The sequence below is a fragment of the Callithrix jacchus genome, chromosome 2, assembly GCF_049354715.1.
Source record: "Callithrix jacchus isolate 240 chromosome 2, calJac240_pri, whole genome shotgun sequence".
In the NCBI taxonomy this organism is placed as follows: domain Eukaryota; kingdom Metazoa; phylum Chordata; class Mammalia; order Primates; family Cebidae; genus Callithrix; species Callithrix jacchus.
The window spans coordinates 200,814,551-200,886,639 of record NC_133503.1 but is presented as its reverse complement, the minus strand read 5'-3'; the positions used below and the strand labels follow the sequence as shown (position 1 = coordinate 200,886,639).

Genomic DNA, 72,089 nt, shown 5'->3' with positions numbered 1-72,089 from the left:
TAACTATGTCTTAGTCTCCGAATAACTTGTGAGGATCCTTTGGACTCAGAGCCTTGTGTAGACATCTTGTGTACACTGCAAAACCCAGCAAGTGTGTGACAATCACAAAGGCCTTTTGACCTCATCCCGGCAACTGACCTAATATGAGACAACGAAGGGAAAGTATCCTCTAATTTCTTTTTTTCTGTTTGTGTGCTTTTTACGGCATAAGGGAAATAAAAGGCGATTCAATCTTCCCTTTAAGCATTTAGCTTGGTGCCTGAAGGATCCACCTGGGTGGCTAATTAATTAATTTGAATCAATGTAGTAAGAGAAGTGAAAGAGCAATACCTGCTGGACTCATGTAGCTACCGTCAGGCAGCTGTGAGCAATCAGAAACACTGGCTTGACAGAACTAATTCAAGTGTGCGTGGTTTTCAATTCCTGGTGGAATTCTTCAAGTCTACATTATGTACACAAGGGGTTCAACTGAAGTGAAAAATTTCCCATATGCAGGCTGATTTGTAATTCACCTGGAGAACTAGCCAACTGTCTCTTGTGAGCATAGTCTTATTTCATAGCCAATCCTACTCCCTAAAGGAATCTGACACTTTTCTAACCACAGGGAAGTGGAGACAGAGCTTTCATCTTCTGTTTGTATCACCTCCTTTCTCCTTCATTACAGTGGTTTGAACTTTGTCACCCTAAAAAGATATGTTCAAGTCTGAATCCCCAGTACCAATGAATGTGCTCTTACTTGCAAATAGGTCCTTGAAACATCATCAAGTTAAGATGCGGCGATGCTGGATTACACTGGGACGTGAATGCAACGACGCTCTCCATATACAGTGAGAAGTGTCACTGAGACACACAAAGGGAAGAAGGCCATCTGTTTATTCACATTCCCAACTTTATGCCATCCATTCATTCCATTATTTGGAAGCCAGGATAACCCTCTTAGCTTTGTTCCTCAGTGCTGTCTCCTGAAACCCAACACGGAGAGTCACACAGTTTAGGTACTGAATGAAAGACCCAGACCCCAGACAAGATCACTGCCTCTCCCCCAACAGTTTACTCTATGGCTACAAATGATCATTTCTGATAACGTCTGGATGTAAATGAGTGAGCTATTTGTTGCTATTTGTTTAGAGAGCCCTGTGTAGCTTGAATGAGGGTGGTGGCCCAGGAAAGTCTTTCTAGCCCCATTGTGAAATCTCTGTGCCTCCTTCAATTTCTTCATTTTTAAATGAAGACAATTTTACCCCTCACATGGGGTTGTTAACATCATCACATTCTGGGACCTACAATGAGCACATACACCTGCATTTAACCCTTGCTAATCACATTGTGATTAACCAAAGAAGTGAACATGATCTGAATCTGTGAGTCAGGAACCAAGGTAAAGACCCAAGTGATATGAAGAACCCACACCCACATGAAAGTCATGAGATGGTGAACTTTTTCTCAGCCCGGGACAGCTGGCCTGTGTTGACCCATAAACTGAACATTTTCATCCTTAAGAATGGACAAGACGCCCAACACCAGCTTCCTTGCAAGTGCTCACTGAGCTCCCAGCTCCAACAGAACTGATTGAGTACAACAGTCAGTTACCACCAAGAGCGAGTTTTCTGCTGAGCAAGATTTTGCCTAGCACATGTGATCCACGGGATTAGTGAGGCTGCGCTCATTGTTGGATGTCGTTGCTTGCAGTTATGGAGAGGACGTAACGAAGAGAGAATGCATGAAGGAACAAAGAGACCCCTAAATGGAAGCATCGGTCTGGAGAAGCTAAGTAGAAAAAAAAAAATAGAAGCATCCAGGAAATTAAACAGAGCACAGAAGACCAGATTAGAGGCTCGTTTCAACAATAGGAGTTCTCCGGGATAGGCGAGGGAGGAAGACAACGTACTGGGCTAACTCTCAGATCATTCCAGCCAACTTTTCATGGGACTTTAAAAGGAGCTGGACTGTATGGGGTCTGGACTGTGCACCTAAGGGACAAATCTCATATTTAAATTTGCAAAAATTGGGGTGGGGGGCAGGGCCAAGATGGCTGATTAAAAACGGCAGTGATCTGAGGCTCCCATCAAAATACAAAACAGAACAAAACCATAATAACCATGTGAATCCTTCACCGGCAACCAAGGTATCCAGGTTCTCTCAGAACCGGCCAGGAGGCCGGTGTGGTCCATGGAGAGGAAGGAAGAGCAGTGTGGTGTGGAGGCCCACCTGAGAGCCACATAGTGCATAGGGGCCCCTTCCCCCAACCGAGGGAGGCGGTGAGTGAATGTGCTACCCACCTGGGGAAATCGTGCTTTTCTCACAGAACTGTGCAACCCATGGATCAGAAGATATCACACCAAACCCATGCCACCAAGGCCTAGAGTCCCAGCCCCAGAGCTGCACAGATTCTCAACAGCCTCTCAGCTGGAAATCTGCTTAAGCCTAGTGACCACCCTGGGGAGGAGTGATCAGCACTGGAGCTGCAGTTGCCTGCTGTCTAAGCCTTTGTGTTCCTTGGGGGATGAGCAGCTGCCAGCACTGGGACTCACAACTGCCTAATGCATTAAGCTTGCTGGGTGTGGAAGGGCAGCATCTATCTCTACAGCTCCAGATTGCACTTTTTCCCCAGTTAGTACCAGGGAGGCTGGACTGCCTGGTCCCAAGATGTGTCCCCTTGGTGTGTGCCACACACACCAGCTGTGGCAGAGTGCCTCTTCAGGCCTGACCCTGACTCATCCTTCCTCAACTGGGCAGAACTCCCCTGCAGGAATGCCAGTAGCTCCAGCAGAAGCTCAAGGACAGAACCTGAATCTTGCTGGGCCAGAACCCCTAGCGGGAGGGGTGGCCACATTGTCTGCAGAGCAGCAGATGTAGCCTTTCCTCTGGGTAGCTCTGAGGAATCTGGGCAGGGCAGATGAGTGGGTATCCCCCCAGCAAGACACATGTCCTCCACCAAAGGACAGTCAAAGAGCTTTGTTAAATGAGTCCCATTCCCCATGCCACCCAACTGGGTGAGACTCTCCAACCGGTGTTGCCAGACACTCTGTACAGGCACAATCCTACTGGTATCAGATTGGTGCCCCTTGAGGTCAGAGCTCCCAGTGGAAGGAGCAGGCACCCATCTTTGCTGTTCTCTAGGTTTGGGAGTGAAGTGAAACCCCAGCAAATCACAGCAACCCTACAAAAGAGGAACCTGATCATTGGAAGGAAAACAAACAACGGAAAGCAACAACAGCAGCATCAACGACAAAAGCCCCCCCACTGCCCCGCCAAAACCCATCCAAGGAACAGAAGCCTCAAATATCAAAACTGGACAAACTCATGAAGATGAGAAATAATCCATGAAAAAAATGCTGAAAACTCGAAAGGCAGGAGTGCCTCTTCTCCTCTGAATGATCACAACATCCCTCCAGCAAGGACACAGAACTGGATGGAGGATGAGACGGATGAACTGGCAGAAGTAGCCTTCAGAAAATGGATAATAAAAAAATTATATACTGAGCTAAAGAAACATGTTCAGCCCAAGGCAAAGAAGCTAGAACCTTGATAAAAGATTAGAGGAGCTGCTAACTAGAGTAAACAGTTCAGAGAGGACATAAATGACCTGATGGAGCTGAAAAACACAGCATGAGAACTTTGTGAAGCATATATTAGTAACAATAGCTGAATCACCTAAGCAGAAGAAAGGATATCAGAGTTTGAAGACCACTGAGCTGAAATAAGGCATGCAGACAAGATTAGAGAAAGAAGAATGAAAATGAATGAACAAAGCCTCCAAGAAATATAAGACTTCATAAAAAGACAAAACCTATGATTGATTGGAGTACCTGAAGCACACAAGGAGGATGGAAACAAGCTGGAAAATACACTTCAGGATATTTTCTAGGAGAATTTTCCCAACCTAGCAAGACAAGCCAACATGCAAATTCAAAAAATACAGAGAACACCACTAAGATACTCCATGAAAAGACCAACCCAAAGACACATACTCATCAGATTCTCCAAAGTTAAAATGAAGGAAAAAATGTTAAAGCCAGCCAGAGAGAAAGGCCAGGTCACCTACAACGGGAAGCCCATCAGGCTAACAGCAGAATTCTCAGCAGAAACTCTACAGGCCAGAAGAGATTCAGGGCCACTAGCCAACAACTTTTAAGAAAAGGATTTTCAGCTCAGAATTTCATATCTAGCCAAACTAAGATTCATAAGCAAAGGAAAAATAAAATCCTTTCCAGAAACGCAAATGCTGAGGGTTTTTATTACCACCAGACCTGCCTTGCAAGTGCTCCTAACAGAAGCCCTAAATATGAAAAGAAAAAACTGGTACAACCACTGCAAAAACACACCAAAATATAAAGACCAATGACACTATGAAGAAACTGCATCAACTTGTGTGCAAAATAATCAGATAGCATCATGACAAGACCAAATTCACACATTACAGTCCCAGCCTTAAATGTAAATGGGTTAAGTGCCCCAATTAAAAGATGGAGACTGGCAAATTGGATAAAGAGTCAAGATCCATCAGTGTGCTGTATTCAGGAGACCCATCTCATGTGCAAAAACACACATAGGCTCAAAAAAGGATGGAGGAAATTTTGCCAAGCAAATGGAAAGCAAAAAAAAGCAGGGATTGCAATCCTAGTCTCTGATAAAACAGACTTTAAACTAACAAAGATCGAAAAGACAAGGAAGAAATTACATAATGGTAAAGGGAGCAATTCAACAAAAGAGCTAACGATTCTAAATATATAGGCACCCAATACAAGAGCACCTGGATTCACAAAACAAGTTCTTAGAGACCTACAAAGAGACTTAGACTCCCATACAATAATAGTGGGAGACTGTAACACCACACTGTCGGTATTAGATGGATCAACAAGACAGAAAATTAACAAGAATATTCAGGACTTGAACTCATCTCTGGATCAACTGTACCTAATAGACATCTACAGAACTCTTGACCCCAAATCAACAGAATATACATTCTTCTCAGTGCCACATGGCACTTATTCTAAAATAGACCACATAATTGGAAGTAAAACACTCCTCAGCAAATGCAAAAGAACTGAAATCATAAAAAATAACAGTCTCTCAGACCATAGTGCAATCAAATTAGAACTCAAGATTAAGAAATTCACTCAAAACCACACAATTACATAGAAATTGAACAAGCTGCTCCTGAATAACTCCTGGGTAAATAATGAAATTCAGGCAGAAATCAAGAAGTTCTTTGAAACAAATGAGAACAAAGAGACAATGTACCAGAATCTCTGGGACACAGCTAAAGCAGTGTTAAGAGGGAAATTTATAGCATTAATGGCCACATCAGAAAGGTAAAACAATCTCAAATCAACACCCTAACGTCACAATTAAAACAGAGAGGCAAGAACAAACTAATTCAAAAGGTAGCAGAGAACAAGAAATATCTAACATCAGAGAAGAATTGAAGGAGATAGAGACACAAAAACCACTCCAAGAAATCAATGAATCCAGGAGCTGGTTTTTCAAAAAATAAAATAACAACATAGATAGACCACTAGCTAGATTAATAAAGAGAAAAACAGAGAAGAATCAAATAAACACAATAAGTAATGATAAAGGTAATATCACCATTGATCCCACAGAAATACAAACAACCATCAGAGAATACTATAAACACTTATAAACAATAAAAACTAGAAAATCTAGAATAAGTGGATAAATTCCTGGGACACATATACCCTCCCAAGACTAAACCAGGAAGAAGTTGGATCTCTAAATAGACCAATAGCAAGTTCTGAAATTGAGGCAGTTATTAACAGCCTACAAAGCAAAATAGCCCAGGACAACATGGATTCACAGCCAAATTCTACCAGGGGTAAAAAGAGGAGCTGGTATTGTTTCTTCTGAAACTAATTCAAAAAATTGAAAAGGAGGGACTCCTCCCTAACTGATTTATTGAAGCCAGCATCATCCTGATACCAAAACCAAAAAGAGACACAATAACAAAAAAAAAAAACTTAAGGCCAATATTCCTGATGAACACTGAAGTGAAAATCCTCAATAAAATACTGGCAAACTGAACCAACACCACATCAAAAAACGTAACCACCATAATCAAGTCAGCTTCATCCCTGGAATGCAAGGCTGGTTCAACATATGCAAATCACTAAACATAGTCCATCACATCAACAGCACCAAAGACAAAAACTGCATAATTATCTCAATAGATGCAGGAAAGGCCTTTGATCAAATTAAACATTTTATCGCATTAAAAACTCTTGATAAACTAGGAATTGATAGAACATATCTCAAAAGAATAAGAGCTATTTATGACAGACTCACAGCCAAAATCATACTGAAAGAGCTAAAGCTGGTAGCATTCCCTTTGATAACCAGCCCAAGACAAGGATACCCTCTCTCACCACTTCTATTTAACATAGTATTGGAAGTTCTGGTTGGAGCAATCAGGCTAGAGAAAGAAATAAAGGGTATTTAACTAGAAAGAGAGGATATCAAATTGTCTGTTTGCAGATAACATAATTTTATATTTAAAAAAACCATTATTTCAGCCTTAAAATTCTTAAACTAATAAGCAACTTCAGCAGAGTCTCAGGATACAATATCAATGTGCAAAAATCACAAGCATGCCTTTACACCAACAATAGACAGAGAGCCAAATCATGAATGACTTCCAATTTACAATAGCTACAAAAAGAATAAAATATCTAGGAATATGGCTAATAAGGGATATGTAGGACCACTTCAAGAAGAACTGCAAACCAGTGCTCAAGGAAATAAGATAGGGCAAAAATAAATGGAAAACATTCCATTCTCATGGATAGGAAGAATCAATATAAAAATGGCCATACTGCCCAAAGTAATTTATAGATTCAATACTATTCCTATCAAACTACCATTAACATTTTTCACAGAATTAGAAAAAAAAACACTATAACTTTATATGGAATCAAAGAAGATTCCATATAAAATTTATATGAGTCCATATAGCTTACACAATCCTAAGCAAAAAGAACAAAGCTGAAGATGTCACACTACCTGACTTCAAACTATACTACAAGGCTACAGTAACCAAAACAGCATGGAACTGGTACCAAAACAGGCATAGAGACCAATGGAACAGAACATAAGCTTCAGAAATAACACCACACACCTCCAATCATCTGATCTTTGACAAACCTGACAAAAACAAGCAATGGGAGAAGGCTCTCCTATCCAGTAAATGGTGCTGGGAAAACTGGCTAGCCATATGCAGAAAACTGAAACTGGACCCCTTACTTACCCTTACCCAAAAATTAACTCAAGATGGATTAAAGACTTAAATTTAAATCCCAAAACCATAAAAACTCAAGAAGAAAAACTAGGCAACACCATTCAGGACATAGACATGAGCAGGCAAAGATTTCATGATGAAAAAAGACAAAAGCAATTGCAACAAAAGCTAAAATTAGCTAATGAGATCTAATTAAACTGAAGAGCTTCTGCACAGCAAAAGCAGCTAGCATCAGAGTGAACAGGAATGGGATAAATTTTTTGCAAACTACCCATCTGACAAAGGTTTAATACCTGCAATCTACCCATCTGATAAAGGTTTAATACCTGCAATCTACCCATCTGACAAAGGTTTAATACCTGCAATCTACCCATCTGACAAAGGTTTAATACCTGCAATCTACCCATCTGACAATGGTTTAATACCTGCAATCTACCCATCTGACAAAGGTTTAATACCTGCAATCTACCCATCTGACAAAGGTTTAATACCTGCAATCTACCCATCTGACAAAGGTTTAATACCTGCAATCTACCCATCTGACAATGGTTTAATACCTGCAATCTACCCATCTGACAAAGGTTTAATACCTGCAATCTACCCATCTGACAAAGGTTTAATACCTGCAATCTACCCATCTGACAAAGGTTTAATACCTGCAATCTACCCATCTGACAAAGGTTTAATACCTGCAATCTACCCATCTGACAAAGGTTTAATACCTGCAATCTACCCATCTGACAATGGTTTAATACCTGCAATCTACCCATCTGACAATGGTTTAATACCTGCAATCTACCCATCTGACAAAGGTTTAATACCTGCAATCTACCCATCTGACAAGGGTTTAATACCTGCAATCTACCCATCTGACAATGGTTTAATACCTGCAATCTACCCATCTGACAATGGTTTAATACCTGCAATCTACTTATCTGACAATGGTTTAACATCCAGAATTACAATGAACTTTAATTTATGAGAATTAGAAACATGCATGCCCATAAAAAAGTGGGCAAAGGATATAAACAGACACTTCTCAAAAGAAGACATTTACATGTTCAACAAACATATGTCAAAAGCACAACATCACTGATCATCAGAGAAATGCAAATCAAAACCACAATGAGATACCATCTCATGCCAGTCAGAATGGCAATTATTAAAAAGTCAAGAAATAATAAGTGCTGACAAGGCTATGGAGAAATAGAAATGTTTTCACACTGTTGGCTGGAGTGTAAATTAGTTCAACCATTGTGGAAGGCAGTATGGCAATTCCTTAAGGATCTAGGACCAGATATACCATTCAATCCACCAATTCCATTACAGGGTATATACCCAAATATAAATCATTCCACTATAAAGAAACATGCACATGTATGTTTATTACAGCACTGTTTACAATAGCAAAGTCATGGATCCAACCCAAATGTCCATTAATGATAGACTGGATAAAGATAATCTGGTACATATACAGCATGGTATACTATGCAGCTGTAAAAAGGAATGAGATCATGTCCTTTGCAGGGACATGGATGAAGCTGAAAGGCATCATCCTCAGCAAATTAACACAGGAACAGAAAACCAAGCACTCATGCTCTCACTCATAAGTGGGAGTTGAACAATGAGAACACATGAACACAAGGAAGGGAACATCACATACCAGGGCCTGTTGGGGGATGGGGGTGAGGGGAGGGAAGTTAGAGGACAGGTCAATAGGTGCAGCAAACCACCATTGCACATGTATACCCATGTAACAAATTTGCAGGTTCTGCACTTGTATCCCAGAACTTAAAGTAAAATAATAAACAAATAAAATAAATTTGCAGAAATGAGTAACACTGCCTTATCCTTCTTTTTATTTACTATATTTGCATTTAATTATGCCTATAACGATTATACCTAGTGATTATTATTGTAACTAATCATTACATTTAATATTAAACATTTGATAAATACAGGAAAGCACAAGGGAAAAATAACAATGGCCCCATAATGATACTATTCAATGATTACTTTCAAAATGTGGTAAGTTATCTGATTCTACAAAATAATACCATGTTGTTTTAAAAACAAATTTTAAATAATTAATGTAAACTTTTTTCCAAGCCATTGAATATTTTTCTGCAAAATTATTTCAACTGACTCTGTAGCCACAGAGGTAGACCGATTTACATCTCCAGTTTTTTTTAATTGCATAGTTCATTTGTTTTTAGGTTTTAGCATTAAAAATAAGGCCATGTCAAACATACCTGAGACACAAAGTTGCAAAATGTCTTCTCTCTATTGCTTTTGTTCTTGCTACCCCTCTCAAGAATCTCCACCTTCACATTCCAGTTGTGTTTCTACGGTTTGGCTATGGGTCCCCACACAGTTCTCATCTTGAATTCTAATCCCCACAATCTCCACGTGTCATGGGAGGGACCTTGTGGGAGGTGACTGGACAATGGGAAGTTTCCCACGTACTGCTCTTGCGATAGTGTATGAATTCTCACAAGATGATTGTTTTGTAAATCATAGTTTTTCCTGTGCTCTCACCTGCTCTCTCTCTCTGACACCTACTGCCATATAAGGTGTGCCTGCTTCCGCTTCCACCATGATTGTAACTTTCCTGAGGCCTCCCCAGCCGTGCAGAACTGTGAGTCAATTAAACCTCTTTCCTTTGTAAATTACACAGACTTGGGAAGTTCTCTTTTTTTTGGGGGGGGGGTGGGGATACAGTCTCACTGTCACCAGGCTGGAGTGCAATAGCATGATCTCGACTCACTGCAACCTCCACCTCCCTGGTTCACTTTATTCTCCTGCCTCAGTCTCCCAAGTAGCTGGAACTACAGGCAGGCATGATCACGCCCAGCTAATTTTTGTATTTTTAGTAGAGATGGGCTTTCACCATGTCAACCAGGATGGTCTCTATCTCTTGACCCCGTGATCCACCCACCTCAGCCTCCCAAAGTGCTGGGATTACAGGCCACTGCACCCCACCAAGAAGTTCCTTATAGCAGTGTAAAAACAAACTAATACATGTGTTTAACTGTAAACTGAGAAATTGCAAACATTTTCATTATTTTAATCTTTTCCAACTTGAAAGATAGCCAATAATTTCACATTTATATTTGAAATTCATACCCCATTGATTGTCACTGAGATTAATCAATTTCAGGATTGTTGGTATTTGTATTGCTTATGTTTATTTTTAAAATTCTTAATTGTTTATTCTCATTTTTAATCATTTATTCAGAATTTATCTTAATTACTTACGGGATGTCTTTATGTATTAATATTAACATTTATGAGTCACATTTATTGTCTTTTTATTTGATTTTGGATAATATAATCATATAATAATTTCAAATTTCTGTAGACATGACCCTAAATCTTTTATTCTATGGTTTTTGGTTTTGGTTGGATACTTAATTTGGCCTTTTGCAATGCCAAGTTCTATTAAATAAACTCTATGTTTTGTTCTTTTTCTGGTCTTAACACTTAAATAGCTAATCCCTTTACTTGTCTGTGGGCGTGTGGGGAGAAGATGGAGAATTTGACTTATTTTCTTTCCATCCCCTAGATTCTAATCAGCCTGACTAGGCTCAGTTCTTTTTCTCTCCCTGTCTTGTAGATGCATTTCAGAATTATGTTTTAGAAAATATATTCCTTTATACATTTTGAAAAGGTTATGTCATGGCCATAGATTCATTTGATTAAAAAAATTAAGATTTTGCATTTTCATTTGTATCAAATGTTTTTAAAAATCCTAATGTACAGGTTGGATTCACTAAGAAGCAGCCTCTGAGATACAGATGAACATCATGGAAGTTTTTAGGGAGTAATCACAGAATCAATACCCGTGAATGGAGGGGAAAAAAGAACTGGGCAGAGGGAGAAGCTGGGTTGAGATGCAGCCCCATTGAGATCTCTGCTAACCTTACAGGGAGCAGACCTTGTATCTATGATGCCCCCTGAGAGTGGTCCAGGGTGGGAGTGAGGAGACAGAGTCTCTATGTTACTGTATTAGCCAGTCATTGTCTGAGGGCTGCTCAAAAGACAGCAGGATCTTGGGCAAAGTGACTCTCAGCCAAGGCAATTCCTGAGGAGCTACCAGCACAAAATGTTTTCAGCAGCCAGGGAAACAAAGTCCTTCTGTTTTGGAAGGGGATCCAGGAGGTGCAGCCTAGCACTCTTGAGAGCCCACTGTTGTGGCCTTTCTGATAGGCTTGCTACACGTGTGTCCTGGGAGCAGCTCACCCAGGAGGCTGCTGGCATCACCTTCTTGGGAAGCTTAGCAGAGGAAACTTACTGGAATAAACTAAAGTCTCTCACACTAAAGCCAGCCTTAAATCTACAAACGGTACACATGTCTTCCCCTTCTTTCCATATGAGGCTCTCGTCCCACTTGTCTAGCACCTCTGCTGGTTTGCCTGGGTAAGACCCAGCTCCTATCCCTGGGGATCTGAGTCTGTGCTTATCATGCTCTTATCAGAGAATGGCTCCATTCACCATCAAAACTGGAGAAGAAAGTCCTAAGAACCACCTACATGGACACCATGTGTCAAGCTTTTCTCTTCAGCTCCACAGAGAGGTGACCGTACACCCTCCTCATGGCAGCAGCAGTACCTCCCTGCCACAGCAAAAGGACCTCCTCTGGTGGCCTGCTGTGCCATGTTCACTGTGGCATCTCCCTTTCTATCAAATGGGCGATTTGGTCTGATGTGGTGTCACAAGAAATGCCATATTTGGAATCTGTCATTCTGTAAGAGGATGCCTTTCCTTTGGCATAAGCAGTCTGAGCTGCTCTTGTGGTGGCTGAAGTTCTGCATTCAGTGGAATTCTAGTGTGTCCTTTAGAAATCAGGACCTCTAAAATCCACAGAAATCTCAACTATCCTAGATGAAAATGACACATTCACAAGTGGATGCCGTGTATCCAAGAGAGTTAGAAGGAACGTGCCACGCTCTGAGATCCAAATTAAGAGTCCTTTACTAGCTGGCAACCGAGAGATGGCTAATGCTCAAAATTCTCTAGGCCTCGAGGAAAGGGCTTGATTATCTTTTACACCTTGATTTAGGTAGGGGAGGGGGTACCTAGCTGAAGTGAAATTTTACAGAAGCAGAAAAAGCAAGTTAGTAGGAGGCATTAAGGGGGAAGGCAGGGGGAACTTTCCACACAATCACTAAGGGGGTGTTCTGGTACTTTCTACACAGTAATCAAAGGGAGTTTTTCGCAATGGTAGGGGAATCAAAGAGAGTTTTTCACAATGGGCTCGCCAAGCAGGGTGCAGGTACAATGGTCACAGGTGCTAAGAACAGCATGCTTCAAACCTCAACCTTCATGGCTCTGGGTACAGCATGACACAGTTATAAACCTGAGGGACCATGTCAGGGAGGGGAAAGTGAGGCTGGAATTTTCAGCTAAAATGGAGCCAGTCAGGCTAGCCCAATTTAGGTTACCTCAGATATGATGAATGACAAGGCCACTTCTGCTGGAACCTAATGACTTTATTAGTTAGAAACATAGCACATGAAATGGTCATGGACTTAGCACCTACACTGAATTTTAAGGAATGACCCCTCATCCTCACAGGACATCACCTCTGAGCTAGACCAGCAGATGCATATTCACAGGCTGTGCCATTACTCTGGACTGGACACTTCTGATGGTGTGGGTGTGGTAAGATTAGTGCTGTGGTCACATGCACACTGTCATATCTCCCTCTTGATAAAGAGGGTCCCTTGGTGTGATGTGATGTCACATGAAATGACTTATTGTACATCAAACATTCTGTAAGACCCCAGAGCAACAGAATACCGTGTGAGGCCCCAAAACAGAAAGGCAGGCTCACCACCAGAATGTGTCCTTTCCCTATCAAAAGGAATTGCTGCCCTTTACAAGACAGAAGTACTCTACTGTTGTCAATTGTGACCAAGTTGGACCATCTTTGAACCACAACTCAGACTTATTTTCATTCTCTGCTATTAGCCATTAGGAACTCAATTTTTAGGGTATGCTCACACTGTCTCCAGGGTTCTCCCTGGGTCCTAAATCCTGTTTCCTGGAAGAGAACTTCATATCAACAAGATTCCTATTATGGATGGTACAATTCGGAGAAAAAAGCCCTGCTGTAATTTAAACAAAGGACTTTCAGTGTAAAGAATTTCTAACTAGGAATATGAAAATATGAAGAGTGCTTGAAAGAATAACCTAGGACTGAGGGAGAGTACCCAAGGAAGGATAAATTTGGAAGCAGTGCCTCCTCCCTGCAGCTAGAATTACAGTGAAGAAGCCATGGATGCAGCCCCCTGGATGGCAGAGAAACTTGCCAGATTAGAAGAAAGTCACCGTGTCCAGCCTACACTCAAAGGATGGAGTTAAGTGCAAGGACGTAAATACAAAGAATGTGGCAGTCATCAGGGATTGTCACAGAAGTCTGCTGATCACATTTAATTATCTTTGTGGTACTGTAGATACCACATTTTCTAAGTGGTTTTCATAACCATAATTTAAATATCTGAGAAAATAATCCACTATCTCAATAAATAAAATTATGTATGCATTAAAGCATCTTTTCTGAAATGTATGGGTTGTTTTCATTCATAAATTAAAAAAAAAAAAAAAACAGAAGTGCCAGATTAGCACCAGAGGGTGCAGATTCAACAATTTGCAGTACAGAAGTTAGATTAATAAGATATCATTACATGAAGCACATGCATGATGTGGTTTGTCTGTGTCCCCACCCAAATCTCATCTTGAATTTTAGCTCCCATAATTTCCACATATTGTGGAAGAGACCCAGTGGGAGATAACTAAATCATGGGGGCAGTTTCCCCCATGTGTTCTCACGGTTGTGAACAAGTCTTAGGAGATCTGATAGTTTTATAAGGGAAACCCCTTTTGCTTGGTTCTCATTCTTTCTTGCTTGCCACCATGTAAGATGTGACTTGCTCTTCCTTGCTTCCATTATGATTGTGAGGCTTCCCCATCCATGTGGAACTGAGAGTCAATTAAACTTCTTTCCTTTATAAATATCTACTCTCAGGTACGTCTTGATTAGCAGCATGTGAACAGACTCATACCACGCAGTTCAGTAAAAATTTAGAGTCTCTGCATGCTAGGAATAGATCTGGCCAATCAGTCCATGTATATCTGAACTACCTCATTTTACCTCTTCCATTGTTCAGACTTGAAGTTGGATATGATTTCTCAATTTTTATTGACAAGTAACATATGGGATAAGGCTGTGAAATTTGTTCTTGCACTTCTAATAAAATTGTTCTGTAAAGTAAGAGAATAAAAATGAGAACCCTTGATTGTCTTATCTCTCAAGATATAAAGTTAGTTCTAGTGGATCAAAAATAATAATATCCTGGCTACTTAATAATGCCTGAATGTTTTTGGAGAACCCAGTTATTACAGTGATTCATATCCTTCTGGTAAATCTTCTATAAGAGAAAGCTATTTTAGAATTGAGAATTAAGAAAACTCTGTCACCTTGAATTAATGTTTTCTTCTCCTCTCTCATAATCAGAATTCTGTACATATTTTTTTAGGCTGAGATATCAGTAGCCTATGAAGATCTGTTCAAGGCTGGGTGTGGTGGCTCACACCTGTAATCCCAGCACTCTGGGAGGCCAAGGCAGGTAGACGGCTTGAGCTCAGAGTTTGAGACCAGCCTGGGCAACATGAAACCCTATCTCTACAAACCATTCAAAAATTAACTGGGTGTGGTGGTGCACACCTGTGATCCCAGCTACCAGGGGCTGAGGTGGGAGGATCGCTTGAGCTTGGAAGATGGAGGCTGCAGTCAGCCAAGATTGTGCCACTGCACTCCAGCCTGGGTGACACAATGAGACCCTGTCTCAGGGAAAAAAAAAGACCTGTTCACAATTCATTCACAGAAATAATGGGCTAACTTTATAGTTGATGCATTATATACACCTTTTTTATGGTAAATATTTTATACTTGTAAACATATTTTCCTATTTTGATGGGTATTTTTTATAAGCAGTGTCAAACATTTTATGAAAAAGGTGTAATATAAATACTATACATAAATTCACAAACTTCTTTATCCATCTTTCCTCTGATGTTAGATGTTTAGAGGTTTTTAAATTGTTTGCTCTCATTGGTAATGCCACGGGGGATGCTTTGTTCATCACATCTGGGAGAACGGATCCATTCTGCAAATGCTTGAGAGATATTTTGAATGATTCAACGTTTTGAATCACTTTAGAGCTTTCCCCATATGTTGCCATATTGATTTCAAAAGGTTAACTTTTTACATGTATAAAATTCTTTAATACATGCTTTATTATACTTTAAGATGTCTTGTAGGAAAGACCACTTTTTCACATTTTAAAAAATAACTACTGTAATAAATGTATCATGGTAGTTTTTAGCTAATGCATACAGATTGCCTGACTATTTGATCAGTTAATCTTAAAACAATTATAGCTCAAGTTTCTTCACTCCATCTTTATTGTAAATATGAAACACACTTGATATCTACTAAAAAACTAAAATGTGGATTGTGAAGTCATCTTATATAATCACACAGCCACTAGGAGTCAAATTAACTATCAAGAGTCTACATTTACAGATTATAAAGAATAAGAGTTTATTAAAATAACCTGGTTTCTCTTTGCTCATGCCGAATCACCCAGCCCTCCACCTGTACCACTGGAGGGATGGCAGGTGGGGAGGTTGGGCTGGTGCTGGTGATGGAGTGAGATACTAGGGCAGTGTCTGCTCTCCCTGTACAGCAGTGAAGATTGGAGTGAGAAGTGCTGTCTTGTAGCCCCAGGAGTTTGTGGGAATTTTCAGCTTCACCTATTTTTATCATTCTAATTGAATGTCAATAAATTCATAGCAGTAAAAGAATAAAAAATAAAACCTTTGTATTTTCTTATTTGTCAAGATATAAGATTAGTCCTACTGGATCAGTAACAATATCCTGGCTACTTTATAGTGTCTATGAGTACATGCCAAGTGTAATTTTATAGGAATCTGTAATAGAAAAAAGACATTGTGATTCTTTATTACAACTTCTCTTTTAGATCATAAATCCTTTGCACCCTATCTCTACAGGTAACTAGCTCATCTCCCTCTCTTTTGCTGCCACAAGGCTGTCACAGGTCCTGTGAGACAGTCACTTTGCCTTCACCTATTGGATGACCTGACACCCAATGCTGCTCTCTTCCTACAGAATTATCTTTGAAAAATGCAACTCACTTTATGTCAGGCTCCTGCTCAATAAACCTTTGTTACCTCTCCTTCAGGATAAAATCCTAATTTTTCTTCACCTTATAAAAAGTGATTACAATTTGGCCACAAGAGCATTTTTTTAGTCTCACTTTTCCCATGCAATGTGTGCCCTAGCTAAGGCCAACAAACTACAATTAGCTAATAGATGAGCACTGAGTGACAGGGCAGTGCGAGGTGATGCCTGTGCCTCTGTGGGGTCAGTAGCAGTACTTCATAAAGGATACTAGGAAGAATTAAGTATGTTATGGTTATTTTTCAACTGCCATGTACCAAAACTGTTCTAGATCCTCTTCTGGCCACCCTGGAGCCATCAGTGAACAAAAAAGAATCCCCTGTCCTCTTAGAGTTTACATTCTAGTGTGAGGACACAAATAATAAATACACTAAATGACAAGTAGAAAAACAAAATAAGGCAAAAAAAAAAAAGAAATAGTATCAAAGGCAGCTGGTTATGATTTTAAAAATATAATGACCAGATGTATTAGTCCGTTCTCACACTGCTAATAAAGACATACCTGAGACTGGGTAATTTATCAAGTAAAGAGGTTTTAATTGACTCACAGTTCAGCAGCTCTGGGGAGGCCTCAGGAAACTCACAATCATGGCAGAGGGGAAGCAAACACATCGTTCTTCACATGGCAGCAGCAAGGAGAAGTATCAGTGAAGTGATGGAAATGCCCCTTATGAAACCATCGGATCTTGTGAGAACTCACTGTCATGAGAACAGCATGGCAGTACCCGCCCCATGACTCAATTACTTCCACAGTATCCCTCCCGTGACAAGTGGAGATTATGGGAACCACAATTCAAAATGAGATTTGGGTGGGGACGCAGCCAAATGACATCACGAGGAAGGACACTTGGAAAACCCTTAAAGGGGATGAAAGAATTAGTCACATGGAGATCTAGGGCAAGGGCTTTCTAAGCAGAAATAGCATCCAGACAAAGGTCCTGAGGCTGGAGGAAGCCTGCTGGAATGGAAGACCTGATGGCTGGAACATCTGGAGTAGAGAGAACAGGGAGAAATTTGTTGGTGAGGAAAATAATGCAGGGCTAGATTATGTGGAGTGTAGCAAGCCATTTTAGATGAAGAAGGGACATTTTCAGCAGAAAGGGATACCAGGGATACTCATTTACAATGAGCCACTCTGGATTCTGTATCTAGGAAAGACTCCAGGGAATGCTGGGTAGGGTCAGGGTCAGGAACATGGAGACTAATTCTGAGGCCACTGTGGAATTGTGGGCATGAGATTGTGGTCCCTCAGAATGGAGTGGTAGTCCTGGAGATGGTAAGAAATAATTAGATTGCTGGAAAAGTTTTTAAAATAAAACCAAAATGATTCCCTCACTCAAAGGATATGGAATGTGCAAGAGTGATAACAGCTAGAATGACCCCAGGTTTTGGGGAGGCAAAATATTGGTAGACGAGAATACTACCAGCTGAGAAGGGAAGGCTGGGAATGGGCTCAGTGTGGAACGTGTGAAGAGTCCAACGTGACTAAATCACCCAATGGGAGATGTCGAAGAGACAGTTGGACAAAGGAGCCCAGGTCGGGAGGCTGCAGTGTAGACTGTGGACTTGAGTCACACCCGTGTGTGAATGGTATTTGAAGCCGTGAGACTGCCTAAGGTCACGAGAGGAATGTGTGTGGACAGAGAGGAGAGTAAGACCAAGCTCCGGGCCGTACAAAGTGAAAAATCAGGGGGAAGAAAGAAAAATTTGTTATGGGAAAAACCACAGGAGTGTGGCATTGTGGAATCTAAGAGAAGACATAAATCAAGAGAGAGGAAGGGGTCAGCAGGGTGGAATGTAGCTGGTCCCGTTGGGTTTTGCATTGCGAAGATCTTCCATGATGTCTTTGTGGAGTATAGGGGACAGAAGCTGGTGGCATGAGGTTAAAAGGCAAAGGAGGGAGAGGAAGTGGAGTTAGTGAGTATAGATAACGCTTGACAGCTTTATTGCAAAGGGGAGCACAGAAATGAGTGACCGCAGGCAGAAGAAATGGGGTTAGGAGAAGGGTCATCAAAAAATGGGAGAAATGACAGCATGCTTCTTCATGGATGGTGATAATCCAGTGAAGAGGAGAAACTTGGCAATGTGAGAGAAAGTGGAGAAAGCTCTGGGGGTCATGTCCTGGAGTCAGGGGCAAACAGGGGGCAGCACACACCACTGGAGAAGCTTTCTTCCCCCGAGCTCGGACAGGGCACCCAGAGAAGAGGCATAAAGGGGAAGCAGGTGGAGACAGATGCTGGCAGAGGAAGAGCTAAGAGGAGGGAGCCTGGGGCATTATTTTCTTGTTGTTCCCATTTCTCAGTGAGGGGGAAGCAAGGTCACATGTGGAGGAGGTAGACAGCAGTGGCCAGTGCTCAGCAAGCCTGTGGGGTGCTGATGCTTCTCCAAGCCACAGGACAGAACCTTAGAAGGAAAGCAAAGCTGCCTGTTGGATTATCAAAGAAATACACATGAAAAATTTTGTGAGAGCTGAAATATGAATTTTTATAGTTCTGTGAGCTTCAGCCAAATTTTTGGTTAAATTACAGTCACAATAATGTGTTTTGTGTTTAATTTCAATGTGCACTGTAAATAATTGTGATAGCACACAATCGGTCCTAATTTAGCAGAAAAATCGAACTGCCAAGTATGCTAATCACCTCCAAAAAAGAACATGTGGCCTTTTCTCTGGACTGTATTATAATGAAGATGAGGTAAGGAAAGCGCTCTCTAGTGACCAAAGGGGGGATAAATTTGGTGTCTATACTAAAACCTAGGCACTTATTGCTCAAATTATTTCTGAAAATAGGTAAAGTATAATTTTTATAAAATGCAGCATGAGCAAGGCAAGCTGAGAATAAATAAAAAGAAGCGTGGCTTCAGAGTAGCAAATCAGACTCTGGAGCTCATGACTCCCAAGATTTTTACCAGTAAGAAGAACAAAAAAGTAAAAATCGTTTAAGTAAATAATGAAAAGCAGTTCCATAAGTGAACCTCAGAGGTCAATGTCAGCCCAAGTAAACAGGCTATTTCGTAGGATATCCCAGGAAATTCTTGTGGCAACAAAATGGTGGACTTCGTGGACGCAGTTTCTGACTAGAAAGGCAACTTCTTTTCTTGGTTTAAGCATCATCTATCTAGATTATAGAACTTGTGTCAGAGAGTAAGGGTCTTGCACTTGATATTAATAATAAATGTATAGATGGGATTGGTTTTTTGCCATGAAAATATGAAATTAATTTTCTCGCCTCACTTAAAAACTCTGAGTACTTTAAACCCAGTAAATGACTGATCCCTGAATTGTCTTCAGGGGATTCTTCTCACAGCTTCTCTGAGCTGGCAAGCAGACACTTCAACAATGAATGCCTGAGGAATTATAGAATTCTACCTTGTGAATGGAAAATTCAGGGTTCTGAACTTGAACTTCAAACACCCTTGAGAAAAGTGACCAGTCTGAAAAAGAATGTAATCTACATTCCCATGCTTCAGTGGAAATATGCCCTCTGGGAAAGTTCAATGAGGACCAACTGGTTTTTCAAAATGAACTTCGCTTTATAAATGCATTCTAAATTTGTCTATCACCCTGGGATTTTTGTAACACAAGACAGCAAAACAGCAGGATGCCTTCTGCTTCTCTCCTCTGTGGTGGTTGTAAGGGACAACTGAGATCCCTTGCTGCTACTTGGGATCCTGCCAGGAAGGGTCCCAGAAATAGCATTTATGCTAAAGGCAATGGCTCTGAATGTATCAGCCCAGCTTGGATTTCCAAACTTTCTGTGCATTTGGAGTAACAACCACCTTATTCGAATGCATATATATGTCTGATGGATGTAAATGGGTGACCTAGATATAGATATAAATAGGTATCTGTGTGTCTAGTTATTAACTTTAAAAGAAACATTTTATTTCATATTTGTAATTTACCAAGAAAGTAGATTATAGATACTTCTACTACACAGAGAAGGAAGGAAAGAAAGAAAGAGAGAGAGAGAAATAAAAATAGAGAGAAAAAAGAAAAAGAAAGAAAGAAAGAAAAGATGGAAGAAAGAAAGGAAGGGGAAAGAAAGAGGGACAAAGGAAGAAAGGGAGAGAAAAGGAAATAAAGAGGAGAAAGAAAGGGGGAGACGAAGAAAGGGAGAAAGGAGGAAAGAAAGAAGGAAGGAAAGAAAGAAAGAAAGGAAGGAAGGAAGGAAGAAAGGAAGGAAGGAAGGAAGGAAGGAAGGAAGAAGGGAGAGAGGGAAGGAGGGTGGGAGGGAGGAAGAAAACCTCTTTACCATAATCACTTCACTATACCTATGTGTATATATACATAGTACGATAAGGAGGATGTTCTGATATACTTATCTTGATGTATATATGTCAAGATATATATCTATATATAGAGAGAGAGAGATTATAGATATGTCAAGTATATCAAAATATGATGCATGTCTTAAATACATATAATTTTAAAAACATAAAAAGACAAACATGTAATCTTTATTTTATTTATTTATTTCAACTTTTAAGTACAGGGTACATGTAAAGATTTGTGACATAGATAAACTTGCCATGGGGGTTGTTGTACTTATTTCATCACCCAAGTATTAAGCCTAATACTCATTAGTGATTTTTCCTGATCCTCTTCCTCCTCCCACTCTCCACCCTCTGATAGGCTCCAGCGTGGGTTGTTTCCCTCTATGTGTTCATGTGATCTCATCATTTAGCTCCCACTTATAAGTGAGAACATGAGGGATTTGGTTTTCTGTTATTGTGTTAGTTTGCTATGGATAATGGCCTCTTGCTCCATTCATGTTCCTGCAAAGCACAAAATCTCATTCCTTTTTATGGCTGCATAGTATTCCATAGCATTCCATGTATATGTACATTTTCTTTATCCAGTATATCATTGATGGATGTTTAAGTTGGTTCTATGTCTTTTCCATTGTGAATAGTGCTGCAATGAACAGATGCGTGCATGTGTTTATGATGATAGAACAATTTGAATTCATTTGGGTATATACCCAGTTATGGGATTGCTGGGACAAATGGTATTTCTATCGTTAGGTCTTTGAGGAATCACCGCACTGTCTTCCACAACAATGGAACTAATTGACATTCTCATCAACAGTGTATTCGCATTGTTTTTTCCACGATGTCACCAGCATCTGTTATTTTCTGACTTTTAATACTAGCCATTCTGACTGGTGTGAAATGGTTCTCATTGTGGTTTTGATTTGCGCTTCTTTAATGGTCAGTGATGTTAAGCATTTTTCATATGATTGTTGGCCATATGTATGTCTTCTTCTGCTAGTTCAAATAGTTGGTGAGGATTACCTAGGTATTCAAAACATGCTTGATATCTATTTTCAAACCTGCTAAAATACTTATTTTCAAATGGCAGCTTTCTATGTCACTCCACATGCGTTGGATCCTGTTCCCTGGCACATGTGTATCTGGCTACATACCAGTGAGAAGCCTGAGTGAACTGAGGCTGTGTTAGAACATTTTTCTTAACTTTTAATAGCTTCGTTGCCATTTTCTAAATACAACTCAGTGATCCTCTATTCAGAATCGAATTTTATCACTGGATTTAGAATTTAGAGAAATAAATGCTCATTACAGTGTCCTGTGTTTCTGATGAAATAAAGAAAACAGCTCACATAACAGTAAGGTATTGCTAAAATTTAAATGAACTTTCAGAGTTTCATGGTAGGATTACAGCTATGAGTGGAGGATTGTGTATAAAGTTATCTATGCATTAATTATTCCTTCATCCACCTAACCACACCAAGTCAAGGATCAAGGATCAAAGATGTGTGTGTGGGGGGGGGTTGGACACACACACATATATATAAATATGCATTTATGCATATATAAAAATATACATGTGCATATATATTGGTAGAAATGCATGTTTCTGTCCTTCGCTCTCTTTTTCTGTCGTTTTATTTTGCTTAATAATCACATGATAAAATTTCTACACAGCTGCTCAAAGGGATTCGGTTACTCAACAATGTCTAAGCAGTTGTGAAACCCAAGGGACACGAACAGAACCCTCTACAGTAGAACCAAGTAATCTCCGTATTGAAGTTACTTGGAACGGCCCTGCAAAGCAAAGTAGATTTCACGGGGAAAGACTACTGAGGTTAACTGCTTGATTGAAATTGATGAGTGATCGCTTATCTTATGTAATCAGCTCTTTTCATTTCAATTAATCTCATTTACTCTTCACAAAAACCTACACTTGAGGATAGCGGGTTTGAGACTGTGGTCTCTACCTCCAAGCCTTGGTTTCCTCATCTACAAAACAGCAGTAGTAATCACTCTCTTGCCAAGACAAGAGAGAGGATGCAATGAAGTAATGAGAGGAGTGTACCGTTTTTAGTATCACCAATGATACTAGGGCTGCTTGCTGTTAGTCAGTAGCTGGGTGGGATCTCAACACAACATCCTTGGCCTGAACCCCTGTTTTCTACCTTCAGCTGGGAATTAGAACAGGAACAAACATGGTAGGAATTCCCACCATTGGCTTTGAACCAGAAAGGATCCCTAGAGAGGGTCCAAGGCAAGCACTTGAAGGAAAGCTGAGCACCAGCCAAAGACCAAGCAACCAGGCCACGTGAACAAGACGTGAACCGCAAAAGGGTCTGAGCCAAGGCTCACAGGAGGTAAGCAGAGCCTGGCGGAAGCTGGTGGGCTTGGAAGCATGCAAAGGCCACAGCAGTCAAGAGAATGAAGCTGGTGCTCACCTTCCCCAGTAGGAGAGTGGACAGTGGGTGCCTCAGACTGACTCAAAGAAACCAAGTCAGGGGCAAGTTTTCTCCCAGCAAATAATGACAGTTAATCCTCAGTTACAGGCTCAGCTGTCCTATCTATACCATTCAGTCTTATGTGGCAATGACAGGGTTAAGAATTCAGTCTAGAGCTCGGGGATGCAAGCCGCATCTGGACTCATTCTGACAGCTCTCCTGTTTGGTCAGAGGAGACTCACCTATGTCTGTCTGCAAAGGTGGAATTTCTACCACTGCAATGAGTTTTCTCTTTCCTATTTCCTGTCTTCCAGGGAGTCTAGATTCATGTGTTGGTACATCTTTATCCTTAACTGAGTTTTGTCCTTTGTCGTGATACAGAATATTTGAAACAGAATTTCTCAGATGTGCCTGAAAAAGTGTTTGCCACTTACCCTCTTCTTTGATTTAAATTGAAGTTGGCTTGTTTTTTGCTCTTTGATTATGATAAGCTATCTTTTAGAATATAATAAGTTTTTGTGACTATTTTCTAATGTTACACTTTGGATTTCTTGGTCCCATTTGTATACCTGCATTCGTATACAATAACATTTTATATCTATGTCATTAGAAGGAAAGCATCTAAGAAAAAGTGGGTAGATGCCACAGCTGGCCCTTAAGGGCTGCTCCCCTCTGCAGATCAGTTTAGACCCTAGATCCAATATGTATTCTGCTTTTCTACTCTTTCCTTGTTCTCAACATAGAGATGAGCTTCTTGAAGCTGGAAACCACATGTTGATACACATGGTGATTTTGTCAAACTCTATAGAAAACTTAGGTTTTCCACATCCAGTTTTTTCCCTTGTTTTTTTTTTTCTTGGGGCTGTTACACAGTCTCAACTAAAACCATGAACTCTTATTCTTATATATTCTGTCTACCAGCAGGTGATAGCGTTTCACGTCTCAGACAGAAACATCGTGAGTAAGAACGTGGCTCAGGCACATGCATTTTGCTCAATCCTTTGATTATGGATGATTAACCAAGCCAGGTGGGACCTTGAAACTACTGACTGATTTTTTTCTACGGTTTTGGCCAAACATGGGACTTTTAATGAAGAGTTATCTTGTGCCTCCCTCTGAAAATTGCATTCTCAGAAGCAGCTATTAAATGAGTTTGGGATCATGTTGAGTCCAAGACCAGCTACTTCTGATTTTTAGGCTAAACGTTCAGCTTCCTGGGACAATTGAGCTTGGTCTGTGGGACTTCCCACATTAACAAAGAACTGCCCAAATTTTAATAATTTTTTCATCAGTACTGGATCAAACATAAGCAGGTGATTTTAGTGTCGTTTTTACATGAAAACCCCAGTGATGGAGGGTAATGTGTTTGAGCATCAGTTGTGGAGAAGAGCTGAGAAGAATTACTAACCAGGATGTGTGTCTTTGAAATCCACTCTGTTTATTTTTTTTCCCTGAAAAGCAATCTTTTCAATCCTCTTGATTTGTGTCTAAAAGTCTCAGTGGCCTGAGAACACAAAGGAAATTGATTCAAAGAGTCTGGAAAACTTTGCAAAAAGGCTGTCATTCAACTGTGTTACTTTGTCAGGTGCCCGAATCTGATACCGCCCTGTGGAAAGAGTATGAGGGAGACCAACTCTCCTCTGACCCAGTCCCTTTTCAGCCCCGCCTCGGAGTGATTGTGCAAAGAACAATCCCCACCATAGTCAAATCCATAATTGTTCTGGAGAGTGTTTTCCCTAAGGTTTCTCATAAGTTCTTTGTCGGTGAACTTTCCTCACCAGCCAAGGAACTGTCCAAGTTCCATGAGGTTAAATGATTTCCCCAAAGACGATTACATCTTAATCCACTACAAGGCAATCTCATTTTGCTGAATGCATTAGGAAAATGTTTTCAAGCCTCCATTGTATGTATCTTTCTAGGGGAATCGTTTTATGTTCATTGACTTGAAAGAAAACTTTTTAAATGCTGAAGTGATAGGACACATTGATAATCCTCAGGTCAGGCTTACACATGCAGTTTAGGTTTACCTGGTAACTGAAAATATTGTTAAAACAAATCAATGCATTCCGAGAATTCAACTTATCTACAGGGAAAAATTATAAAAATCTGTATTGTAGGTTTGTAAAGTATAACCTTTCAAAACTGATCAACGAAGCCCCTCTTTTTAATCCTAGTTAAAATACAACAGCCTAGTGAAGTTGCAGGGCCACACACATATCAAATAGAGGTTTCTCCTGTAGGCGCTGAAAAGAGTACAAGTTTAAAAAGCTCCGCAATTCTAGGAAGGCTCCCTTCTGAACACACGTGAGCGGCGGCAACCTTAGGTGCCTACCCACGAACAAAAGTTGTGGGCCAGCCTGACGCTAACTGGACCCCTCTTTCTAGCCAAGTGAAAGACAGCCACCTACACCTTTAAGCAGGAGGCACACCTTGCCAGTTCTAGAAAGGAAATCACAGGTGACTGGTCCGTGCATGTTACTTTTCTTGCCCACTCCAGTACATTGTTCTGCCATGGGTCTCCGAAACTGAAGGAGGGACCCTGGGAGGTGACCTCTTATAGACAAACTTGGTTTACAGTTCCCAACACTGTCCCACACTGAGAGTGACCTTGGACCTACTACTTAAACTCCTCGGTGTTTCAAAAACAGTCTACAAGATACACATTTCATCGTTTTCAAATCCAAAAGGTTATCTTTCCAACAGGATTCCTTCCTCCTATTCACAGTGGATCTTCTTTTGGGGTCCCACCTCCTCAGCTGAAACAGCCATCCAGGCAGCTGGTCAGCTTCTCTTCTGACCCTCCCTGGGCACTCCCAGCTCTCATCGTTTTTTTTTGTTTGTTTGTTTTTGTTTTTTTGAGACAGAGTTTCGCTCTTGTTACCCAGGCTGGGGTGCAATGGTGCGATCTCGGCTCACCGCAGCCTCCGCCTTCTGGGTTCAGGCGATTCTCCTGCCTCAGCCTCCTGAGTAGCTGGGATTACAGGCACACGCCACCATGGCCGGCTAATTTTTTGTATTTTTAGTAGAGACGGGGTTTCACCATGTTGACCAGGATGGTCTCGATCTCTTGACCTCGTGATCCACCCGCCTCGGCCTCCCACAGTGCTGTGATTACAGGCGTTAGCCCCCACGCCCAGCCCGCTCTCATTGTTTAATGCAGCATGGTCCGACAGAGAAATAATTCCAGTTCGTAGGCAGCTTAGTTATTTTCAGTAACCACCTTGAAAAATAAAATGAAACAGATAAACCTTATTTCAATACTATATTTTAACCCAATATATTAAAAGTATTATCACTTCAAAATGTAATTAATGTTAAAACATAGGTGAGATAGTTTACTTCTTTTTGTACTAAATCTTTTAAATACAGTGTGCCTTATATTTACAGCACATTGCAATTCAGACTAGTCTGGTTTCAACTGCTTGGTGGCGCGTTCAGCCAGTGACTAGCGCATGGGAAAGCCATGGTCTAGAGCAGAGCAACGGGGTCTGGCTGTGCCTGATGGCCCATAGTCACTGTCCTGTCCTAGCTGGGTTTTTTTCTTTTTTGCTTTTTTTTTGAGACAGAGTCTCACTCTGTGACCCAGGCTGGAGTGCAGTGGCACAATCTAGGCTCACTGCACCTCCGCCTCCTGGTTTCAAGTGATTCTCCTGCCTCAGCCTTCTGAGTAGCTGGGATTACAGACATGGGCCACCAAACCCATCTAATTCTTTGTATTTTTAGTACAGACAGGATTTCACCATGTTGATCAGGCTGGTATTGAACTCCTGACCTCAGGTAATCCACCCACTTCGGTTTCCCAAAGTGCTGGGATTACAGATGTGAACCACCGTGCCCAGCCCCTGTCCTATCTATTTTAACTTCAGTGTGCCATGAAGATACTTTAAAACCCAATAATGCCCTCTATCTACTGTTGAACTAGTAAAATAAATCTCTTGGATTGATGTGAAAGGCCCTTTGTAATATTCGCAGGCATATTCCTCCTTTTCTCCTCTCTGGCTTCTTAATCTCTGCTCAAGCTTTACCCCTGACTCACCTTGGAACCTACAGCCCTCCATCCACCTCCACACCATCCGTTAGTTCCCCAGAAAGAAATGTGTCCAGATCCCCCTGGCTGCCAAGACCCTTAATGAGCCTCATCCAGCATCCCTCCTTCACTGGACTCATTATCCCTTTACAGATTAACTCACAGCAGCAGGAGCAGCATGTTGCCTTATGTTGTAGTTCTTTTTTTTCTTTTTTTTTTTTTTGCATTTTAGGTTTTGGGGTACATGTGCAGAACATGCAAGATAGTTGCATACGTACACACGTGGCAGTGTGATTTGCTGCCTTCCTCCCCTTCACCCACATCTGGCATTTCTCCCACTGCTATCCCTCCCCAACTCCCCCCCTCACTGTCCCTCCCCTATTCCCCCCAACAGACCCCAGTGTGTAGTGTTCCCCTCCCTGTGTCCATGTGTTCTCATTGTTCAACACCCGCCTATGAGTGAGAACATGTGGTATTTCATTTTCTGTTCCTGTGTCAGTTTGCTGAGAATGATGCTGTAGTTCTTTATCTGAAACATCACAGCACTATGTACAGAGCGAGCTCCATGACACCCTCCTGGAATCCCTATTGCAAGGCTCGTGTGAAGGTGGACACTAAATTACAACCCTGTCCCTTTTCTCTTCTTATGCTATGTAGAAGGTATCCTGGTGCCCTATCAGTAGACTATCACCTAATTAGAGCTGGTCTAACTGGATTAGGGCACACATGGAGACCATGAGCATTTGCAGTGCGATGTAGCACAAACCTGGACCTCTCTGTGGAATGGGCAGGGATACACAGAATGGCTGCCTCATTAAAGACCTCTCGGCTTCTCCAGATAAAGGCAGGAACTGTTTCGTTTCATTATACCTCTTGGTTGCCTTGATAATCTAAAGCAATCTCAACTCATTCAAGTTAATCACTGAGAAGCCTGCCATTGTTCTGAAATCACCTGTAAGTTTTCACCGAAACTGAAGAGGCTTTCTTTGTTTGGCAGGATACATTTATAATTTCTTCTTCTACAACAAAAGCCCAGGTGAGAGGGGCCCAAGCAAGCAGATGGCACAGAAGCATTTGTTGGGCGAGATGCACCTGAAATCACCTACAGCTCCTTGCTGGCCTATGGAGTGTCTGGGCTGCATGGGCCTCTGGATGGGGTGTGGGTGGTGGGTCTGGCTTCAGTCTTCCAGATGCAGGCTGTGGTCGTCCGTGTGGTTCTCCCCACTGCCTCTTTCCTCTGTTTTGCAGCTTAAGACTGAACTTGACACGTCATTTCTGTCCTGACCCTGGGTAACTCAGTACTCATCTTCACCTTTCTGTCTCCATGACGTGAATCAGGAGCTGATCTCCCTCACCCCCACCCTGTATAACCTTTTATTAACTTTACTGTTGACAGATAAAGTGCTTTCTCTAGTGTACATGGCTGAGTTTTCCTTCTTCTTGTTTTTTCTTCTCAATGACACATGTTGTTTTATTCTTGTTCCTAATATATCTGAACCTTTCGCCCCATTCAGGAAAGAGAAAAGGGGACCTCAGGTGAGAAATATAGTTTTATTATTTATTAATTAATTTTGTATTAAGTTCGAATTTGGTTTATTCGTTACCTAAAGTCTAGCAACTCTCCCCATTTTGCATCCAAGTATTCTCAGTATTTGCTTTAGACAGCAACAGCAGATGGTGAATGGACCCTAGATTTCTAATACTGCGTCAAAGGCTGGCCCAATAAGCAAGTACTCAATAATCATGAACAGTAATTGAGAGAAAGATGGAGTATGGAGTATGCAGTATTCCTTTTAGGAAATAGAGTACTCAGGTTAGTGTTTCTCTAAAGGAAAGAAAAGGCCTGGCAGAGCTATCCCCAAGCTTTCACAGTTGAAATTTGGGCCAGTGGTCTAGGGTGTCTTAGGGGTTTGATAGAAGGAGACTCCTGAGGGTAGCCCCTGCTCAGATATAAACTCTTTGCCCAAGGATTCCATGCAAACAGATTGTGTCACTCTCTAGCTTCAGGCGTTTTTCTATGTAGACCAGGCTTTTCTTGCATCCTGATCTATTCTCAGAATGAAGAATAAAGGAACTCTAAACAAACACAGGTCTCTGTCTCCTCACAATAAATCAGAAGTTCAGTAAAATAGTAGGCATCTCCTCTAACTTTGAAAGTTGAAGTAATTGGACTTATAACAAACTGGGTTCAGATTTTATCAAAGCACTTTGCCTGTTTGCTCTGAGTCATTTAACAAAGTTCCCAATTTTGTTTCTTTTAGAAGACACTGCAAAAACAAGTTCTATTTGATTGATTAATTGATTGGTTGATTACATGTTAAGCACAGTGATCTTACAGTTATTTCCTGCCATTGCAATAACTGCTGGGAGCTGGAGGAGTGGTCAAGATGCTCAGAGTCGCTGAATTCCAAGGACACATGTTCAGCCTCAGCAGCTTCTGCTCTGATCCGGGTCTCCGCAAAGTCCTTGAGGATGGCAGAAAAAAGCCACCGGAGGAAGGTTGACTTCAGGCTCTCCGCGCTCCCTCCCAATGGGGAGCTGTCACATTGGGCACCTCATGATCAGGCCCCCAGGGCACATGCTTCTCCTCATGGGCAGTAGCATCTGACTGGTCATCCCTATACCTTCGGTCCATTGCTTCATTGGTCCCAGTAGGAAGCCAAGCAGAAGCACCTGGTTTCTAAGAACTGATGAAGTCTACTGACAAATGAGTGGATATTTTCCCAGAAAAGGAATGATCAGCAATCATAACAGGGCACTCAATGCGTGGAGGCAGAGGGCACACCATTCCTCCGGTGAGCTCCAGGACCTCAGCAAAGTTGATGCAGGCAGCAGAGTGGCTTGACAGTGAAGGAAAGCAACATTCTCACCTGCCCATGCCGTACAACTAAGGTTGTAACTGTTCATCCCTGGAGAGGGCACCCCCTTCGCCAGGCGCTGGGCCAAGCGCTTTGTGTGCCCTTTCTTGGGTACTCCTCACAATCAGCCAGCTGAGGCAGACATTGTCATTAACCCACGCTGCAAAGAAGGAAACACAACCTTGCAGTCATCACTAAATGACTTGGTAAACTCACAGCCAATCAAAGGCAAACCTGGGGTTTGAATTCAATTTGTCTTTCTGTTGCTGCTTATGCTAAAACTCTGCCGCTATCTACTTTCTCTTATTCACCTGTCTCACAGCTTCAATGCGATCATCTCCTTTGTAGAGTTTCTTTGACTTATAGAGAGGTCTTGGAGTTGAGTGTCTCCAGTCTCACTTCCACACTGGTACAGCAGTCAGCTTGCTATGGTTAGACTCTGACCCCAGCTCTGCTGCTCTGGAGACTCTGAAGTTCTGAGATATCTGGGCTATATGATGAAAGAGGGGAAGGAAAAGAACAAGGGGAGGAAGAAAAAAGGAAGGAAAAAAGCAGACCCTGTTATTCTTTTCATATGAGGTAACCATAGCCACCTATCCCGAAAGAGTATTAATTACTTCTATGGTAGAAATCAGAAACTAAAAGACAACTGAAGGTGGCCTGAATTTTTTCATTGTGTAAAAATTAATGGAACTCTTATCATTAAATGACTCGCAGGAAGAAAGTATCATACACCTCTCCACAGGGAGTAAGACGTCAGAGAAAACCCTCTGTTTTTTATCAATAGTCAATTTCTGGAATTTTAACTTAACACATTTTAAGAACAACAGCATGTGACTTACGTTATCCATGATCACATTTTCCTTATCTTGAACTAAGATAATACAAATAAGTAAAAAAAAAAAAAAAGTCCATTTTCTAACCTAAAAACCTTTGGAATAGTCACCCCTAGCATGGAGCACGGTGCCAATAACACTCAATGAATTCTTGTTGAAAACATGCATAAATGCGTGAATGTATGACTCCATGAGGAAATGAATCTCTCTGAATCTTTGTGATAAAACAACAGACATTTAGGCAGTCAAACGAGATGGGAGTGGAGAACCAGCTATAGCTGAGCTTCCCAAGCAATCACAAAACAATTAGTCAGACAGCACTGAGAAAGACACCAAGAAGGGTTTTTTTTTTAAATACGGAAAACTAACAGATCCAGTTGACAGATTGCGAGACTCCAAAAACTCTCAGTGGCAGCTCTAGGAGAAAGGACAATGACACAGAAGTGTGTAGTCTAAAAGTGAACGCTTATGTTCCACCTTAAAAGCACTGCATCTTCTGTAGGACACTCAATCTGAATTCAGAGTGAGGTAAGAAAAAAATCCGTATTGGGACAGGAGGTAGTACAATTTAGAACGGCAAGTTAAAGAAAACAAGTAAAAGATATTAAAAAAAAAGTTTGAAAAGAAATATCTGCCAGAATAATAGCAGACACATCACTGGCTAATTCATGAAGAAGTCAATAAAATATCCTCCGAGGGAGGAAAATCAATATTGAATTATGTTCTAATCCACGACCATTCAAATTTACGATCCAGTAAAGATGTTTTCAGTCTTAAAATTTTAAGACAGTTGACAAGCTTTCTATATTGAAAGGAAGGACTACATATTACCAAAAAAAAAAAAAAAAGAAAAAGAAAAGGAAAAACGCCTATAAAGGTGTCATGGTGGGGATTACAAAACTATGCCCAGTAAAGACCTTAGTAATGAAGGACTGTGTTAATTTCCCTTCCTGGGTCCACAAGGGACGTGGTTTCAAAGGCAAGAACTTCCCAGCACCATGCCTCCACCCACCTCCCCCTGTGGGAACTAGAGGTCTTTGTCTAACTTCTGCATGCCTGCTGGAAAGGTAGGCTGCCCGGCTGAGCTTCCTCTCTTTAGAAAGCCTGCCAAAAGCCTTGGAAGGAGGGGCTTTATTGGGAGCCACGCAGCCAATCAGATATCATAGTCAAAGATCAATCACTCCAGCGGAAGTTGAGGGAACTTCTCTCATGGGGGAAGAACTTTAATGGGGCAAGAGTAACTCCCAGACTAAAAGTTCCCCTGCCCCTTACCTGTGCAGACCCCATCTCTGGATCTGCTCCCACGACAGCATGGGATATTTCTCTCTCTCTCTCTCTCTCTCTCTCTCTCTCTCTCTCTCTCTCTCTCTCTCTCATTACCTGTGCAGACCCCATCTCTGGATCCCCTCCTACGACAGCATGGGAGCTCTCTCTCTTCTCTCTCTCTCTCTCTCTCTCTCTCTCTCTCTCTCTCTCATTACCTGTGCAGACCCCATCTCTGGATGCCCTCCGATGACAGCATGGGAGCTCTCTCTCTCTCTCTCTCTCTCTCTTTCTCTCTCTCTCTCTCATTACCTGTGCAGACCCAATCTCTGGATCCCCTCCGATGACAGCAGGGGAGCTCTCGCTCTCGCTCTCTTTCTCTTTCTCTCTCTCTCTCTCTCTCTCTCTCTCTCTCTCTCTCTCTCTCTCTGTCGTTACCTGTGCAGACCCCATCTCTGGGTCCCCTCCCACGATACAGCATGGGAGCTCTCTCTCTTTCTCTCTTTCTCTCTCTCTCTCTCTTCCTCTCTCTCTCTCTCTGTCTCTCTCTCTCTGTCTCTCTCTCTGTCTCTCTCTGTCTCTCTCTCTGTCTCTCTCTGTCTCTCTCTCTGTCTCTCTCTCTCCCTCTCTCTCTCTCCCTCTCTTTCTCTGTCTCTCTCTGTCTGTCTCTCTCTCTCTGTCTCTCTCTCTGTCTCTCTGTGTGTGTGTCTCTCTCTCTCTCTCTCTCTCTCTCTCTCTCTCTCTCTCTAATAAATCACTTTTCTACAAAGCTCTTTGTGTCCGATATTTACTTGAACAATATCACTGCCACCAGGGTCTCCGACCCATTCTTGGGTGAGTGAGATCCCAGGGACCTGGAAAAGATACATCCGATAGGGGAACAGTGAGTGCCTTTTGGGACATCCCTGCAACCTGCTCTTGTCCCCCAGGTTACAGTAACATTTATGTGTTCGTATAACCAATTCTGTGTCTAAATTTGATTTTTATGTATTAAACAGTTGCAGTTAAAATTCTAGATAACAGGTTGAGGGGTTCTGTAGTTAATAGCTAACAAATATCATGCTCCTTATCCTATTGTGGAAGCAGAATAGAGGACCTAAAAAATTTTTGACACTGTTGAAAAAATTTAGAATAAATTCTATTTATTTAAGTATGAATAATCTTAAAACCTATTTTAATATCATTAAAGGTAATATTAGAAAAAATAAGGGGAAAAAAGGAAAGGAGGAAGGAAGAGAAAAAGCTTTACTGCTAAAAATTATTAAGTTTTTAAATCTTCCTAACATTTCTCTCCAGTGGTTGCAAATTCCTCGTGGCATGAGTTGGTGCTCTGCCCTCATGAGGAAGAAACCAGCTCTCACTTTGCATCTTCCCTTGCAGTTAAGGTGCAAGCATGTGACGTGGGCTCTAACAATAAGCATATTTGAATAGGCTTGAGTGAGGCTTCTGTTCAGAGACCAGAGGATCTAAAAAGCAGGTGCCTTGCAGCATCTATTGTAGTGAGGGTAAGGACAGAGACCTCCTTCGCCAGCCCAGTCATAGCATCCAGGCCCAGCACTCTCAGTGCTCTCTGAAGGGGCTGTACCCACAGCTCCACATTCCTCCAATGGGGCAGTACTGCTGTGCCACATGGGTGCTCCATGAAAGGATGGTTCTCTGGCCTTCTGTGACATACTCTGAGCGTCTGTACTATGCCTAAATAGGTCTCTTTCCTGCTTATACTAGAATTGATTTGTAGTTATAGCCAACAACTCTGAATGGTATTATGCTTGGTGAGGAAACCAGTTTCATCATGGGACTGTAACAATTAATCCAGGCAGCATTCTTCAATGGACACAGAAACTAATGAATATAAGTTTGCTAAGTAATAATATTTACATACATTCATTTGTTTTTTTACAATGGGAATAAAAACTTCAGGATGGGTTAACTTAACCTTAACCAAGTGATCCAAGTTAATATCCTCAATAACAGGACAAAGTGACATCATCTGCCCCCAGTTACCATGCCCTGAGAAGGAAACATGGCCTCTTTAATATTCCTGCCAAAAGCAAAGAAAAGCATAACCTCATAACCTGATTCAACCAGGAGGAAACATGCAGCAAACCCAAATTGAGGAACATTCTACAAAGTAATTGGGCTGAATTCTTAAAGTCAAAATCATAACAGATGAAGGCTGAGTAAATGTTCTGGATTAAAGGAGACTAACTGGACGTGGCAATTCAATTTAATGTCAAATTCTGAATTGGATCCTGGCATATAAAAAAGAAATGTAGTTACAAAAAAATTATTAGGAAAATTAGTAAAGTTTAAATATGAAATATGGATTAGAAAATAGTATTGAATCAATGTTACAGTTTCTATGTTGATTAATGCACTGTGATAGGTAAAATCCCTTTGTCTAGCTGAGAGGACGTACTGAGGTTATCAAAAAAGTTCTGACAGATACCTGGTTAATTTACTCTCCCCTCATCCATGAGAATTTTATCCCGAGGCCCTTTTACCTGATGGAAATACTGGAGATGAGAAAAAATTTTCTCTCCCATTTGAAAAGTCTGGCTCTTTCATAGTCTCTCTTAATTCTGGTTGTGAAATGCTCCATTCTTTCTCTAGTTCATCTCTTTCCTGCAATGCCTTACCATACTTAGCTCTAAGAGCTAGCTGAACATTCAACATTGTGCTTCAAGATGTAATTGTTCAAATTCAAAAATGTATTAGGTACATTTCCTATCTCCCAAGTTAGCACACATGATGGTTTTACAATTTGGCCCACCACCGTATGACATGGGTCACCGTCACTCCAGACTCCTAAACATTTTCCCCCGCTTCCTCTAACCTTGACCACAATGCAATGACAGGAATTCCAGATTTTTATTACAGCAGCACCGCCACCCCAATTCTGCATAGCAAATTCTGCGTTAATTACCTATTGTCATGATAACCATGTTTAGAAACTCTCCTCAGATACCTTAAAACAATGTGCATTTATTATTGCTCATGCATTCGGGTCAGCTGGGCAGTTTTACTGCTCGCACTGGGACATCTGTGGTCGGCCGCAGGTCTGGTGAGTGCCTCTGCTGATGGAGGCTGGGCTGTCTGACATGTTTGGGGTCAATGGCTGCGCAAGGGCTGAGATGACTGGGCTCTCATCCACAGGGCTCTCACACGTCATCACAGTAAATGCAGAGTCAAAACCCTGCAAGTCCAATCATGCAAAAGGCACATGGAAATTTAGTGTACTTTGAAGTTATTCTACTCACATCCAATTGGTTAATGTAAGTCACAGGGCTGAGTTCAAGGCAGAGCTGGAGAGAAGTGAGAATTACAGAACCAAAGGCGTGAATATGGGGAGACTTATTGGGCTCTTTCTGCAGCCAACCCACCACATGGTCACCTGGTTTGTGATGAAGGAACCACTGAAAATCAGGGGGATAAGTCTTAGAATTGCCATATGTAGCACTAGGTAAATCTGATACCTACACAGAAATAATGAATTTTGACCTCTAACTTATGCCAAAGATAAAAATTGATTTAATTGGAACACAGAATTCAATGTGTAAGATAAAACAATTAAGCTTCCAGACACATCCCTGTTGATTCATTACCAGCCTCATGATAGGAGTTGCCTTTTGAAAATACAGATCAGCTCATAAAGTCCCCTCCTCAGAAATGTGACATGGTCCCACTCTCTTCGAAATAAATGTCAATCCTTTTATTGTTGCCCTTAAAATCCTTCTAAATCTTACCTCAAGCTACATCCCTAAAAGGATCTCCTCCCCCAGACAGTTCAGGAGCTGCTCGTCCCGGAAAGCAGCTCTGTTTGCAGAATTGCAAGCTCTGCACCCTCCCACTCACTGTTCTGTGACTCAGCTTTCTACTCCCTCTTTACTGGTAAAATATAAATTGCAATTTCAGGGCATATTTTTTTAAGTATTAGACTCTTGAAACTCTCCAGAGTCCCCCAAACACAAACATAACTCCCTCTCTTCTGTGTCCTCCCAGAATTTTCCTCAGAGTCACGTTGCTCACTGCTGTGCACTCCTATGGACAAATCCCAGTGGACTCTGCACTGCATCCCCAGAGTCCAGCGTGTTTCCCGCCTTCCGTTAGAGATCCAAAACTTTTTTTGTGAAAGAAGAAACTGCTGGAAGAAAGGAAGGAAAAAGGAGTGAATGGAAAGGGGAAAAAAAGAGGAAAAGGAAGGGGAAGGGAAAGAAAAGAAAGGGAAGGAAACTTGAAATCCTACAAGGTCTCAAAGTCAAGACACATGTAAGTCAATTATCACAGAAAATAAAAGGGCTGCTACAAGGCAAGTTACCGGGCCGAATATCAGTCACTGTTTCAACACAGTCTGAGTGTGTTCGTTTTGGTCATTCATTGTAGCTTCTGTTATGGTCATCATTTGTAAAAAAAATAAAATGTGTTGTGCACGTGTATGTGTGTGTGTGTGTGAGAGAGAGAGTTTTTCACAAACGGAAAATAAGGATACGGTTTGGATTTGGGAGAAATGGAAATTGACTTTAATGCCTGTTGACATTCATTTCACGATGATAACCACATTATCTCCCACTCTTAATTTTAGAGATTGCTGGAAGAAGAATGTTGGATTCTTAGTAGATCAACTAATTGAACTTCCGATCATTGTTTAAGGTAGCTTTTCCACTCTGCTGTCGCTTGAACGTTTGTGTCTCTTCAAGATTCATGTTGAAACTTAATCCCCAACGCAGTAGTATAAAGTTATGGGGTCTGTGTAAGGTGATTAGGTCGTGAGGGCCCTGTTACCACGAATGGGATTAGTCCCTTATAAAAGGGGTTGAGGGAGCCTGTTCGTCCTTTTTTGTCCCTTTTGCCAGGTGAAGACGTAGCTAGAAGGTGCCATTTTTGAAGGGGAGCACCAGACAATGAAACTCCTGGTAACTTGGATGTCCTAGCCCCTGGAACTATGATCAATAAATTTCTATTAGTTATGAATTTCTCAATATAAGGTATTTTGCTACAGTAGTGTGAAAAGGCTAAGACACAATGATTCTTTTACTTTTCATTGTCATCAAGGGGGAAAAATATCTTTTAAAAGTAGTGGAGAATAACCATTCAGTGATTTTTCTAGACCTTATGGCTGACTTTGGCTTGATGAACCGGAAGAAATGCTTTGAACCCAAGTGAGTTTTATGCTTAGAGAACACTCATAGGAACCTGTTACATTTGCAACTGGTTACACTTTAATCAATCCCAGGCAGCTGAAATAAGTCGCACAGTTTATACCATTTTGCTGGTCAGAGGTGTAGATTCTGTTCCTTCTATTCACTCACTTTGATTGGTTTGCTGGTACAAAAGCTGCCTCTGCATTACAGGTTTCTGCAGAGGAACAGTTGAGCTATAGATTTGGAGAGGAAGACCTGTCAGTTTGGCTACTGATCTCCACCCCTCCTGCCATGCCAGCTTCTTCCTTACTTTTAGGTGTGCTTCCAACACAGTATAAAAATGTTTTGGAACTCAAATAAAACAGAACTTTGATGAAGCTGGTAGTGGAAAGTGCAATTCTTTATAATTTGGGCATGGACTCAATGTTAATTTCCCAAAAATTGTAGCAGAATTCTACTTATGAAATGTAATCAATAGTTGCCAGAAAACAATCTGTTTTACTTGGAAAACTGATCCTTCTTCTAAAATGGTGTTTTAATGTTTAGGATTGCTGTTTTACAGGATTGAAGATCCTTCATTTTTAGGAATCTGAAATCTACTATCTTCTTCACATGTAACAAAACACAACAGGATGTAGTCATTTAAGAGTGCTATGAAGGCAGTGTCTGTGTCCACAGAAGCCCAAAAAGCTAAAATTGGATGGAGAAGGAGAGAAAGTTGGGTAAATAATGAAGTCATCACAGTTGGGTGGATGAATACTTGATCAGTGGGCCAGACACATCACCATATGACCGTGGTGCACACATCACTCCATCTTCCGTCCTACATTTTAAGAGAGAAATAGCAATAATTGCTCCAATTTCATCTCCTGCGTATTTACTAAGGGACAATCTTACAAAACATTGACTTGGGGATCTTAAATGAAAGCTAACTAGAGTATGAAATTTTTAAATCTCAGCCCAAAGACAAACAGACTTCATATTTTACATTACTCTGATGTGGAAAGAGAGAAGAATTCACGTGACTTTTTGATTTACCATAGCTAATCATACGAACATTATATATAAATGGTGATTCTAAAGTGCTAGGTTTTAAAAAACTTTAAAAGATCATTTTAAAATAACCTGGAAAATATATAGAGCCATGCATACAAATCCTTATGTCTCCCAATTTCTTACTGAAATGCCAAAATCAATGCAACATGAAAAGAGGTTATCAAATGGGTGAAATATAAAGAGGGTCTAGTTATGCATCTGAAACATGGAGCGGCTTTGGCAGAAGACTGAGTAGGCACAACCCACCCACTATGGGGAAGCCTCTGTAGAAAGAGTGCCAGTGCCTCCCAGCCCTTGAATTTCCAGGGTCCATGAGCAGCTGTTGGATCTGAGTGTCTGAGGACCAGAGGTGAGCTGAGTGAGCAGAAATTCTGCTTGGTCATGTTCATCCAGGGTTGAGAGAGGATACAATGAATGTAAGCAAACTTTGGAAAAGCCTTCACGGGTCTGGTGCTTTGGCTCCTGCCTGTAATCTCAACACCTCAGGGTGCCAAAGCTGGTGGATCACCTGAGGTCAGGAGTTCTAGACCAGCCTAATGAAACCCCCGTCCCTACCAAAAATACGAAAATTAACTAGGTGTGGTGGTGCACGCCTGTGATCCCAGTTACTTAGGAGGCTGAGGCTGGAGGATCTCTTGAATTCAGGAGGTGGAGGTTGCAGTGAGCCTAGATCATGCCACTGCACTCCAGCCTAGATGACAGAGTGAGACCCTATAAACTTAGAGGGGAAATAAACTTAAAACATCGAAACCATCATACTAAGACTGCCATTATCACCAAACAATATGGAAGAAACAAAGCATTCTGGGAAATAAAAATCTGACTTCCAAATTTTGAAATGTAATAGAAATAAGTAACATACAAGCTACCAAAGAAAATCTAGTTAACGAATTAGAAAGTTCGTTTAAAAGCCTCCTATCATTTAGAGAAGGGGTAGAAAATAGCTTCTGTCCCGTGCATCAGTTCTTACTGATTGAGGGTGGTTGCCTAGTTAAGAAAGATTCTGAGGTACTGTTTGGGTAAAATTCCAATTCCATGGTTTGACTCCTAACTTTCAATTAAAAATCACTGAGGGATCATTTAATATAAAGACAATAAAGCCTTCACCTACTTGGGATGAACAATTTTCCTGCTAAAAAACCAGAATCAGATTGGTTTAGAAGTCTGTGCAGCAATGTTTACCTAATTCTAAGGGAATATCATTATGACTCTTGAATTCAGCACTCAACTAACCCTCATACATGTACATTAAAAATAAATTAATTAAAAAATTAAATAAATAACATAGGAAATATATCATTTAATATGTCTTTTAACACATGATTTGCTTTAATGAACCAGGATAGAGAAATCAATAAAGAGGAAGGGATGGTACAGAAGAAAGATATCTGAGAACGGACAACATTAAAGCATGTGTTTAAACGGAAACAATTGTCCTGCATGTATTTTTGACGCTTAATGAAAAGACTTTAAAAACATTCTTGCTTTATACTTAAAATTTAAATTCGCACTGAAGATGTTACATGGCCTCACTCCAACCTCAGAAACGGTAACTGGATAAAGGAAGAAGAGTAACACTCACCCAGGGGGTATTATTTCACTCTTAATGTTAATTTAAAAATCGAGATTCAACTATATGTTCTTTCAAAACGTGAGTGTGAAATTGCAGAATGTAAACACCTTCAAAAAGTCCTCCAAGGACGGCTGAGGCTACGCTTCTCTTGGGAATGAAGAGCCAGAATGAAGGACATGGAGTGAGGCAACAAGATGCCGACCGCATGCGATTTGAGTTCTAGCTGTCAACATCCTGATGAATTTTCTTTTTAGAGGAGCTTTCCACAGGCAAATCTCAGTCAGCCTCTCCTCAAAAGAAGAAAACGCCCATGTCAGTGACACTTCCTGAGATTCTTTCTGCTGCCCTTCTAGAATAAAACCAAATTAATCTATTGTTTTGGTGAGACTTTTTTCATGTGTTTGCTGATGTGCATTTAAAAGGTTTCCTTTAAAATTGTTTTTTAATATGGATGTTTCAGTCACCAAAGAATAGAAGAGTTTGGTTTCTTCTACTGCAAAGAACGTGTTCTCCTGGTGGACAGCAAAATGGTTGAGTTTTGCTGTCCCCCAACCATTTATGCAAATTAACATGGGGCTGAACTTGGAAACCTGATCTAATAATTTAAAGTAACATGAATTAAGAAACAAGCGTGGTTGTGAATTATAAGTAAAATAAAACATTTTCATTTTAATTTAATGTAGAACTTGTTCTATTCAATAGTAATGACACATATTTACATGGTAATTATAAATAATGGGAAGAGGAAGTTTTCCTTTTTAATCTAAGATGTTTAGTCAATATCCTAAAGGTTGGAAAGGTCAAGAGCTGGAGACCCAAGGCAGCTGTCAATCTGCGTACGGAACTTCTAGAGACAAAAGGAAATTACTTAATATCTAAACACAACTAATGGGGCTTTGGGAAAAGAAGATTTCAGTCTCTGACTCCCCCTGGGACCCTCCTAAGCCTTCCAGGGTGCTCAGGCAGAAAACACAGAGAGCACTGTGCACCAGGATGTTATTAAAATAATTTAAAAATGCAAGCCCCAGGGAGCTGCGAATTGGGAGAGAAGTCACACACCGGTAAGAAATATTTTTGAAAAGCTTAACAGAAGAAAAACTGCCCTGGGAACAAAACTCACTAAAAACTCCCCTTTTAACTTTAATATTGATCAAGTAAATATACAAAATCTGAGACTATTTGCCCAGCTAAGTGTATACAAAGTACGCATGAGCATGTGTGCACACACACAGTCACACGGGAACCCTCCTGTGCTACGGGACGCTTGATGAGAAAAAGAAGAGAGTGGAGAGCAGATGAGACCATGGAACATGCGCAGTGCGGGAGAAGAGGGTGGAGAGCAGATGAGACCATGGAACATGCGCAGTGCGGGAGAAGAGGGTGGAGAGCAGATGAGACCATGCAACATGCGCAGTGCGGGAGAAGAGGGTGGAGCGCAGATGAGACCATGGAACATGCGCAGTGCGGGAGAAGAGGGTGGAGAGCAGATGAGACCATGGAACATGCGCAGTGCGGGAGAAGAGGGTGGAGCGCAGATGAGACCATGCAACATGCGCAGTGCGGGAGAAGAGGGTGGAGCGCAGATGAGACCATGGAACATGCGCAGTGCGGGAGAAGAGGGTGGAGCGCAGATGAGACCATGGAACATGCGCAGTGCGGGAGAAGAGGGTGGAGCGCAGATGAGACCATGGAACATGCGCAGTGCGGGAGAAGAGGGTGGAGCGCAGATGAGACCATGGAACATGCGCAGTGCGGGAGAAGAGGGTGGAGAGCAGATGAGACCATGCAACATGCGCAGTGCGGGAGAAGAGAGTGGAGAGCAGATGAGACCATGCAACATGAGCAGTGCGGGAGAAGAGAGTGGAGGGCAGATGAGACCATGCAACATGCGCAGTGCGGGAGAAGAGGGTGGAGAGCAGATGAGACCATGCAACATGCGCAGTGCGGGAGAAGAGAGTGGAGAGCAGATGAGACCATGCAACATGAGCAGTGCGGGAGAAGAGAGTGGAGGGCAGATGAGACCATGGAACATGCGCAGTGCGGGAGAAGAGGGTGGAAGGCAGATGAGACCATGCAACATGCGCAGTGCGGGAGAAGAGGGTGGAGCGCAGATGAGACCATGGAACATGCGCAGTGCGGGAGAAGAGGCAGTGGGACTGAAGGAGACACATGGTACCCAGCGTATGGAGCGTCTGTCAGTTCTGGAGTAAGTTAATTGATCTGGATTTGAACTTGCTACTTCAAGGCACATCATACATATTTTGCTACAATTAACTGTGCAAACAGATGTTAAATTTTTTTTTTTTTTTTCCTGGTCTCACCTGAGTCATCAAAGTTGAGAAGAACATGTCTCAATCATACCACATTCTGAAAAGAGGTGCAGAACTGTGCTTATAGTACATGAGGTGGCCCAACACTGGTTCTGAGGTATTCACTCACCTCCAGAGTATAATAGAGAATGTTAATGATTTACAGGAAGAGAAAGATTGAGGATTTATCAGGCAAAGTTATTGGAATGCTCTACATTCCTTTCCCACATCAAAACAAACAAGGGTCTTGGACAGAAATAATCAGAGAGCAAAGGTGATCTGCTGGAATGGAGACTCACGTCTGTCTTCCCACCCTCACTGCTGCTGGAGGCTTTCTGAGCTGCAGATGCTCCCTAGGAAGCCCTAGGGGAGTTCTCTGGGGAAAGCATTCAACGTGCACCTCCCGGAGTGTGGAGACCAACACTGACACTAGACTCCCACCTGGGCAGGCGGGAGCAGCCCCAGGTAGCCATCTGAGGGGAGCTCTTGTGCCAATGGTTGGGGCATCACACTGACCTGTCCCACAGCCCAAGAAGATGCTTCTAGAAGTAGCTGGGATTGCATCATGGGGAAGGCCCTGCCAAGAGTCCTGCCTCCAGGGGAAGCAATTCTAGCAGAAAGGAGCTTTGGGGTTTCCTGGAACAGAAGCCATGTTGTGCCACAAGCAAGCATAGGAGCAGAGCTCAGACCTTCCCAGGGAACCACAGGATCAGAGTGAACACCAGGTCTGTGAGGTATCTACAGGCACCATGAGAGGAGAGAGAGAGACAGAGAGACAGTGTGTGTGCGTGTGTGAGAGAGAGACAGTGTGTGTGCGTGTGTGAGAGAGAGACAGTGTGTGTGTGTGAGAGAGAGAGAGACAGTGTGTGTGTGTGAGAGAGAGAGAGACAGTGTGTGCGTGCGTGTGTGAGAGAGAGACAGTGTGTGCGTGTGTGTGAGGGAGAGATAGTGTGTGTGAGTGTGAGAGAGTGTGTGCATGAGTGTGTGTGAGAGACAGTGTGTGCATGTGTGTGAGAGAGACAGTGTGTGCGTGCATGTGTGAGAGAGACAGTGTGTGTGTGAGAGAGAGAGAGACAGTGTGTGTGTGCGTGTGTGTGGAGAGATTGTGTGTGAGTGTGAGAGAGTGTGTGCATGAGTATGTGTGTGTGAGAGACTGTGTGCGTGTGTGTGTGAGAGAGAGACAGTGTGTGTGTGTGAGAGAGAGACAGTGTGTGTGTGTGAGAGAGAGAGATAGTGTGTGCATGTGAGAGAGTGTGTGCGTGTGTGTGAGATAGTGTGTGCGTGTGTGTGAGAGTGTGCATGAGTGTGTGAGAGACAGAGTGCGTGCGTGTGTGTGTGTGAGAGAGAGAGAGAGAGAGAGAGTCAGCATTTCCCCCTCCCTGTCAGGAACATGGCAGTAACCCCAGATGACTGCTGCCTCATCCAGAAACACCTTTTAACCCTTTATGTCTCCACCTTCCAAGTCCTGTCTTCCACCCAAGAGAAGGAGTGAGGAAAACCAGGCAGGTTGGCATCCTCCTGCTCCAATTTCTCAAGCTGGTGATAGTCTCTCCATAGGAAAGGATAGATGCCTTGGGTGTTATGATTAATTGAACCAGGAAACAGTCTCACCTTTCTAAAGTGCTAACAAATGAGCATGTCCTACTGAAACTAATGGAAAAGATAGGAAATCTGCTTGACAAAGTGTTCAAGGGCGAGATGGGAGAGTTGAGAAGCTGAGAATGTATCCAGAGGTGAGGCAAACGACAGTGCAGTTAATGCATTGGTTATGAATGGAAGTAAACCTTGCTCATTCTCTAATGTGGAGTAATATAAGCATATCTGCATTTTTCTTCCTTGGGTTGTTAATAATTGTCCCTTCTCTACAGAGCTACAGATGCCACAGGTCCTGCCTGACTATGGCATTAGGATTTTAGCACTCACAGTGGGGGACACAGGAGGTCATCCTCGCCCAGAGACTTGTGCCAGCCTATGTTTGCTGCATATTTAGCAGGCATAAATGGATAAGAGATCAACTAGGTTGTTGACTAAGAAGGAAAATTCCTATCATAAAGAATAAAACAGGCCAGGTGTGGTGGCTCACGACTGTAATCCCAGTACTTTAGAAGGCTGAGGTGGGTGGATCATTTGAGGTCAGGAGTTCAAGACCAGCCTGGCCAACATGATCAAACCCCATCTTTACTAAAAATACAAAGGTAGCCAGGTATAGTGGTGGGTGCTTGTAATCCCAGCTACTCGGGAGGCTCAGGCATGAGAATCTCTTGAAACTGTGAGACGGAGGTTGCAGTGAGACAAAATGGCACTACTGCATTTCAACCTGGGCAATAGAGTGAGACTCAGTCTCAGAAAAAAAAAAGGAATAAAATGAAAGAATCAACACTTTGGAGCAAATTATAGACATGGGAGTGAAGGGGAGTATGTCAGAAACACCTTCAAGGATTCACCTTGAACCATTGATCGTGGTAATATTAAGAAAATTAGAAAGATCTACAGGGCATCTGGAGAGGCCCCTGGCAAAGCTTTGCTTACACATGTTGACTGATGCCACAGACCCACAAGCAGACGATGCAAGCAGAGAGTTAAAAAGTTAAAGGTTAAGGAGTAATCCAAGCAGAGAAAGAAACAGGCCAGCACTTAACCATGTATGAGGCTTGGGTGGAGAGAGCGAGAACACTCTTCTGACTTTAGGTCCTGTTTGTGTAAAAAAGCTGGAGTCGATGTATCGAGTGTTATAAATGTTACAAAGACAATTCTACAGGAGCACAAATGAGGAAGTGATTCCTTCTGGGTGGGAGGCAGTCAAAATTTAGCTGACTCTTGAAGGATGGATGACAGATACGAGGAGAGGATCGATCCAGACTGAACCTCAGAAGGGAGCTTCCAGCAGAAGCTGAGATGTGACTGTGAGGCCAGCTGCAGGAGCAGGAACCCCGGGGCGGTTCACGCTGCCAGCCTGCGGGACCTGAGGTGGGCGCACAGAAAAGCAACTTGGTGGGGATAAGTGTCACCAGATCATATGAGAGACAGGGACTTGCATCCGTACTAATCTCTGTGAAGTGACGGATCTGTTTGTTTAGGGTACTAAGATGGGCAGAGGGCTTTGACGAGAAATGAAGGTTATTTGGAAGAAAGCAACAAAGGTGATAAGGATGAGAGCTGGGGAGATGGGGAAAGAGTCCTCCTCCTCTGCAGAAGGGTTTCTGTGGGCACTCGGCAGAGTGGTAATGAGAGCACAGCCAGTCCTGTGACAAAGGGAAGGGTGAGGGAGAGGCACACAGACTTGGGACAGACCAATTGCTAGGCAAGGAAACCAGGTGAAACTGAAGACAGCTCTCAGTTGTTGAACCTGCACATCAGAGTTAAGGTGAGGAGCAGAGATGGTTTAAAAAACATCACGGGAAGACTCGGTCTTGTATTAGACATGAATACAAGGCATTGCTGGGACGCCTAGACACACACCTGGAACCAGTTGAAGGCATGTAGAGAGCGAAGTTTAAATTGCACTCCGAGATGGAGCGTTGAAGCCGTAGACCTTAGATGGGTGGTTCTGACTTCAGCCCACCGCAGCAGCACCTGGAGGGCGCCTTACAGCGCAGAATGCTGGGCCCACACCCAGAGCTTCTCAGCCAGCAGAGCTGGGAGGAAATTGGCACTTCCTGTGCAGGAGACACTGGTGCTGCTGGTTGTCCGAGGACCACACTTTGAGAACTACTGCCTTGAAAGTAACTGAGGAGGCAGCAGCTCGAAGTGTGGTCCCGGGACAACCAGCACCACCAGTTCTTTCTGTGGGGAAAGAACTGAAAAGAACTGAAACAAAAACAGGTCCCCACCCTCAAAAGGTGGAGGAGGGGGGAGGGTGGTGGTGGGGGGCGGCGGGGGGAGTCAGCCCTCCTCCCCTGAGAGTCTGGTTTCGCTGGCCTGGGCCCAGGTGATGTCATCGGTATTTTTATTGCTCTCCAGGTGGTTCTGACATGCTTCCAGGATTGAGAAACACTGATCAAGGAGGAGAAAAGAAAGTTATTTAGTTAATTTTTTTTTTAAAAAGTAGACAAAAAGCCCACTTTTTTTTTTTTTTGCACTGATCTAATTCTCTTTTCATTCCTCAGGAAAAGCAGTTGAATACCATTAGTTAACAGATTGCCCGATGAAGTCGTTGACAACTGTGATAAGACATTACTCACTATCACAGCGTCTCCCAGAGACGAACAGTGGATGACGCTCCCAAAGCCCAGATGTCCCTCTCCTCCCCAACCTTCTTTCCCCAGAAAGATGTCAACACTGTGGAGATTGTGCCATGAAGACGCCTGGTGTGACATCACAATAGATGAAATATTAAGGGCAATTCAAGAATTTTCTGAGCAAATAAATGGATTTAACTTGAAGTAGAATTTAATTTGACTTTAAGAAAAATTACATTTCTGGTCCTCCTATGATAGTGTACTAAGAATTATTTAACTGCAGATACAATTGTTATCTTTAGAGCTAGAAGGTCTCGTTTGAGAATTGAAATGAATGGCAACCCAGACAGATAAAGTTCAGTCAAGATCATCCCACTGCGGAGGCAGAGCCGGTACTGGCCATCCCCTGACCCCCACAACACTCTCCAGGTCTCACACATCTAATCTCTGTCTCTGCCAAGGGAATGTTTTTCTTCCATTTATTCTTAGAAACAACTAAGGGAGTTTTAAGTTAAATACATACTGCCAAGTCGAACCCAAGAAAACTAAAGTCAAATGCATTAGCAAACACTTAATGTCTTCTCTATTTTGACATTTCCCGCTCAATTCCTATTTCTGAGTGAGGGCTGTTCAGATGAATGAAAGCATATTTTGAGGAATCTGAGCTCATAGGACCTACAGGACTGTGAAGTCGCAGGGACCATGAATTTTCAGCAGTCAGCAATTCTGCTGGATTGAATTGGCATATTTCAAACTATGCATTTTTTGTTAAAAAGGGTGTGGAAATGCATTCACAAACTGTACTCTTTCCCACTAATTCATAGTTGCCTTCACAGTACCCAGCTTCTGATTTCACACTAAGCCCTTGCTGAGGATATGAGAGTAATAAGAAGGGGACCCCTGGCTCTTCCTCTCCCGGAGTGTGTTTCCTGGAAGGGGACTGCGGGGAGAGCTTCTTCAGCTACCTTACACCTGCAGAGAAGCTCCGTGAGTGGGCTTTAGAAAAAGGCTTCAATCTGAAGAGAGCCAAGTAAAACAAGGCAGGCTATTATTGCCACAGAGGCAGGGGAAGGTGAACCCAGATTCAGTTCCTAAGTCAGCTGTTCTGCAGGTAACTCTTAGGTGGTAACTCTTAGGCCAGGTCAGAGGTGTTATTCAAACTAGCTCATCAATATTGGTTCCTCAGTGGTCACAAGTATACCACACCCATGCACGTTGTTAATAATAAAAGGGTAACTCTAGGGGAGGGGGTGGTGTCTACGAGAACTCTGTACTTTCCGTGTAATTTTTCTGTAAGCTTAAAATTGCTCTAAAAGTAAAATTTATTCAGAAACAAAAAAAAAATCATGTATTCTGAGTAAATACTACATAAAATTTATCTATGCTTTTATCTGCTTCTTCAAATGTTCTGACCTTCACTGAAAATCTTTTCTTCATTTTGAACATTCTTTACACGCCACTGAAATGCATTCCTCCTGGTGATTTTGTTTTGTACTCTACACCCAGTGCATTCTACATCAGCAAAAGCTTTAGGACAAGTCTCGCAGCCGACCAACCCCCTGAAATGCCTGCCAACTCTTTGGACTACATAGGTTCTCATGTGGATTTTTTTTCAATCAATATTTTGGAACAATCTTGGAGATTCGCAACAGTTTTTAAAAACTCACAGATGAATTGTGTAGCCTAGAATTATTTTTAAAATTACAAGAAAGTTATATATGTTATGAATGCATAAAATATCCACATTAATCTACCGTTTATGTTATCAGTTAGGCTTCCAGTCAATAGTAGGCTATAAGTAATTCCGGTTTTGAGAAGTCAAAAGTTATGCATGATTTTTTTTCTATGCAGGGGTTGGCTTCCTTAATCCCCTGCTGTTCCAGGGTGACCTGTGCCCAGATATATCACACACACACACACACACACACACACACACTCGCACACAGGCACATCCACATTACCAGAGGCCACGTCAAAGAAGATTAAATGGAAAATCTCAGCAAATTACGTGAGATGGGATTCTAGGATATTTATTTTAAAAATAGTATTGAATGTTGTGTATGTGATAATTCAAAGGATAAAATAGCTAACATAGAATGTGGAAAAGTATATTAACAGAATTCATTTCAGCCTATTTAGAGTCACGAGAAAAAATTTTAAAAGACTACCACATATGCCCCTTTCTGATGAACCCTAATATAATGGAGATAGAATTTAAATTTCTATTAGATTCCATCTTTTGAAAGTATTATAAAGCCTTAGACTCACAAGTAGGGACTCTGTAGACTCAGCTATGTCGTTTTATCCAAGATGGGATTGCTCTCTTCATCAGGTCATTGTGTCTGCAGTGGATCCACGGAGACAGTGACTTCTCTGAAGCTTCCATGACACAGTGGTTCCACCTTCACATGTATCCCTCAGAGGCATCCTGCAACCACTTCACCCACCCAAGTACTCAGTTGTAGGATTCAACAGCTAATTGCAGGGTTTGCTGCCTGGCAGAGGAGCACAGAGTCACAGCATGAGAGAGCAAAATCTATGAGCTGACAATATCATGGACACAGATAGATACATGCAGAATATCAGCTAAGAAACAAGCAATGCACGTAAACAATAGAACTATGGGTAGACGTGGCAAGTGCTGGGTAGAGATGACAACAGTTTTGTGTCCCATTAGAGCTAAGTCAGAAAGCTGGGTTGAAGGGAATGTGAGGGTAAAAAAGGCTATTCAAATATTTAAGGAGCAGTTCCAATATTTTTTAAAATGTGAAGGAAAACTTGCAAGCAATCTCCGGGGCTGGAGGGAAAGAAACGCGAAGCCCCTCAGCCTGCTCCACAATTATCTTATGCATTCCAATAACTGACATGTTGCTGAATGTTGTGACTATTTGTTTATTGTTGACTGTTCTTGGCACTGCCCAGTGTAGCCAAAGATTCTTTGCCTACAGTAAAGGCTTAGTCAGGCAATAAACCAGGGAGAAAGAAAATTGTCTTGAAAAAAGTGGCATTTCAGAGGGAAAGGAATTCCACCAGAGGCGAAGAAACCCCCGTCCACCGCAGAATCAGAGCTCAGTATCTCTTATGTCTATCTGTGAAACCGTCATGGAACCCAGGCGGGGGCAGGCGGTTGGTACACAATGGTTAGTATTGTAATCCCCCGATTTCAGACACATTTTTCTGAAAGCATAAACTTTGCTGGCTCGGATTGTATAAACCTAGTGGGATTTTTTACTTTTTCTTGGAAGGCGTTTGTCTCCCAGTATCATAAAACTTAACAGTCTGCTTTTCATGGTAACAGTGTGACCTTGTGGTCCCCGATCCTCAGTGTCTGTGTGTACAGTGCATAATTTCCCTTTGTTTCCTCTGAATTCTGCCTCTCCACCCTTTGTCGGTCTAAATGGGCTTTAGTGTCTAATTTCTCTCTTTATTTTCTCCGGCAATGTACTGGTTTTCCTTCTAGATCACCACTTTGCCTGATTTTGAGGTTGCCATTTTAATTTTAGCATAATGCTTGGGTTTAGGAGAACCATCAAAAAGCCAAGAGCATTGGGCTTGTTGCCCTTCCTGGGACTCTCTTTTCCCTTTGGTGTCTGCTGTGTTACTGATTTGATGTCAGACCAATCCATGAACACTTCACTTTAAACCAGGAGCCCAAAGGAAACAGACAATGCCACCAGACAGAAATGAAAACCCAGACGCTATTATTAGATGAAAACTACACTCTCCTCACCTGGCAATCTGTACGAAGGCATTCAGATCGCGTATGTAAATGTTATTCAACTCCCTCACAGCCATATTCCTTTGATGGCACTGAGGTGGTACTTAAAAAGGAGCAGGTTCCACATCAGAATCCCCAGCATCTCCCACATATTCAAGACCACGCGTCCTCCTCCGGGGTCCTGTTTCCCTGGCTGAGCCGCGCCGCCCCACTGTGCTCTTTAGCACTCTTTCACTACCGTGCAGAAACAATGTTTTTCTTTCCAGTGCCTTCAAAAGTGGCCAAATTCTCCACCAAACTTCGGGAATTATTCATTACCTTACATCCTTTATCCAGAACAGCAGCCGAGAATGTGTTTTGGTGAGCCGAATATTCTGGCCCAGAGCTGCTGTGTCATGCCCAAATTACCATTTTTTAAATGCCAAAGGTGGGGAAAGAAAAAACACTTCTAGGGCCATTTTGAGAGCTTGGCCCTGAGACCCTTCTCAGCCTCCTCTGACCCTTCTCTTTCTCCCTCCTTCTCTGTGCTGTGCCTGTGTCTGGTCAGCTTCCTTCTTGACACTGACGCAATTCTATGACTCAGGACATTGGCCTGGCTTCCCACAGCCCAGGACAGGAGGGAACACCTGGGAGTGCTTATAAGGCAGCTCATCTAAGGTGGAGGGAGGTGGGAAGAAGCAAGGTAGATCAAAGACTCCCTCTCTCCCTCTCTAGAATTATCTATGGTGCGATTCCTCCCTTCGACTCTCCTGGAGAAGTCCTGTAGACCATGGGGCCACCTGCTGAGAGACTGGTGGGTCTCCTGGGGGCTTCTGGAGCAGGGGCAATTCTGGACATGACACCACTTCTACTTCACAGCTTTCTTGTCTCATTTCCCTTCTCCTCCCCACTCACCACCTGCTTTTTACCCCAGGCTCTGCTTTCTGAGGGTCGGGGGGCCAGCTGAAATGTCCTTTCTTCAGGACATGAGGGTCAGCCTTGGGGAGCTGCAGGGGGATGAGCACTGAGCTGCCCAGCAATGCAGAAAAGTGCACACTTCTCTGGCTTCTGAGTGTCCTGACCTGTTGTTGAGTTTGGGTGGATGACCGACAATGAGACAGAAACCTCAGAGCCTGTCAGTCACTGGGAAGGCAAGTGGATTTCTCCTCTGGGGAGCAGAGAGGAGAACCACCTGCTTGGTCTCTTTCTCAGATTTAACTTCATTGGAATAAAAGCTGCATAAGGCACTATGTATGAGTCAGGGTTCTCTAGAGGGACCGAACTAAGAGGATATATGTATATATAATGGGAAGTTTATTAAGAAGTATTGATTCACACCGTCATAAGGTGAGGTCCCACAATAGGCTATCTGCAAGCTGAAGGGCAAGGAAGTGAGTCAGTCCCAGTCCCAAAACCTCAAAAGTAGGGAGGCTGACAGTGCAGCCTTCAGTCTGTGGTCGAAGAAACAACAGTCCCAAAGCTAAGAAGTTGGAGTCCCATGTTCACGGGCAGAAAGTATCCAGCACAGGAGAAAGATGAGGCTGGGAGACTAAACCAGTCTAGTCTTTCCATGTTCTTCCTTCTGCTTTTATGCTAGTCGTGCTGCCAGCTGATGAGATTGTACCCGCCCAAACTGAGGGGCGGGTCTGCCTCTCCCAGTCCACTCACTCAGACGTTCATCTCTTTTGGCACCCCCACCCTCCCACAGACACATCCAGGGACAATACTTTACATCTTTCAATCCAATCAAGTTGACACTCAATATTAACCATTATGTGCTGTGCCATCCAAGTCTTGATCCATTAAAATTCAGCCCTTTTGGGAAAAAACTCACTCCCTCGTTACAGCCCTTTCCTCATGCACAGCTCGGGGAGCAGAGGAGGTGGGTGAGATGGTGTCTTCAGGAGGAAAATGTCCTGGCTCTGAGCTTCTGCTCTGGAGCTGGGGCTCAGTCAAGATGAAGTGGTGGTGACAGACCTGCCGGCTGGCTTAGTGTTCCCAAGTGTTTTACCATGTACAAAGAAATGTAGAGAGGCCTCCTACAGAACAACCCAGCCCGATTTGCGTCCGGCCTGAAATCCCTGGGACATGGCCTCCAGACGCTTTTGTGTTTATTGCATTCTTCTTGTTCCCTTTATGTTCTGGTGAGTCCCTCAGATCCAACCATTCAGGATCCAGTTCCAACCCACTTCCATGGAGAGGCTTCCCTGACACCTTCCTCTTCTACTCTGGTGGCACTGCTGCCATCACTGTTGTGTGGATGGCAAATAGATCATGTTCAATTAGGCCATGGTCTAAGTCACAGAATCTCTCCACTAAAGCACAAGAAGAGTGTGCAGTAAAGGGTTAATTCAGGCCTGACTGATCAAGTCCTGCACATTCGAAACAGAGGCCCTTCCCTGACCAGCTCCTGGGAGACAACCTCTGAGCCTCTGCCTTCTGCCTTCCTGGCCATGTCGTCCTCCTGTCTAATGTGGCATTATTGTCCCCTGTCCTGCACTCCTTGGGCTTATCACTCCGGCATGGATGGATTTTTAAGCCCCCATTGCTCCTGGATGTGAAGTTACTTGTGTCAAATAAATGATCTGGATTAAATTAAGAGCCCGAGAGTCTGTATCTATTCCTGACAGTGGTGTCATCTGTCCCTTTTTAATTAGTTATGTATCTCACCCTTTTGTTGTTAGGGAGACGCTGGACCTAAATCCATGAATCACTGTCCGTATCCACAGAGGTGCTGGGAAATCACGTCAGCAGTCATCACAACAGTACTGGTGCTCAGTGAAGGGCAGCCACATGGCAGCAACTTCACAGAACGTTGTAAACATAATGTCACTCAGCAGAAACAAATCGCGTTGTAGGTGTGCAGGTCCCCGTGCAATGGACTTAAATTCATAAATTGAATTCCTAATTGCCATTGTGATGGTATTGGGAGGTGGAGCCCTGGGAGATAATTGCATTTACATGGGGTCCTGAGAGTGAGATTCTGATATAGTTTGGATTTATGTCCCCGCCCAAATCTCATGTCCAGTTGGAGGACAAATCTGGTAGGAGGTGATTGTATCATGGGGCGGATTTCCCCCTTGCTGTTTTCATGATAGTGAGAGAGTTCTCATGAGATCTAATAGTTTAAAAGCGTGTGGCACTTCCTCCCCACTCTTTCTCTCCTGCTGACATGTGAAGAAGGTGCTTGCTTCCCCCTCACCTTCCACTATGATTGTAAGTTTCCTGAGGCCTCCCAATCATGCTTCCTCTTAATTCTGCAAAACTGAGTCTATTAAACCTTTGTTCTTCATAAATTACCAAGTTTCAAGTGGTTCTTTATAGCAGTGTGAGAACACACTAAATATAGGTGCCCATAATAGGATTAGTGCCCTTCTAAGAAGAGACTTTGGAGAACTCACCCTGTCCCTTCCCACAAGCAGGAAACACCCATAGGAAAGAAGGTGGCTGTTAGCAAGCCAGGAAGAGCCCTCACCAGAAGCAAACCAAGCTGGCACCCTGTTCTCAGACTTTCAGCCTACAGAGCCCTGAGAAAATACATTTAGTTGTTTCAGCCCACAGCCTATGGGGTTTTGTTATGACAGCTGGAACTGACTAAAATACCCTGTTTCTCAGATGAGGAACTGAAGCACCAAGAGGTTAATGAACCTCCCCTAGACATACAACCAAAGATGGAAGGGGCTGAAACTTTCATCTATTTCAGTTGACATATAACCAACAAATTAAGTTGAAGTTGATAGAAGCATCCAATTTCTAGATAATCTAGATAAAATTATCAAATTTCTAGATTGAGTCCCATTTATTTATAAACTTGAAAGAGACTTTAAAAATTTCTCAATTTCATTATTTTCTTACTTTAAATTTTTTCACATTGAGATACTGTTAAATTGATAGAAGAGTTGCAAAGATACTATAGAGAGTCTCCAGGTATCTTCCACCCAGCTGCCTCTAATGTTACCACTATACATATGCTGGGGTTCAGAAAACAATGCCCCAGAGTACTGTGCTTTGACCTGCTGGCCTCTTTGAACTAAAAAGCAGTCCCAGAATCAAGTTTCAATGACACCCCTGCTCCTGTGCATGACTCCTGCCCCTCTACCACTTCGGGAGCACAGGCAAGTGGCCTTATCTGAGTTTCACTTCCCAAACGAAGGGAAGTTCCTCTAGAGGGAATGCAGTTGTCCAGAGCCTGCTCCTTATAATTCCATCAAACAAGGAAGATAAACTCATGGGAGAAAAAACTAGCATGGACACCACACCCAGAGCCCAGAGAGACTCTGTCCCAGGCATTTGTCTGTTCTTCAAGCCCATTCGTCTCCCCTAAAGATCATTTACTTTCCTTCTGACATGCCTATAGCTCCTGCTTCCCTTTCCACATTGAAAAGGGTTATATCCGTTTCATTGGCTTGCTGGGTATATGACGCCTCCATGCACATGATAAATGCACGTCTTATCTCCTGTTTATCGTCTATTCCAGTTCATATCTCAGACTCAAATAACAAACTTCAGCAGGGAAGAGAGAGGGTTCTCTTGCCCCAACATATAATTTATTGTTGTGTATTTATCAAAAGTTAAAGAAAAAAGTATGAGTGCAATACTGGAAACTAAATTCCAGGCTTCATTGGGATTTCAGCAGTCTTTCCACAGAACAGCATCCTCTGTCCGCTGCAGGATTCCGCGTCACCAGGGTGGTTTCCTGGGCGCACAACCCAGCAGTGCCAGGTCCCAGCCAGTTCTTCAAGTTGCATGTGTTCCTGTTCCCTTCGTCTGCTTTGATTGTGGCGGCTTCTGAGTCTTTCCCTGCAAGGGACAGTTTTGAAGACCGCGTCTCAGGTATTGGGTTGACTGTTCCTCAGTTTGGATTTGTTGAATGTCTGCTCGTGATTAGAGTGGAGTTATGGCTTTTTGGTAAGATGCCATAAATTTTTTTGACATTAACTTCAACGAAAATAAATTACTTAAAATTACTTCAGTGAATAAAGGACTCTGGCAAAACTACGGTCAGTCAAATAAAGCCTATCCTTTGCTAAGCATACCGTCTCCCTTTTGATTGCTGAGACAGTAAATGTTTGTGGATACTTCCAGCTTCTGCTGATTTGTTTTTGTTGAGGTAAATTACACACAGCATAGAATTAAACAGTTTAAAGTTTAACCGTTTAAAGGGTACAGTTCAGAGGTAGTTGGTCCATTTATTGATGAAGTAAGTGAGCAGAAAATGTAAGAGAAGAATTAAATCATGATTCAAAATTAGCTTTAAAGCACAGTATTTAGTTGTTCATTCTTTTCTTTCCACAATGTACAAATTATATCTCACTATTCTCAAGAAAAATGGGCGTCCATTTTATAGTTATATATATGTGTGTGTTTGTGTACACAAATGTGTGTGTGTGCATATACATGTACATACATGTACATATATGATTGTCGTATATACCATCCAATGAGTTGCCAGGTTGCTTACAGAAGATGTTTTCTAGTATCCGTGTGACTAGAACTTTGGTTTATAAACTTGAGTTTGTAAAGAGAAAAAGCAATACTTACCCAAGGGAAGCGACTTGAAAGCATTTGTTAAATGGTGTGCGATTTGTCCTAAGCAGTTTTCTCGTGAATCGTTCCATCACACACCATACCTTTGAAATTTTCCAGATGTAAATGCGTAATGTTGTAGTTAATTTACTTAATTTTTCACTTTGTCTTACATGTATTAATGAAAATAAAAAAGCTAAACTTTGTAAAACACTTGAAGAGGTTTATTCTGAGTCAAATATGAGTGACCATGGCCCAAGACACAGCCTCAAGAGGTCCTGAGAACAAGCAAGGGGGTCAGGGGACAGCGTGATTCTACACATTTTAGGAAGGCAGTCATCACACCCGTTAATCGCTGCAAGGTATTAATAATGTATGTGAAGACCTATGTGTGCACAAGTACATTAATACCTGTAAGGTATACACTTACTCAGCCTGGAAAGGCAGAACATCTAGAAGCAAGGGGGCTCATAGGTCATAGATTGGGTTCAAAGATTTTCTGATTGGCAATTCGTTGAAGGAGTTAAGCTTTGCTGAAAGCTTTGTAGTCAGCAGAAAGACATACTTGAGTTAAGATAAGAGATGTTGTGGAAGCCAAGGTTCTTGTCATGTAGATGAAGCCTCCAGGTAGTAGACTTCAGAGAGAATAGTTGGTAAATATCTCTTTTCTGACCTGAAAAGGTGTCAGACTCTGCGGAGAAGATCTAGTAAAGGAGAATTCTCTACAAAATGCAAATTTATTAATATATAGTGGGGTATAATACTTTGATTTCCTTCAGAATCTGTTCTCTGTCATGTGATGCTATACCAGAGTCGCGTTGGAATTCGGGTATCTTATTGCTACAAAGAGTTGGTTTCATCAGTCTTAAGAGCTCCATTTTCATGTTAATGCTGGTCTGTTGTGCCTAAATTCCTAAAGGGAGGTGGGTATAATAATGCACATCTGGCCGCCTTTTCCATCATGACATGAACTGGTGTTTGTGTTGACTGTAGGGCTTAGAATTTTATCTTTGGTTTATGTATGCCTAGCTGGAACACTTGGAACTGTGCAAGCAGAAGCCACAGCAATTCACCTTTAGAATCCTAAATCTAGTACATCATTTCCTAAACGATATCTTAGCAGATACTGATCCCTTGCAAGGACCCTCAGGAAAGCTCTTCTCTGTCTGGTAAGCCTCGGCTACCCAGTGGGGGACTTCCCTCGCCCTCAGATTCCCCAGCAGAATAAAGGCTAGGACTGTTCTGCTCCGAGAAATCCACCTTGCTTGGTCAGACCCTGCATTTCTGGAGCTTATTTGATCACAGATTCCTTTGATCAAGAAACGCGTTAGCATGCCCTTTGGGAGGGCGTGATCCTAGAAAGCTTTCTTATTTAGAGTAGACCTGGTTATTGATCATGACGTTTTAAAACACCCAAATGGTTTTGTTTTTGTCTTGGTTCTTTTCCATCTGTGATAAACAAACCCCACACAGAGAGCACACAAAAGCTACTCGCAAGGGCATCCCAGGGGCAAAATCAGCATTTATGTCATGCTCCTTTGTGTGACTTTGGTTATGTTAACTAAAATCCCGGTTACTTACTTTTCAGGTTACCCGCAAGACAGAAGTGAACCTTGATTAGAAACGGTAGAGAGGAAATTGGGTGTTTGCCAAAAGAAGTGTGCAAACATGAAACGAACATTTGCTGACTGTTAATGCTTTGATTGGCAACCTAAGGGCATTCTTTTTTTTTTTTTTTTTTTTTTTGAGATGGAGTTTCGCTCTTGTTACCCAGGCTGAAGTGCAATGGCGCGATCTCGGCTCACCGCAACCTCCGCCTTCCGGGTTCAGAAAATCCTCCTCCCTCAGCCTCCTGAGTAGCTGGGATTACAGGCACGCACCACCATGCCCAGCTAATTTTTTGTATTTTTAGTAGAGACGGGGTTTCACCATGTTGACCAGGATGGTCTCGATCTCTGGACCTCGTGATCCACCCGCCTCGGCCTCCCAAAGTGCTGGGATTACAGGCTTGAGCCACCGCGCCCGGCCTAAGGGCATTCTTTAATGCACTGAAAGGAAACCAGAGCATAAACAAGGTGATTCCCTTGCATTTCCTCATTCCCTAGTGGGGGAAAGAAAAGCAAGCATAAGCCATGTGCTCAACATAAGGATTCACTGCTAAGGGTCTTCTTAACCTCAAAAGGCAGCCCCTGCCAGTGATGATTTCCCTCAGGGAGGTTAGGATGTTCACTCACAGAAAGCTGGTGTTCCTGGGCACGGAGAGGGTGGAGAATCATTGTGAAAGTGGTAAGTTTTTAAGTTTTGGCCAAGTGTGATGAAGACAGTCCTCTCTTGAGGCACAATGACCTGTAGCTGTCAATTGCAAGTGTATCCTCCACATCCATGGCCAAACAAACTCCTTGAGTAAAACAGGACACAAAACTCTGAGAACCTGAGTGGGGTCCCTGGGGAAGACGGGAGCATCTTTCAGGAGATGCTTGGTGACAGCAGAGACTCAGAAGCCAGGAGAACCCATCCAAGCCCAGCCGGGCCTGGTGCTCTCCAGCTGTGCCACCACTTAACATCTCTTTGTCACAATCCATCCTCATCTGAAGGTAGGGATAGTAACAGTATTATGACTAGAAAGGGGTCCTGATCCAGACCCCAAGAGAGGGATCCTGGATCTCACACAAGAAAGAATTTGGGGTGAATCCATAGATAAAGAAAAAACAAGTTTATTAGAAAACTAAAGGAAGGAAGAACGGCTACTCCATAAGCAGAGCAGGGTGTTCCCGAAAGGGAGGGAAGAAGCCTCCCACCCTAAGTATAATGCTTGTTTATATACAGGATAACCAAAAAAAAAAATCACGGGAGATGTGCTCTACTACAAGAGTTTGTGATAAATGACTAATTTTCATTAATTACTGTATTTACAAGAATCGATATTGTTACCTTTAAAGAAAAATTAGGAATGCTTTTGTCCTCAAGATATCAGACTATCAGGGCATTCCTGACCCTGGGTGTGTTTAGTAAAGCTTATTAATCTGTTCTTTTAACCATAAACATCTAGAGTCTGGGAATGAAGAATTCCTGAGAATGCAGCCCAGCAAGTCTCAGCCTCACTTTTCCTAGCCGTCATTCAAGATGGAGTCACTCTGGTTCTAATGCCTCTTCGCAGGGTGACTGGTGATATTAAAGAGTTAATAGAGTCTCTGGCACAGATCGTGTGCTGTGGGACTGTTACCTGGAATTGATCATCAGAACAGAGGGTGTTGTCTTCCTGGCACACGTAGGAGCAATGTGGCCAGGCCTGACTTTAAGCTTCTCTGGATTACTAGGGGTGCTCTAAACCTGCCTGGAGTTACCTGATAAGGAGAAGAGAGCACACCAGCAGCAGAACTCATGGGAAACAGGGGAGAACTTGGACTTCACACATCGCTGTTCTTCCATTCACTGCCATTGCCTCACATGTGCTCCAGGCCTTGTTGGCTCTGAGGAGATGCTGGCATACAGGCTGGAGTCCTCACTATGAGCTTTTTTACCCATGCAATGAGTGGGAAGCTGTACTTACAGGAGGCAGGACCACTGAATCTCCAATCACCTAACAGGGGCTGCTGTGGGTGACGTTACAGCCAGGCTGGTCATTTGTTTATATTTTGGTATTTGTTTAAAATGTTGACTTTGGGCAAGCTGCTTTAGTATTTACAAGTTTGGAAAAAGTTTATGCTTTAGAAAATTATGATTATAAGCCAGAGTGTCAGATATGCCCTCAGCAGTTTAATTACAAAATAAATTTGAGCACAGCTTCGGTAACATGCCAAAACCCCATCTCTATAAAAAATACAAAAATTAGCCAGGCATGCTGGCACACATCTGTAGTCCCAGCTACTCCAGAGGCTGAAGTGGAAGGATCGCCTGACCCCAGGATGCAAGGCTGCAGTGAGCCGTGATTGTGCCACTGCACTCCAGACTGGGTGACAGAGTGAGTCCCTGTCTCAAAAAAATAAAAATAAAAATAAAACTGAAAACCCCCCAGGCAATACGGGGAACATTTTTTCTCTCTTTTTCTCTCTGTCTCTCTCCACAGAGGCTATGTGTCTGTGTGTGTCTGTGTGGGGCGAGCCACACCTCTCTGAGCAAGATTGCCACAATCTCCACTTTTAGCCCAGGACGAGCTGGTCTGTGTCCACACCTCAGCCAAGATCCTCAGTGTGGCTTTGCCGTTCTGGGAGCTAAGGAGTGCAATCTGCTTAGATGAAGGGGACATCTCTTGGCTGGGGGAAAATTGAAGTCCCAGCATAATATAGAGCAGAGAGGCGGTAAAAGAATTTGAGAGACTACAGCAGTGTGTTGTGTTAACACCAGGTACCCAGTGATGAGTGTGGTCACTGGAACACTGGAAATACCACTTGGGATCAGAAATAAGTTATGTAAAGAGCGAACATAACCGAAGTCAAGAGGTGGTTTGAGCAGCACAGGTCACCCAGGCATTGTCCCCTCAGCTCTGGGTCAGGTGGAATGTTATTTCACAGCATCCATCACTGCTCATCATGCAAAAGGGTGATCAGTTTGCTTTGTCACATCTCGGCTGTCTTATGTCCTCAGTGTCACTCCCATGTGCCTGCAGCCTTCATGGGAAACCCAGTATGAAAACTGGCAATGTGCAGAGAGACATGGACACTTAAATCTACAAGCTGAGCACGCAAATTTCAGTTCTTGATGCACCATGTCCAAGAGAAACAATGGCAGTCACTGATGCTGAACAAAATCATATCATGTCATTCAAAACAGCTACCCTATTACTGTGACAAACAGTAAGAAACACATCAATTCATTAAAATGGGAATAGTTAACATGTGAATACCAATTATTTATATCGATATTCACCTTGTGACATAATTCATCTTATGACATTCATCTTATGATGTAAATAAAGAAAAAAAACATGTTGCTCTTACTTCAACGATGAATTAGGATTGAAAAATTAAACATTCCTTCCTCCCATCATTGCAGAACATTATTCTCATCTCATCTTTACAGATAACTATGAGTCATTCTGGAATTGAGTTTTAGTCTTCTAACCTGCAAATGATATATAGAATAGTCGATCACTCCTTCTGTCCCTAGAGTAGTAGATTTGGGTTAAACAAAACTGATATGTATTTCCTTTTCGTGAAAGAGAAGCTGGCCAGGGGGAGGCAGGCCGCGGGACGGGCTTTGCTGGCCAGGGGGAGGCAGGCCGCGGGATGGTCTTTGCAGGATTTTTGTAGGCTCCTGATCTCTGAGGAAGCATCCTCCTCAGTACTCCACACACAATTGCCACATCATTGTCCAAGATTGTCACTAGTGCTCCAGCCATTGTATCTATTTCCAGCCAGCAGAAAGGAGGCAGAAAAGAGCATTTTTCCTCCAAGGACATTAACTGCTTCTGCTCTGTTTATATTCTGCTAGATAGAACTGATCTCTTGACCTCAACAAGCTTCAGCAAAAACTGGAAAATGTAGCGTCTATTCAGTGGGGCCCCCTATGCCTAACTTAGAATAAAAAACAAGGAGCCTTATTACTCAGCAGGAAGGGAAAGCCCCTTCTGGGAGCTACTGTGCCAGCTCAGCCATGTTCATTCATCTTATGACATGTAGATTATTCAAGTGTTCACGGAGGTGACATTTATTTTGCGCTATAAGTTCTTTTCATGTTTCTGGGTTATTTGGAGCCATGACTGTGTAGGAAACTAGAATATCTCCCTTCAAAATATGTGTGAACTAAGAAAGTAAAAGTCACATGGTCTGTCAGACCTTCACTCACCCCCACCATCACACCATCATCTCTCAATCCTCTGACTCTCCCCCAGCACAGGACAAAACTGTTCTCTGAAATTTCCTTATCTACCTAGAGACCAGACCTGCCAGAGAGAAACACAGTTGCCTTCCCTGAAATTTCATTAACCAAAGAAGATTAAAACTCATGTCACAGAGGAAGAGATTGAAATTTAAATACCACTCCCAGATCCCAGAGAGACTTTGAACTTTTTCTGTTCATAGGTCTCATTCAATTCTCAAAAATAATTGTTCACAAGATAATGTCTGCCTTATGGGTCCATTCATTCCCCCAGAAGGTCATTCACTCCTACAGACTCATCTCCCCTTTTCCTATAATGAAGTGCATACAAGAATCTGTACCTTATTGGGTTGTCGGATAACCATGTTCCTGTGATTTCTCCGTGCTATGCACATTAAAATAAGTGTGTATATCCTTGACATAGTTTGGTGGTGTCCCCACCCAAATCTCATCTTGATTTGTAGTTTCCATAATTTCTACATGTGTTGGGAGGGACCTGGTGGGATGTAATCGAATCATGGGGCTGTTAAGTTACCCCATGCTATTCTCATGATAGTGAGTGCCCACAAGGTCTGATGGTTTTATAAGGGACTTTTTCTCCTTTTGCTCGGCACTTCTCCTTGCTGCTGCCATGTGAAGAAGGATGTGTTTGCTTCCCCTTCCACCATGATTGTAAGTTTCCCGAGGCCTTCCCAGCCCTGCTGAACTGTGTGTCAATTAAACTTCTTTTCTTTATAAATTAGCTAGTCTCGGGTACGTCTTTATTAGCAGGATGAAAACAGACTAATATAGGCTTTTTTCTTATTAATCTGCCTTTTGTGGGTTGATTTTTAGCCAATCTTCAGAGAGTGACGGCGGAGCTTTCCCTTCACTCCCACAGATTTGGCAGAGTGAGAACGGTAGACCCAAAGCATCTGCTGTTCTGGAAGCCGTGGTCAAGGAAACCCAGGATCTGACAACCGGTAAAAAGAAAAGATGACAAGTTCTCACTACTCCCAGTCCCTCTGTCTCTCTCTGTGAAATCTGGTCCCCACTACATATCTCTTTTTCCTTTCCAAATTTAACATTAATGGGAGGAAAGCATTGTATGGCTAGTCTTAGGGACAGAAACTCCGGCATACTTTCAGTGTGAATATTTATATAGTGTGTTCCTTTCCTTCCAGAAATAGTCTTTGCCTTTCTTTTGTCCTTGTTTTCTTGTGTTATTTTGTTGTAAAGAAGGGTACCTTAGGACAACCTGATGAGGTTCCCCTTCATGTTGATTTGTACCCTGAGAACCTGGCTTTTGTGACCAAATGGGAAGGTTCTCCCCTGGCCTCTGCCAGCTGGGAGCATGACTTCGTGTTACATCTAGTGATCCCTCAGAAAGGACTGGGAATCCCAAGACACATACAATTTTAAGCAGCACCCCCTTTGTTTTGAATATGCCAAGCTCTCAGGAGAGTTTGCCTTTTTTTTTTTTTTTTTTTTTTGAGACGGAGTTTCGCTCTTGTTACCCAGGCTGCAGTGCAATGGCGCAATCTTGGCTCACCACAACCTCCGCCTCCTGGGTTCAGGCAATTCTCCTGCCTCAGCTTCCCGAGTAGCTGGGATTACAGGCACGTGCCACCATGCCCAGCTAATTTTTTGTATTTTTAGTAGAGACGGGGTTTCACCATGTTGACCAGGATGATCTAGATCTCTTGACCTCGTGATCCACCCGCCTTGGCCTCCCAAGAGTTTGTCTTAATAAATTTTATCTCTATTGCCTGTTTAGTACTGGAAAAGTTCAGTCCCAGAAGGGCTCACCTGGCATCCCAGGTTAGCAGGCTTGTTACTGGAGCCACTCCACATGCCCCTTCATCCATGTAATCCTGAGACCAGAGCCATTGCTCACACTGCACCATCCTTAACCACCCAGGATAGCAAAGATATTTTGCTTTCTTAGCCTACCTCTGAAAGTGAATTTTTGAGGGTCATAAGGACTGCCTCTTCTGTGCCCTCTCCAGGAATGCCTCTTGTTTATATAGTAAAAATATATCCAAAGCTTAGAAGGTGACCTCCTAGTCTTTCCATAAAGAGGCCTGTTAGATCGGGTCGCTATTGAAATAAGTATACCACTGGGAGGCGAATCAGCCGTGGCCAGAAGACAAGTTATTTGCATTGTAAGGTCCCTATATTTAAAACACATTTTAGAAACATCTCCTTCTAAGCAAGAGCTTATATTCATTTACGGGGCCATCAAGTTAAAAGAAATCTGCATAATAGTGTCATGGCTGCCTTAGAAACCCTCTTGACAAGTTGAAGCACAAAGATCTAAAACAAGAGCTAAAATCTTTTGAAGGTTCCAAATGTCTTCTTTGGATTTCTGTGGGATTTGTAAAAAAGGCACCCACTCTTAAACCACTCGTTAAAATTGGGCCCTTTCACTGCTGTAGCCTGAACGTGGTTCCATTTCCTGAATCTCTTTCAGGGAGCCAGCCCCTTGGAAATGTAAGCCCTTTACCTCAGGCGATAAAAACATACATACTTATAAGAATTCATTTACGTTATTTGTATGTTCCTTGACCTCTGGGGTACCCATTCATTATCATTCTTTCTTCCCCCAGGGATAGCTTTTGATTTCCTATTTGTTTTACTGTTTGTCTCTTTCAATTTTTCATCTATCAATGTACAAGCTTGTTGGATTTTTCAGTACAAGTGTTCAGCCAAAAGGCTGAGAGCACTGGAGAATATGGCCAGAGAGATGTGTGTCACACCCCATTCTCCATCTGCAAATCCTTCCTTTATTCAGCCGTCATTGGGAGGGGTCTGGATCTTGAAAAGACTGCAGCTTTTGCTTCCTTTTTAGAGACCTTGGTCAAACCCATAAAGGGCTTCTTGGTTTTAGTATCACATGTGCTTATGTGTTTTGGTTTTAAGTCATTTGTTTAGGCATACCTCTGGTTTAAAGGTTTGCTTTCTATCTAGAGTGTGATAGTATCTTTCTTTCTCTAATGGGCAGAAGAGACATGCCTCTCACCACCTCTGGGATCTGAACTGGAGAACAGATAAGCCAGGGTCCTCCTGGACAGGGGGCTGGGTGGGGACATTGAACTCACAGCTGCCATTCCTTTGGCTCCAGCAAAGACCAGCTGCCGGAGTGACAGAAGGGTTTCTACTCATATTTAAAAGAATGTTTTAGAGCTCTACAGTCAAATGTCAACTCCATTAAAAGCTTTTATTCTTTTGTGGTCTCTTTTAAATACCATATCTTCAATGGGAATGTCTTAGTCAACCAGAAAAGTTTTTCTCTAAGCCTTGTTGACTAGAATGTCACTGGCCTTTTGGAAAGCTTAACATCCGCCCATCGGCTCCTTAACACTTGTTCTTTCATTTGCTTGTATCCCTCCCTTCCTTTGCCACCTTCAACACCACACAGAGGGATATAGAAAGGCCTCACTTCTGGTGACCCTGGGACCCTTGGCTTTGTGTTACTCTTTGAGGAACACACAAAAAAGGCACCACTGATCCCCTCATTTGCAGTCACTTGTTTTTCTCATGGAACCCTACGAGCCATAGAAAAGTTCCTCTCAGGTTTGTTGATGTTTCCTTCTTATATTAAACTCCCTGATCTCTTTGGCATTTAGATATATAACGTGTACACGTGTGTGTTGTACATTGTGTCTACATGTGTTTTGTGTGTGTGTGTGTGAATATATATGTACGCCTGTGTTTGTAGTGTCTGCATGATACAAAATTGACTTAAAATAAATGAGTACTCATAAATTAATAACCAGCCAAAGTGCTTTTGAAATTCACATAACTGTAGTAATCTTTGGTAAATAAAGTCATTCTTAAATTGTGGTAAAATAAAATAGAAACATCTTCAGAATTTAATGTAGACATTTTTTTTTCCTGAGTCTACTGGTCAGACAAATTTATGCTGTCTTAACTAGATGTTTTAGGATTATAAAAGTGCTGCTTCTGGGATATTTTTCTGACACTTGCTTGATTTGTCTATAAAGTGCAGCTAGAAAGACTGGTTACTGGACTCCCTTGAAGCCTTGCACACATCCTCCTGTGAGCTCATGTCTTTGGTTTTAGGCCTCTGGATCTGGTGGCCGTGGTGAGGCCTGGGGAAATGTGTGTATCCTCAGTGCCTGAGCCATCAGCTACAGGACAGAGTCAAGCTCAATATGACCCCTACCTCTATGGTCCAGCTCTACCTTCTGGCCATCCCGGGAGGGGTCGAATACACCTGGCATTGCCTTTGCAGCTCTGTCCTCTGTCTTGGGTTCTGTCCTCTGGTCCTGTATCCAGAACCCAGATGGATCTTGCCCTTCATAACCATCCTGAGTGCCATGGGGATACTTGGGATCCACTATGACTTGGGGGACTCTGAGGGGGGTGAATATCTGTGTCAAAGATCTCAAAAACCTTGGCTAAGATAAAGACTGACTGATGCAGGGCTATCCTGGCCTTGCTTTTTTAAAGAAAAAATAACATCAATACATCAATAACTATTTTCCATGAATAATTATTTTATTTTCCATGAATAATTCAAATAAAATTATTAATGAATAAGTTAGATAAATGTGAATGGAATGAGTATTTATAACTATATTTGTCATAGCTTTAAAAAAAATTTAATAATTTGAAATATTAAGGTCATACTATGCTAAATTAAATAATAGATAATCATTAAATGTCTGAGTCATTTCTAAGAACATTGAGATACTGAAATGTTAATTATTAAACTTAAGTTTAGGTTTATATTCATGGGTAATTTTTATTACACTATGGTAATTTGCATAAATCCAATGTGAATCTGTTTTCTTTTGTAACAGGACATGATTAGAAACACTGGCTATTTTACCAAGGATTTGAATAAAACATCATATTTTCAGAAGTGAACAGACTGCTTTGAGGGATTGAGGTTAACTTTCATGAAAAAGTGAATAAAAATTGTGGCCAGATACCTTTTCTACACAGTTTCCTTAGAAGATTCCTGACACTGTAGGTAAGTCAATAATGTTACTTTCTGACAGACCATGGAACCTCAAGATATTTGGAAGACCTCAAGAAGAGGTCTTAATTACCCAGCTGGGTCTAATTAACCCAGCTTTTACAGGCAGTTCAGAGTGTTTGAGGCAAGTCAAATCCTTGGGTTGGCTCCTTATTCTAGAGATGTTTCTAATAATTTGATTTGAGATTCCTTATGAAAAAGTTTTGACAAACCCAATTTAGAAAGGTTCCATATCATCAATCACAATCCTTATAATTATATAATCCTATATAAATAATCAGAACGAAGACTAAACTAATTTTGCAAATAAATTTGTCTTACTTTGATTATCTTTGGTAAAAAAATAAGGAGTATATACAAAGAAAAATCATGCTTCAGAAAAAAAACTGTATTTATTGTTTGATTCTAGCCTTGTCCATTTGTTTTTGAGTTTTTGTATTTAAAAAAATCTGAATTGCAATCTTGAACTTTTAATTTCTTCCAATACCTGGGCTTGACCCTCCAGAGTAATGTTTTCCATTTTTCTCCCACTCTTCTGTCTGGGAATCACTAAAAGATTTTTCCTGAGGCTGAAGCTAGTAACTTAGCATTTTAGAAATATCACTTTAAACTTTGTTTTAAACTGTTGTCTGTTTTTGTTCCCATTTAACTCCCAAAAAGAATCATTCACAGCATAATTTCTGTCTTCTGGGTCCATTCATTCCCATTCCAGATCACCTGCTCCTACACCTCTCATCTTCCTTTCTCCCATGAAGATGAAAATATGAGTATTTGCACCCTATTGTGTTATCGAGTGTATTCCTCAGACTCTCCCATGCTAAGCACATTGAAATGAATTTGTATGCCCCTTTTCTCCTATTAATCTTCCTTTTGTTTGATTTTCAACAAATTTGATTTTCAGCAAAGCTTCAGAAGGTGAAGAGTAGACATTCCCTAGGCCCTGCAACTGGATGCTTGTTTTCTGTTTTCCTGTTTTTCTGATACCTGAGCTGTTCCTAAAAATACCACATCTTAACATGCATTCAACCATGACAATTCTCTTTAAGTGCATTTTGAAAGTACAAGTAAAACTTTAGTCTGAATTGCCGTTGTGTTGCCATTCTAAGTTTTTACCCTATAATTGATAAACCTGCTTAACAACCTGTTGGGAATCCTCCTTTTGGAATAGAGCTCTTGACCAGCTCGTGGGGATCACCAACATCACAATCTCAGGCTTTGACATCCAAGGCTCATGGGCCACAGGCCTTCCTAATTTCTGAAGAGTCCCAGTGACTGGAAGACTCCATGTGCCTTTGTCTCAACCAGGGACAAAGTTAAGTACTTTAATATGATGCTATAGATAGCTACAGTCTTCCCTAGAACTGGGTACTTTTCTATCACCATTTTTTTTTTTTTTTAAGCAAATAAAGCCGTATGTATTTGTGTTTATGTGTTTAAGATAAAGTGACTGTCACACAAAGACAAAGGACAAGGAATTCTGCTTGGCAAAATAACTAAAACCAGGAATGGAAAAGATTTCAGAAACAAGGTCCAAAGCTCTCTACTTCTTTTTTCACATCTGCTTTATTCTCCTCTTTTCTTCATGCCCATGCTGAAGGATCATGTTCTATGACTCCCAGGTATATATAACCACTGGTTGAAGCAAGTACACTTCCAGATTCCAAGTAAAGAAATTCCACCTGGCTCATCTTGGGCCTGATATTCACTCCTGGCTCCTATAAGATGGCTGCCCCTGTTCAGCCCTTTTGGTAGATATAGTAGGCATGGAGTATGGTGGGACAGTTCTCATTCTAGGCGATTGCAAGGGTGAATCACAGTTGCTTGGATATCTTTGAAAACTTTCCATTTCTCTCCTGTCTACTGCATCACTCTTCAAAAACCAAATCACCTGCCTTTTCCCCTGATGTTCCACCAGGGAACAGGATGGTCATTTACATGGTTTCTGTGGGGAATCCTAAAGATTTCCTCCCCCCAGTTGCCACCCTGGACAGTCATCACTGCAATAGGTGTGTGTGTGTTAACAACTTTGCATGTAACAAATTATTGTTTTATCTTAGAGAATCTAAAAATACTTAGAAGTATCACCCCACTCCCTTTCCATAGGTGCAGAAATTGAGGCCTGGAGATAGTAAGTAACATAGTGGGAGATGGGAAGGAAGTAAGGTACCCTCACAGCTCTGGTTCTAGACACAGTCCACTGTGGTTCCTGGTCAGGAAAGGTGGGCCTCACACTACATCCTGGGACTTGGTTAAACTAAAATATGTTTTTAGATGAGATGGCAGCAAGATGCTGCAGATTTTGCTTGTGCTTAATTCCCTAAAAGCGTAGGAAAGCCAATTTATTGTAGTTTTAAACCAATTCAGTGGCCACTTTTCTTTACACTGCTGTTGTTTCTAATCCAATGATGGGTTTGTTAATATGAATTTATATGTCTCATTCTTGCCAGTTTTCTCCCCAGAGATGAGTTGTTATGTTGACAGTTTCAGCACTTACATGAGTCTTTTATTTTATATGGTATTGGGACATTATGATTTATAATAAGAAATATATATTTGGTCTCTGCCCTGCTTTCTGGCACACAGCAATTAAAATCCTTGTAATTTTTGAGTGACAGAAATGCTATGTGCATCTTTTATTCAAATACCTGTTCTTTGACCAAACTTCTTGATTTATATCCCCTGATCCCATGGAATTTTCTAGCAATAAGAGCGTCTTTTGTTCCTATGTCTTTGTGTGTTCCTGGATGGGACCTGGTCACCAGAAAGGCAAAGCCATGGTTAGAAGCTTGAAACTTTCAGCCCCATACTCCTATCCTGTGAGAATGGGAGAGGGGCTGGAGACTTAGATAGTAATTAATCATGCCTACGTGGTGAAGCCTCCATGAAAATCTCTGGAGTTGGCCGGGTGCAGTGGCTCACACCTATAATCCCAGCACTTTGGGAGGCCAAGGTGCGTAGATCACAAGGTCAAGAGATCGAGACCATCCTGGTCAACATGGTGAAACCCTGTCTCTACTAAACACACAAAAAAATAGCCGAGCATGGTGGCACGTGCCTATAGTCCCAGCTACTTGGGAGGCTGAGGCAGGAGAAATGCCTGAACCCAGGAGGTGGAGGTTGCGGTGAGCCGAGATCGCGCCATTGCACTCCTGACTGCGTAACAAGAGCGAACCTCCATCTCAAAAAGAAAAAAAAAAAAAAATCTCTGGAGTTTTCAGAGAGCTTCTGTGTTGGAGAATGCATCTATGTGCCAAGACGATACTGTATCCCAACTCCATGGAGACAGAAGCATCTCTGCTTAGGACTCTTCCAGACATTCCCCTATGCACCTTTTCATCTGAGTCTTCTTCTGTATCCTTGATAATATTCTTTCTAAAAAATCAACAATGTAAGTAAGTTTTTCCCTGAGTTCTGTTAGCCATCAAAGCAAATGATCAAGCCCAAGGAGGGGGATCATAGGAACTTCAGATTTATAACCAGCTGGTCAGAAGAGAGGAGAGCAGCTCCAGGGACAACATGAATTGTGACTGGCATGTGAAGTGGGCAGAGCCCTTATCTTATGGGATCCAACATCAATTCCAGATAGACAGTGTCAGAATTGAATTGAATTGTAGGACATCCAGTTGGTTTCTGGAAGCTGGAGAATGTGTTGGTGTGGGGGAAAACACACACACACACACACACACACACACACACACCTGGTCACACAAGTGTTGGGGATGAGTATAGAGAAAAGCCATTTGTTTCTCTGATAGTCAGATATTAACCAAACTGTTGATTTTCTGCTTATGGTCCCTGTGACTGTAATCTGGGAGCTCCCTCAAAACCAGCTTTGCCCCTACTACCTGTAGTTCATTTTGTTTCAGTAAAACCTATTATTATCTGCTGCTTTCTGAAAGAGCAATTGAGCTCTAGAATAAAGACAGTTGGTGGATGAGATACCAGCAGTGTGGGATGAGCCCTTTCCTGCCTTCTCCCTCTCTTCCCTTCTACCTTCCCTTCCCCTAATTCCCTTACTACTTTTCCCCTAGTGCTAATAAGGCCATCTAAATCACTCGCAAAATGGTGATAGAAAAGTACCCAGTTCTAGGGAAGACTGTAGCTATCTATAGCATCATATTAAATTACTTAACCTTATGCAATTTTCATAGACAACAGTGCAAAACAATCAAGAAAGGAACTATTCTCAGGTACAAATGAGGATATGGAGTCAAAATTATTGTGTGATTTACATTAATTTCTATAAATAGCAGCCTAGAATTTCAAAGGCAAGTGAAAGTCTTATCTCCTCCTCATTGCCTCTCTGCACACAGCACAGGACCTTAGCCCAGGAACTTGACCTTCACATTCAGCTCCTCACTTTACCATCAGGTCGGTTACCTCTAAGAGGCCCAAAGATGAAATGGAAATAGGTTTCCAAATGCTGTGATCTTTTTTTAAAAAAAAATGAAATTAATATACTTTAAAAATTTTAATGATAATAGAAATTAATTCTAATTGAACTCTAAAAAAGCTTCACCAGTACTTTCTGCCAGATTAGCATGCAGTATGTGGTGTCAGATATTATGATTTTGCAGTCCCAGATGCTGAGTCGATCATTCCCAAAGACCTGGTGTATTAATCAGAGTTCTCTAAAGGGGCAGAACTAACAGGATATATGTATATAGGAAGAGGAGGTTATTAGGAGAATTGACTTACACAATCACAAGGTGAAGTCCCATGACAGGCCATCTGCAAGCTGAGGAGCAAGGATGCCAGTCTGAGACCCCAAACCTCAAAAGCAGGGAAGCCAACAGTGGAACCTTCAGCCTGCAGTTGAAGGCCCTGGAGCCCCTGGCAAACACCAGTGTAGGTCCAAGTATCCCAAAGCCGAAGACCATGGAGTCTGACGTTTGAGGGCAGGAAGCATCCGGCAAGGGGGAAAGATGAAGCCTGGAAGACTCGTGAAGTCAGCTCCTTCCACCTGCTTCATTCCAACCATGCTGGCAGCTGACAGGATTGTGCCCACACAGATCGAGGGTGGGTCCGCCTCTCCCAGCCACTGACTCAAATGTTAATCTCCTTTGGCAACACCCTCACAGACACACCCAGGAACGATACTTTGCATCCTTCAATCCAATCACGTTGTCAGAATTAACTATCACGTTTACCCTTGTCAACTTGAACCTGTACATATCCCCTGAAATCATACATACATAATCTTCAAATGAAGACAATAATGAGATCATAATTATGCCTAACATAATAAAGCTATTCTTCATATAATCAAAGTGCACTAATCCTTAACCTAAATGCTATTATACAAAGTTAACAACACCTAAATTCTGGTATGAGTCAATAAATCTTGTCACATGATAAAGAAAAAAGAAAGGAAATAAAATAAATATTTTTAGTACAAGTTTTACATACACAAACAGGTTCTTAACAAAATAAGGAGGAAACACTCATGACAACTACAGCCCTTCTTTCCGTAACCAGTCGCGTGGTCATAGCTGGCATTGATGACTACTTCTTCTACTCATTCTGTATTCCCTTTGCCTTCAGCAAGCACCTCAGCTAGCAGTGTTTTTTACCTGGTGGAGTGACAC

General features: G+C 42.1%; 1 long non-coding RNA gene across 1 annotated transcript; it reads right to left on the bottom strand.

The window, feature by feature from the left end:
* Positions 1 to 28,799: 28,799 nt before the first annotated feature.
* On the bottom strand, positions 28,800 to 71,492 carry LOC144581631 (uncharacterized). The gene is made up of 2 exons (XR_013532700.1): positions 71,200 to 71,492; positions 28,800 to 30,608 (listed from the first exon to the last, which is right to left on the bottom strand). It is a non-coding gene; the product is annotated as an uncharacterized LOC144581631 (long non-coding RNA).
* Positions 71,493 to 72,089: the final 597 nt, after the last annotated feature.